At 39.9% G+C, this 67,700-nt stretch overlaps 1 protein-coding gene, 1 long non-coding RNA gene and 1 other non-coding gene across 4 annotated transcripts; 2 read left to right on the forward strand and 1 right to left on the reverse strand.

The window, feature by feature from the left end:
- Nucleotides 1-8,093: 8,093 nt before the first annotated feature.
- Nucleotides 8,094-8,230, reverse strand: LOC129645152 (small nucleolar RNA SNORA68). Its single transcript, XR_008711240.1, has one exon. It is a non-coding gene; the product is annotated as a small nucleolar RNA SNORA68 (small nucleolar RNA).
- Nucleotides 8,231-27,424: 19,194 nt separating this feature from the next.
- On the forward strand, nucleotides 27,425-31,983 carry LOC129643439 (soma ferritin-like). 2 transcript variants are annotated; one of them, XM_055567890.1, is made up of 4 exons: nucleotides 27,425-27,601; nucleotides 28,574-28,717; nucleotides 30,471-30,596; nucleotides 31,668-31,983. In XM_055567890.1, exons 1-4 carry the CDS (start codon nucleotides 27,500-27,502, stop codon nucleotides 31,884-31,886), a joined length of 591 nt encoding a protein of 196 aa, XP_055423865.1. In that variant the 5' UTR covers nucleotides 27,425-27,499; the 3' UTR covers nucleotides 31,887-31,983. The 2 variants fall into 2 exon arrangements, with proteins under 2 accessions (XP_055423865.1, XP_055423867.1); XM_055567892.1 differs by having other exon boundaries at nucleotides 27,433-27,577.
- A 5,796-nt stretch (nucleotides 31,984-37,779) lies between these two features.
- On the forward strand, nucleotides 37,780-57,686 carry LOC129644805 (uncharacterized). The gene is made up of 3 exons (XR_008710989.1): nucleotides 37,780-38,036; nucleotides 48,245-48,340; nucleotides 57,502-57,686. It is a non-coding gene; the product is annotated as an uncharacterized LOC129644805 (long non-coding RNA).
- Nucleotides 57,687-67,700: the final 10,014 nt, after the last annotated feature.

Genomic DNA, 67,700 nt, shown 5'->3' on the forward strand with positions numbered 1-67,700 from the left:
ATTCTGAAGGAGATCAGCCCTGGGATTTCTTTGGAAGGAATGATGCTAAAGCTGAAACTCCAGTACTTTGGCCACCTCATGCAGAGAGTTGACTCATTGGAAAAGACTCTGATGCTGGGAGGGATTGGGGGCAGGAGGAGAAGGGGACGACAGAGGATGAGATGGCTGGATGGCATCACTGACTCGATGGATGAGAGTCTGAGTGAACTCCAGGAGTTGGTGATGGACAGGGAGGCCTGGCGTGCTGTGATTCATGGGGTCGCAAAGAGTCGGACACGACTGAGCAACTGAATTGAACTGAATCTTAATGAGAAGACAGAAATAAGAATAATAACATTGCTCCTGGGTACCTGCCTCCATGATGACTTCATGACACTTGCAACTGGTGGTTTTTGCATAAGAGATGAAAGCTGCTTCTCCCGTTCATGTCATGGAGAATTCATCTCAGGTGGTGGATGGACTATAATGCTGTCTTGGAAACGGAGAAGGTAACAGGCAGGAAGGCTAGGGGCCCCCAAACAGAGGAACTAGGCTGCAAGTGTCGGATGATTTTTATCTCTCTCTTAAGTGGCAGGAGGGAAAAAGCTACAAGTGTCAGATTTTTTTCCCTTCTCTATACAAATTTAAAAGGTTTCTTTTAGAATTCTGTGTTGCCATGATGGTACCTAGTCCCACCTGAACTTAACTTTTCTCAAACCTTGAGCTAACCAATGTGTTTTTCTTATGGAAATATTCTTCTTAAGCTATGTTAATGAATTATGTATTTACCTTAGACTCTGCCTTGCTTCAAGTCGGTTCTGCCTAAGACTCAGAACCTTTAATGGCTCAACAACCCAGTGTGTTTTACCCATGGAAATGTTCTCTTAAGCTATGTTAATGAAGCTATGTATTTGCTTGGAAACCTGACTTTCTTCAGGATTCATGTCAATCGTTTTATGGCCCAGGATGACTCACCTTGTGCCAGTGTTATCTCAATATGAATGTTGTGGGTGAGGGGCCTGGTGCCACTCTCTGAGTTTTGAGACATTTCCTTTCTCTAATTAGCAGCCTGCTGATAGGTATATAACTTCTTGCTAAAAACTAGCAATGGGGCACTCTTTCTGCTAAAAACTAGCAATGGGGCACTCTTTCTGCCCCCTCTGATGTCTGTGTCACATGCTTTCTCTCTTTTACACTTTAATAAAACTTTATTACACAAAAACTCTGAGTGATCAAGCCTTGTCACTGGCCCTGGATCGAATTCCTGTCCTCTGGAGGCCAAGAATCCAGGCATCTTTCATGGCTCAGCAGCAATCTTTCAAAAAAAATATACATTTAAAGCCTTTTAACGTAAACCCATAAACTCAAACATTTTAGTAAGTTTAGGAGTCAAGAATTAGTTTCCTTTGTTCTCTGCATCTATCTAGAGTGATCTTTTGTCCTCTATCTGTTTAGCTAGGACCAGGAGTTGCTTCTAGAAGTGATGGGGTTGAATGAATGTAGAGGGAGAGAGAAGCACATTTGAAACAATTCCCTTGTTACAGACATATTGAACTTAATATCCTGGTGGTCTGTGTAAACTGAAATGTGGGTCTAGAGAGGCATAAGGACTGAAAGGGTAGATTTATGAGATACCCATAGCTGAAATGATTAAAAGTTCACAGAATAACTTTGAAACAAAGGGATGAAGGATTCAAAGTTAGAAGACAGGGCACCAGACACATTTAGGAACAAAAGAAACTAGAAGTCTTATGTCCCAGAAGCATGCGATGGGGAGCCAAGGAGGAAAGTGTGGCCAGTGGATAGAAAGTTGAACTTTCTGATTGGAGAGCTTAGTGCTGAGTACTGGATACTAGAAATTATGAAATCACTGGATGCCTTTGTGACAAGAGCTTCAGAAAACCAGAGGAGAGGGCAGGTAATTTAAAAGAATGCATAGAACAATAGGAGCTTAGGTAGGCACTTATAAGACTGATATTTTGTCTGAGTTGGAAGACTTGAGCATGTTTTTGTTTTTTGCTGAGAAGAGTGAGGCAACAGAGAGAACTAAAAATGCAAGAATAGGCACCATTAGGAGACCCCGAGGCCAGACCCAAGGTTTAATTCCTTTGATCCTTTTCCCAAATTGAACTATTCAACCTCCAGTAAGAGAGCACAAAGGTCAAGGGGAATAGGAATGAGGACTGAGGGCAAATATTAAATACTTTTGATCTTAATATATGTAGCTTCAAGGGATCAGGCTTTCTTGCTCTAAGTATTTGACCCCCCTCTCACCCTCATTCTAACTAGTTCTGAGGCAGCCTGTCCTAGTCTCCACTTTAATCAAGAGGTTATGAGAACTTTGTGGGATAACTATTCTCAATCATACTGAGTCCTGGTCATTCATTCTTCCTCTAGACATTTATTTAGCACCTTTTATGTGCTACATTGAAAACAACCCCATAAAAGAAAGAACCATTGTTGCTACCCTCACATGATGGATCAAGAAACTGAAGCTTAGGTTTAGACATAGAGCAAGCGTGGAGTTTGTTTCTAATGTTGTTTTAACATTACTTTACTATCTGATTCAGAGCCATTCTACGAAAACAATGAGACCAATATTTTCTAAATCCCTACATCTTGCTAGAAACTTCAGAGTACACAAAGGAGCTAACACCCTCTCCCACTCTCCTAGAAAGAAATTCCATTTGAGCCACCAGACAATCTCCTTAAATGAAATATCACACAATCAGTACCATTTTGCATGGTACTTTGGGATCATAAAAATGACCATGCAAACAGAAGCCAAACAAATCAATCTCAATAATCAATGTAAAAAAAGAACCAACTGTTCTGTAATCTTTAAAATATTTTGTCAAAACACTAAAGATTTGGTTACTGTAAGTTATAAATTAAAAAATATCAAACTGATATTTACTTAGTTCCCTTCCATTTAAAACATTAGAAACATTCAGAAGTAAAGTGTTTTATTTCTTTGTACTTATCAAGAATAGTTTTGGGAATTGCCTGGCTATCCAGTGGTTAGGACTCTGTGCTTTCACTGCAAGCAAATGGGTTCAGTCCCTGGTCGGGAAACTAAGATATTGCAAGCAGCGAGGTGTGGCAAAAAAACTGCCTTTTCTGTTGTATATCTTGCAATATGAAACAAGCATCTTTTCTATTCCTTGGTGAATTGTCAGTCTTCTTTCTAAGTTTGTATTAGCTTCTAATATTTTATCCTTGTACTTTTGGTGGTGTCAAATATTCCAAGAGTTCTGCAATCTGAAGATTTCCTGTTTGTTTCTTTGTTTACCACCAACACTTCCTCTGGGACATCTTTATCTGGCTTGTCATAACCACTTTTTTCATCTATGTCAATAAGTTAACCTTCACGAAGTTCCTTTGATGCTTAATGTTATGTGTCAACTTGGTTGGGCCATTGTGTCCAGATATTTAGTCACATCTTGAATTACACCATCAGCTTTCACCTAGGTCTCCAGTACACTGATTCACTCTGCACATTTTCACTTGTCGGCCTCCAAAGTCATGTGAGCCAACTCTTTAAAATACATCTCTCACTATGTGTATGTGTATATATATATATATATATATATATATATATATATATGTAATATATGTTCTATTGACTCTGTTTCTCTGGAGAACATGGACTAACAATTCCTCTAGCTAAGCATCTGTGTCTCAAACAGTGGCAATGATGACATTTCCTTGATCAGCTTTTTCTAATTCCATTTATATTCAATTAGAATTTCACTTTTTGTTTCTTTACTCCACTTTCATCTCTACTGTCCAGTTATCATTTTTGTAAAATGTCACATGGGTTTATCACTTGTAGACAAAGAAGCAACATAGCTACACACTTTGCTCTCTGTATGTAAACTGAGTAGCACATGTGCAGTGGCCAGTCACCACAGACCTTTCTTTTTTTAATTTTTATTTTATATTGGAGTACAGTTGATTGACAATGTTGTGTTAGTTTCAGGTGCACAGCAAAGTGATTCAATTACATTGATATGTATACATATATTATCCCCTTAATTTTCAAGTTCTCTTCCCATATAGGTTATTAAAGAATATTGAGTAGAATTCCCAGAGCTGCACATTAGGTCCTCATTGATTACCTGTTTTTAAAAATAATCCATCTTATTTATTTTTGGCTGCACTGGATCTTCATTGCCGCATGCAGGCTTTCTCTAGTTGCAGTGAGCAGGGGCTACTCTTCATTGCAATGCATGGGTTTCTTATCGTGGTGGCTTCTCTTGTTGCAGAGCACAAGCTCTAGGCACACAGACTTCAGTAGTTGCAACACTTGGGCTCAGTAGTTTTGGTGCATGGGCTCAGTTGCTCTGTGACATGTGGGATCTTCCTGGACCAGGGATCAAACCCATGTCTCCTGCATTGGCAGGCAGATCTCCACCCATTGTGCCACCAGGAAAGTCCTAATTATTTATTTTGTACATAGTAGTGTATATATGTTAATCCCAACCTCCTAATTTATCCCCCACCCCAGCCCCATTTCCTCTTTGGTAACCATAAGTTTGTTTTTGAAATCTGTGAGTCTGTTTCTATTTTGAAAATAAGTTCATTTGTATCATTTTTTAAATTCCATATATAAGTGGTATCATACAGCATTTGTCTTTGTCTGACATATTTCACTTAGTATGATAGTCTCTAGGTCCACGCATGTCACTGCAAATGGCATTATTTCATGTTTTATGGCTAAGTAATATTCCACTGTATATATGTACTACATCTTTTTTATCCATTCCTCTGTCAATGGACATTTAGGTTGCCACCAATAGACTTTCAAAAAAAAATAATGTGATTGGTCAGTGAATAGCCTTTGCATCTCTTATCTATGTAGTGATCTGTGGACTGAAGAGCTAGCACCAAGTTTGTACTTTATATATCCATCTCTATCTCTGTCTACCACGTGTGTGTGTGTGTGTGTGTGTGTGTGTGTAGTAACTGACATTTAAACTGTGTGGTTGGGCAACCAGTGATATTTAACTAAACTACAGTAACTAATTAAATGTATGCATATTGAAGCCATGCAATGCAAGGACTGCTTCTATTTACTTTTGAACTAATTGTCTAGGTCCAAAAATCTCTACTATGAAGGACAGTCCCTTGAACAGCAAAGAGATCAAACCAGTCAATCCTAAAGAAAATCAACCCTGAATATTCATTGGAAGGACCGATGCTGAAGCTGAAGCTCCAATACTGTGGCCACCTGATTCAAAAAGCTGACCCATTGGAAAAGACCCTGATAAAGCTTGAGGGCAGGAGAAGGGGGAAACAGAGGATTAGATGGTTGGATGGCATCACCAACTCAATGGACATGAGTTTGAGCAAACTCTAGGAGATAGTAAAGGACAGGGAAGCCTGGCATGCTTCAGTCCATGGGGTCTCAAAGAGTCATACACAACTTAGCAACTGAAGAACAACTGTGATGGATAAGAAAACCAGTTCTCAACTGAATCAGCAGCACCTATGTAAAAGTTGTATCATTTTATTAACTGTTATCCTTGAAATACCGGATACTTGCTTTCTTGCCTATTATCTGTGAATAGCTGGCTGCTTAGAAAATCACATTAAAAATGTTCAAATATAGAAGGTGGTTTGTGGTACAGACAACTATTTGTCTACTGAAAATCCGTTCTCCAATTCTTCCTTGAATTGTGAAAGTCAAAGTTTTATTGGGCCATATAGCTTTCTCACTAAAGACTACATTCCCACCCTCCCTTGAAGATTATGGCCAAATTCTGGCCTATGGGATGTGAACAAAATTGTTGCATGCCACTTCTGGGTTTGTCATTAAATGGAAAGGATGTGTTTTCCCTGGCCATTTTTCCATTGGTTAGGATACAGATGGAAGTGGATCAGCTATTCTGAACCCCAAATGGAATCTGTATGTTGAATGTAGATATCAGAGCTACTATCTCTAAATAGTTATATTAGAGGGAATAAACGTCAGTGTTGCTTTAGCCACTACATTTTGGGATCTTCTCGTTATAGACATTTAATTCTAACTAATGGATGGTTTCCTGTGTGGGAATACGCAATACTGTAACATAGTAATACAGGGGATTTACATATATTTATATCACACTAAAGAGTTAATTGATTCTCTTCCCTTCCAGCTCTAACTTAAAGAGGATAAGAAAAAACAAGGTTCTAAGTATAATCCCCTTCTGAGAAAATAAATTGAGCAGAACCTGTTGAAGACAATTAATGACATCATGAAGCCACCACAGACAGGATGAGTAAGATCTGCTGCTCTGAAATGTGCATTTGATGTTTCACATTTAGCAGTTACTGTGCACTAAGGCTATGAGCCTCTATTTCTAGTCACCAGACATGCTGGGATGGAGGCTTCCAGTAATTAAATTTCCAGGAGCTGCTAAAATCTGATGAGAGACAGTTACTGGAATAATTACATAATTTTTGTGGCAAAATAAATTTAATATAGTGTTAACCAGTTAAGTCATTGACATGGAAATACTTTATCCTAATGCAGTTCTTAAAATTTGTGCATCATGAAATGTGGGTCTTCAGTAAGCAACAGATTAAAAAGATCTGATTTTTAATCTGATTTGTGCCTCAGCTGGTAAAGAATCTGCCTGCAATGCAGGAGACCTGGGTTCGATTCCTAGGTTGCGAAAATCCCCTGGAGAAGGAAAAGACTACCCACTCCAGTATTCTGGCCTGGAGAGTTCCATGGACCGTATTCGTTAGTCCATGGAGTCACAATTTCAAGTCAATTCAATGTGTAACACTTGCGTATATGCACTAGAGGGCACTCACCTACTGTTTTCTAGTTGAGCAAAATGGTTTCAAACAAGCCTATTGAAGAATTACCTTAGAATCTTGTTTAAAATGTAGACTCTTAGACTGTAAAGGAAGCCTGTGAATCTGCATTTTTAGTAAGAGCTTATTATAAGCGAGCATGGTTAAGAGGATGACTTGTGAAGCTTGACTGCCAGGATTTGAAACCTGGCTTTGACACTTGTGAACTTGGGTAATTATTTAATCTCTCTTCTTTGGCCACCTCATGCAAAGAGTTGACTCATTGGAAAAGACTCTGATGCTGGGAGGGATTGGGGGCAAGAGGAGAAGGGGTCGACAGAGGATAAGATGGCTGGATGGCATCATTAACTCGATGGACATGAGTCTGAGTGAACTCCGGGAGTTGGTGCTGGACAGGGAGGCCTGACGTGCTGCGATTCATGGGGTTGCAAAGAGTCGGACACGACTGAGCGACTGATCTGATATGATCTGATCTTACCTAAGTTTCCTTATCTGCCAGATGGAGTCAGGAATAGCACCTATGTCTTAGGTTGTTGAAAAGATTAGAGAGTTAACCTAGAACATACAATATAATGCCTGGCAGTAAATATTCACTCTATTATTAAAAGTTTTTTGTTTGTTTGTTTATTGTTTTGGTTTTTTGTTTACCCAAAGAGTTTTATTTGGGCAACCCTGGGGACTGGGAGGGACTGCACATAAAATATGGTGTTGGGCCTCTTGCTGGTGAAGCGTGGCTTGTGCTAGCAACACAGGACCTGATGGGGCAGTGCGAAGTTGATCTTGGAGTAGTGAAACTGCTTGACTCCTGGTCAGCGGCACTTATACTGACTGTGGTCTCCTCCACCTTCATGATCTGTGTTCAGTATGCTCTGCTGCTGCTGCTGCTAAGTTGCTTCAGTCGTGTCCGACTCTGTGCAACCCCATAGACGGCGGCCCACCAGGCTCCCCTGTCCCTGGGATTCTCCAGGCAAGAACACTGGAGTGGGTTGCCATTTCCTTCTCCAATGCATGAAAGTGAAAAGTGAAAGTGAAGTCACTCAGTCATGTCCAACTCTTCCTGACCCCATGGTCTGCAGCCTACCAGGCTCCTCCGTCCATGGGATTTTCCAGGCAAGAGTACTGGAGTGGGGTGCCATTGCCTTCTCCATCACTGTGCTCAGGCACCCACATGTCTGTCTGTAGGGATTGAGTGAGGGCACGGTACATGTGTACATTCCCCCAAACCTCCCATCACGTGTAGGGGAAGAAGGCACTCAGGGATCCAATGGCCACAGCATGTGTCCGCAGCAGGCACTGGCTACCAGAGCTGTAGAACCTTCAAATTCATTTTGAGGGGCAAGGCCAGAGCCTCCCAAAGGCAATGAAATCCACTTGGTACTAGCACCTCTGTTTAAACTATAGCTATAAGGAACAGCAGGCTTCCTTGGTGGCTCAGTAATAAAGAATCCACCTGCCAATACCGGAGACTCTAATTGGATCCCTGGGTCAGGAAGATCCCCTGGAAAAGGAAATGGCAACCCGTGTCTAGTATCCTTGCCTGGGAAATCCCATGGACAGAGGAGTCTGGTGGGCTACAGTCCCTGGGATTGTGAAAAAGTCAGACACGACTTAGTGACTAAACAAGAAACAGCAGTTTTCAGGTTTAGGTGCTTAGAAGTTGTTTTTTTTTTTTTTTTTAATAAAGATGCACATTGATATTGTTGCAAGAAGACTTGAGAACTACTCTTGAGCAACACAAGACTATTTTTAAAAGAAAAAAGAAGATATTCTCAACATTCTACCCAGCTGGGCTAAAACTTCAGGTTCTGACCCCAGCTAGAGTGACCACAGAATGGGAAGAACCAAAGGTACAGGATAAAGCTGGTGTTTGTATGTTCTGCCAAACAGTTTTTACTTTATTCGGAAGTCAATGGAAAGTCATCTCAGGCATTGAGGCAGAAGATGGCATGATCAGGTCTATATTTGAGATGGATTACTCTGCAAGCAGAGTGGGGGTTGGAATGTGATGGGTTACACTGGAGGCAGATGGGTGAGGGAACTCGGGTAGATGCAAGGCTTCTCCTTTTCCAGCCCAGAGAACGGTCTCCAGAAAGCATTGCAATTATCCACATTAGTGATTCTAGTATTAACAATTTGAACCTTATAAATCTTTTCTTCTTAGGTGAAAATAGAGTGGAGTTTGTAATGAAGCACTCTGTGCCAACCCTACCCGATGTTTTATACACAGTATAGAGCACACAGAACCTGGCAGGCATTCCTCCCTAAGTTTTGAGGCAGCCAGTCCTGCAGTGAAAGCTCATTAGCTATGCAGTCATCAAGGAAAAACTGGACTGCTTTCCACCATACCAGAGGCTGTGAAAGGACCACATTCTGTGTCTCAAATGGTGAGCCTGTCGAGGTTGGGGTAGATTTCCAGGAACTGTGGCAGCTTTGAAGTGTCTGACCTAAGAGAGATTAAAATAAACTTCAGTTCTGCTCTATCACACCCCAGCCAAAATGGGAGGAGCCGCCAGAGGGGGCAGGAGAAAGCGGTGGAGGAGGAGGGGGAAATTGAAGTCACAGTCTCCTCATTGGCTTTGCCTTGAATTCACCAACACTGCTCTGCTGTTATCAAATTAGCGGAGGCAACAGTGCTTGGGGAAATAGCTACAATACATGAGTCTTTTCTCTAGTTGCTGAGGAGTGGCTATGAATGATTTTATGAGAAAAGAATCTATCCCTGGGGCCCCATCTAACAAGATCAATTCCTACTTGCTCCCTCAGCCAAGTCTCATGTATCACCCATGTACCTAGTCACTTAGTTCCTTAGAAACATATCTGTTTCTGAGTCTCTGAAAACACACGAAATATAAAAAGATAAAACAACTCTTCCCTCCGTTAAGACTGCAGAATCAATCTTAGACTGCTTAGAGCTAGAAAGAATCTAATCCAATGGTTTTCAAGTTCGTTTTAGTATCTGATCCCTTCAGATGAAATCCGGTGAAGAAGTTCAAATAATATGTGAACAGAAAGCAGAGCTGCTTTTATTGAAAGGGATTTCTGGCTGGGCAATGCCCCTATTTTTGTCACATCTCCAACACCCTATTTTGTGAATTAATTCTTTGAACACCCAGGACTTAAAGGAGCAAAGTCTGAAAGTCATGATTAAACAAGTTCTTCCATTTTACAGAGGACAAAAATGAGTCCCAGAGAGTTCATAGTTATTTGGTTTTATGAGGGCTCCCCAGAGTAGTCATTTGCTAAGAAACACTTGTGAAAAAAATAATGTTTTCTTGATAGATGATGATGTAGGTGCACAGATATATTAAATACAACTTGAGCATTTATCAGTGGATATTATTTTTTATTCAGCCCCTTAATTTTCACATCATATTTTAAAAGGTAAAGGAAGTGAATTTGCCATTAACCATATGAAAATATTTGGAACGAACTGATTCTCCCTAAAGCTTACTAAGAGAAAAATTTAACCCTAAAGTTATAACCAAATGTTTGAGACTGTGAGAAAATCAGAATACTCAAAAACTTATCCAGGAAATGAGTGTATCCCATGCATGCATGCATGCTCAGTCATGTCTGGCTCTTTGAGACCTCATGGACTGTAGCCCACCAGGCTCCTCTGTCCATGGGATTTCCCAGGCAAGAATACTGGAGTGGGTTGCCATTTCCTTCTCCAGAGGATCTTCCTGACCCAGGGACTGAACCCACATGTCTTGCATTGACAGGTGGATTGTTTACTGCTGAGCCACCAGGAAAGCCCATGACATACTTCATAACTTGTATTTTTTATATATAAATAGTAGCTTTATTGAGCTATAATTCACATATTATGCAATTCACCATTTAAAATATACAGTTAGGCAGCTGAGATTGTGGAGTAGGAAGAGCCTAAGCTCACCTCCCACAGGCATATCAAAATTACAACTATTTACAGAGCAACTATTAATGAGAAGGATGTGAAGACTAGCTGAGAAGATCTTCTACAGCTGAAGATATGAAGAAGAACACTACAATAAAGACGGGTAAGAGGGGCAGAGAAGTGAGATACGTGAGACCCACATTGCCAGGTAGATGACTCACAAACAGATAATTGCAGACATTCTCCCCAAGGAGCTAGGAGTCTGAGCCCAATACAGAGCTCTAGGCCTAAAGAATCCTACACTGGGAGGATAAGCCACCAAAACAGTTGGCTTGGAAGGCCAGTGGGGGTTTTATATACATATATGTGGTATGTTCGACCACAAAACCCATCTCAGTGAATTTAAGAAGACTGAAACTATATCAAGCATCATTTCCAACAACAATATAGGACTAGAAATCAACTACAAGGGAAAAAAAATGTGGAAAACCACAAACACACAGAGGCCAAATAATATGCTACTACATAACCATTGGGGCTTCCCATATGATGTAGAGGTAAAGAATCTGCCTGCCAATGCAGGAGACTCAGGAGACATGGGTTTAATCCCTGGATCAGAAAGATCCCCTGGAGAAGGCAATGGCAAGCTGCTCCAGTAATTTTGCCTGAAAAAATTCCATGGACAGAGAAAACTGGTGGGCATGAAAACTGATTCACAGGGTCACAGAGTCAGATGCTACTGAATGACTGAGAACACACAACCAACCAATGGATCAATGCAGAAATCAAAGAGGAAATTAAAAAAAAAAAAACACCTGGAGACATGAAAATGAAAACAATGATCCAAAAATCTGTGGGATGCAGCAAAGCAGTGCCAGGAGGGAAGGTGATAGCAATACAACCCTTCCCTAAGGAAATAAAAATCTCAAACAATCTAAACATATACCTGAAGGGACTAGAAAAAGGAGGACAAACAAAACTCAGTTGAGAATGTTTCCTTTAAATCAAAGGTTAACCGATGTAGTTCACCATTGTAACAGAATAAAGAGAAGAAAAAAAAAAAAAAAAACATAGAACTAAACAGGCGATGATAAAGGCATTTGATAAACTTCACCATTTATTCGTGGTTTAAAAACCTCTGTGGTATAGCCACACTGGGAAACAGTTCAGCACTTCCTTATAAAACTGAACATGAAACCACCATACAACACAGCAATTTGCAGTCATGGACATTTATCCTGGAGAAGTGAAAACTTACATTCACACAAAAATCTATACATAAATTTCCAGAGCTGCTTTATTTGTATAGCCCCAAACTGAAACAACCCAGATGTCTTTCAATGGGTGAATGTTTGCACAAAGTGTGATATATCCATACTAAGGAAAGCAGTAAAAAAGAATGAACTCCTTATCTGTGAAACAACTTGGATGAATCTCCACGGAATTATACTGAGTGAAAAAAAAAAAGCCAGTTCCTGAAGATTGCATACTACATGATTTATTTGATTTGTATAAAATGTTTAAAGATGAAATTTTAGAAATTAAGAACAGATTAGTGCTTCATAGGAGTTAGGGAAAGAGATGTGCATACAAAAGGGCCACATGAGCAATCTTTGTGGTGATGAAAATGTTCTGTATTTTGACTATGGTCAACTTACATGTGATGGAATCACATAGAACTAAATACACATGAGTGTATAAGTAAAATGGAGAAGGAAATGGCAACCCACTCCAGAGCTCTTGCCTGGAGAATCCCATGGATGGAGGAGCCTGGTGGGCTACAGTCCACGGGGTGGCAAAGAGTCGGACACGACTGAGTGACTGAGCGACTTCACTTTCACTATTAGTAAAATGGGAGAAGTCTGAATAAGATTGTGGGATTGTAATGTCAAGGTCCTGATTGTAACATTACACTATACGTCTGCAAGATGGTACCATGGGAAGAAACTGAGTAGATGGTACAGACTTTCTCAGTATTATTTCTTACAACTGTGTGTTAATCTACAAATTACCTCAAAAGAAAAGCTTAATTGAAGAAACTTCTCCTAAAAATCTAGTAATAGGTGAGAACTTCCAATTCTGATCAACAGTAGTTCTAAAAAGCATATAACAAACATAATTTTGGGGAAAATATTGAAAGCTTTTCTTGAATATTAAGAACAAGATAAATGCCTGCTTTCCCCCATTTTTATTCAGCACTGTATTAAAGGTTCCAGCTACAGAATAATGCAAAAAAATAAATAAATAAATCTAAGTTATAAGGGCAGGAAAAGAACTAAAATTACTATTAGTCACAGGTCATATGGCTGCATATGTAAAATTCCAAAAGGAAGTACAGTTAAATTTTAGAATCAATGAGTGTATTAGCAAAGCTACAGGAAAAGTCAATGTACAAGACTGTGTTATAGTATTCAAAAATCAATTGTAACGTTAGCCAAAAGAACCCCAAAATATTTAAAATATGACATTTAAAATAAAATTAAACACATGAATAAATCTACCAAAAGATATGCAAGGCATCTTTGCAGAAAACTATTAGGATTATTAGGAAAAATTGTTGTTCAGTCGTTCAGTTATGTCCAACTCTTTGTGATCCCATGGACTGAAGCATGCCAGGCTTCCCTATCCTTCACCATCTCCAGGAGTTTACTCAAACTCATGTCCATCGAGTCAGTGATGCCATCCAACCATCTCATCCTCTGTCGTATACCACAGATGTTTTAAATGCCCGTATTATAAACTGGTCAAGTTCCTAGGTTAATCTATGGAGCAGGTGCAATACTGATCAAAATCCCAATGAATTTTTGTTATTGCCTTTTCTGAAATTGACAAGTGGTTTTGTAATTTATAGTGAAATGTAGAGGTAAGGAAAGACAAACTGATGTTAAAGAACATCATGGGAAGGACTTCCCTGGTCATCCAGAGGCTAAGGCGTCACACTTCCAAAGCAGGCAGCTCAAGTTTGATCCTTTGTCCCAAACTAGACGCCACATCTGCAACTAAGTTCACACGCCACAACTGAAAAAAAGAACCTGCCACAAAGAAGATCTCGTGTGCCACAACTGAGACCCAGTGTAGCCAAATAAATTAATTTTTTTAAATCATGGGAAATTTTGCTCTGAGAATTAGTTAACAGAACTACTTAAAATATTAAAATCTTATAGAAGTTAAAGGAGTACAATTTGTTGTTGTTCAGTTGCTAAGTCATATCTGACTCTTAGTCGAAACCCCATGGACTACAGCATGCCAGGCTCCCTTGTCCTTCACTATCTCCTGGAGTTTGCTCAAACTCACACCCATTGAGTCGGTGATGCTATTCAACCATCTTGTCCTCTGTTGCCCACTTCTCCTGCTACCCTCAATCTTTCCTGGCATCAGGGTCTGTCCCAGTGAATACAAATTTTGTGCAATACTGGCACAAAAAATGGACCAAAAGCCCACTAAAACAGAAGAGAACATGTAGAAACAGGCAGTGAATAGATGGATACACAATCATGACAAAAGTGGAGCTACAGAGAAGTGGGTAAAAGACAGTCTTTTCAATAAATAGTGCTGGATTGATGTGTAAATTTTCTGTAGCTGCTATAACAAATAACCACAAACTTAATGGCTTAAAGCAACACATTTATTATCTTACCGTTATTTAAGTCAGCGTTCCAACATAAACCTCACTAAGATAAAATAAACGATTGGCAGAAACGTTCTTTTCTGGAGGCTCTAGGAGGGAATTAATTTCCTTGCCATTTCCAGATTTCTAAAACCACTGGAGAATCCCAGGGACGGGGGAGCCTGGTAGGCTGCAGTCCATGGGGTCGCTAAGAGTCGGACGCGACTGAAGTGACTTAGCAGCAGCAGCAGCAAAACTGCCCACATTCCCTATTCTACATTGGCTTGTGGCCTGTTTCCTCAATCTTCAAGATCGACAGTGTTGCATCTCTCTGGCTTGTTCTTCCCTAATTAAATTTCCCTTTGACCGCAGCCTGGAAAGATTCTATTTTAGAGCTCTATTTGGTTGGGTTGGGCTCAGTCAGATAATACAGGATAAACTGGTCATCCCAGAGTCACATCTGCAAGGTTCTCTTTGCAGCAGAAGGTAACATATTATGAGGCTCCAGGGATCAGGACCAGGACATCTTTGTGGGGTCCTCATTCTGCCTACCACAGTCAACTAGATACTCTTTGTAAAAAATAAGAAAACTTCCTTCACCACTCATCAAATACAAAATCAATTCCAGATGGGCCATAACTCTACATGTGAGAGTTTGAAAAATTAAACTTTTGGAAGAAAATATAGAAAAATGTTTTCATGGTATTGGGGTAGTGAAGGATTTCATGACCAGAACAACAACAAAAAAACACCTAAGATTGAGAAACTGATCTAGATTAAAGTTAAGAATTTTTCATCAAAATCTCCTAAAAATAATGAAAATGCAAGCCACAGAGTGGGAGAAGGTACGGGCAATACACATCATCAATGAACAGCTGTGTCAAAGTTTGGGTTCCCCTGAAAGCAGAACCTGAGAAAAAGGCTTGGTACAGGAGCTTCCAGGGATCCATCGTGTGTGTTAGGCTTCACAATAAAACAAGTTAACATCAATAAAAACAAAAGTCTTAAATGTAGTAGCTAACATTTATTCAATGCTTTCTATGTGCTAAACTCTGTTCTAAGCATTTTATGCAAATCAACTCAGTTAACACCTCAGACATGCCCAGAAGTAGGTGCCTTTATGGGCTTCCCTGGGAGCTTAGACGGTAAAGAATCTGCCTCCAATGCAGGAGACCCAAGTTCAATCCCTGGGTCGGGAAGATCCCCCGGAGAAGGGCATGGCAACCCACTCCAGTATTCTTGCCTGGAAAATCCCATGGACAGAGGAGCCTGGCAGGCTACAGTCCATGGGGTCGCAAAAGAGTCAGACGTGACTGAAGCGACTTAGCAAGCAAGCAAGATGCCTTTGTAATCCCTGGGGAAGGACACTGAGTCACATTGTAGTTAATGTCCTAAAGCTACTAGGCACGGTTTGTGATGGTAGGGATTGTTGTCTGTTTTGTTGACTGCTACATTCCCACTGCCTGGAAAAGTGCCTCTTCATTGAATAAAGTGGCAAAATAAGATTCACACCCTTGCTGCCTTTGGCAAATCTTGCATTCTTAACCATGACACAGAACAGCTCATAATGTTATTCACTTAAAATCTCCTATTCAGATCCAGGGTGTAAGAATGAAGATAATAAAAGCACAGAAAAATTAAAATTATTTTTTAATTTTAAAAATAAGTTTTTATTTAAAAAATAAAGATACATTTAAAAATAAAGATACAATTTAAAATCCATGCATCCAGATTTCTTAGAAGAAAGGGGGATGGGAGAAACCAAAGGCCAGAAGAATGTTTTCAAATATTTTTCTTCCCCACAGGTTTGTTTAAGATCATATTCCCGTCTTTGCCAGCCAGCATTTTAGCCCTTGCCAATGAACTTCCCAGATCATGGAAAGCCACCTCTTAACCCTTTTCCCAAGACCTGAGCCTAATCCCAACCCTCTCTCAACTGAAAGACACGTTCGCGTTGACTGTTGGTTCAGCAGTTGTGTTTCTAGCCACTGAATCAAATTAAACTGAAATCAAAACCAAACACATGTTCCTCTAAGAAACAGCCAGGACTTTCACGCTAAATACCAAACATTCTCCCCCCCAGCAGTTCAGGCGTCCTAGCACACAACTTTAAGATGTTAACCAAGAATTGTCCAGACTACAGATCATTGCTTGGAAAATTTTTGTTGCTGCTGGTGGCGATGATGTGTGTGTGTGTGTGTTTTTAAAACCAGTGTAGAAAAGTTCATGCAACGATGTGCTCCCATTTTAAGAAAAAATAATTTCAGTATAATTTTGTACAATAAAGTCTCTTCTGAGAGATCACAATTTTTCTTCTGTTGGATGATGTTTTTGGTGGTCAAGAGAAATATTGAAAAGTAGTATTCTTTTTTTTTTTTAATGAAATGGGCATTTAAATGAACCATAAATCAACATTGGTCAATTGAAGCTATGGAAGTGACTGATACAATGACTTTATTATTTTTTTTTTATATTGGTGTAGATCAACAATGTCTTGTTAGTTTCAAGTATATAGTAAGCTGATTAACTTATACATATATATATATATTATTTTTCAAATTCTTTTCCCATTCAGGTTGTTACAAAATATTGAGTAGAGTTCTTTGTGCTATACAGTAGGTCCTTGTTGGTTATCCATTTTAAATATAGCAGTGTGTACATGTCCATCCCACACTCCCAAGGTTTTGGTGCTTATGATAATGTCTCCAAAGAAACTATGCAGCCTAAAATAATAATATATCACTACTCTTGGTACATTTTACTTTCTATGAACTATATTTATGTGCATATCCATTTTCATATCAAATCATCAGATCAGATCAGTTGCTCAGTCGTGTCCGACTCTTTGTGACCCCATGAATCCCAGCATGCCAGGCCTCCCTGTCCATCACCGACTCCCGGAGTTCACTCAGACTCACGTCCATCGAGTCAGTGATGCCATCCAGCCATCTCATCCTCTGTCGTCCCCTTCTCCTCCTGCCCCCAATCCCTCCCAGCATCAGAGTCTTTTCCAATGAGTCAACTCTTTGCATGAGGTGGCCAAAGTACTGGAGTTTCAGCTTTAGCATCATTCCTTCCAAAGAAATCCCAGGGCTGATCTCCTTCAGAATGGACTGGTTGGATCTCCTTGCAGTCCAAGGGACTCTCAAGAGTCTTCTCCAACACCACAGTTCAAAAGCATCAATTCTTCGGGGCTCAGCTTTCTTCACAGTCCAACTCTCACATCCATACATGACCACAGGAAAAACCATAGCCTTGACTAGACAGACCTTTGTTGGCAAAGTAATGTCTCTGCTTTTGAATATGCTATCTAGGTTGGTCATAACTTCCCTTCCAAAGACTAAGCGTCTTTTAATTTCATGGCTGCAGTCACCATCTGTAGTGATTTTGGAGCCCCCCAAAATAAAATCTGACACTGTTTCCACTGTTTCCCCATCTATTTCCCATGAAGTGATGGGACCGGATGCCATGATCTTCATTTTCTGAATGTTGAGCTTTAAGCCAACTTTTTCACTCTCCACTTTCACCTTCATCAAGAGGCTTTTTAGTTCCTCTTCACTTTCTGCCATAAGGGTGGTGTCATCTGCATATCTGAGGTTATTGATATTTCTCCTGGCAATCTTGATTCCAACTTGTGTTTCTTCTAGTCCAGCGTTTCTCATGATGTACTCTATATATAAGTTAAATAAACAGGGTGACAATATACAGCCTTGATGTACTCCTTTTCCTATTTGATAGGAAATTTTCCTATTTCCTATCAAATCATAATGCCTGTTTATTATTATTTCCTTGAGCCTATTAAAATACATGATTTCTATTTTCCCTAAAGGTTCATATACAGCATTTTTTTTATTCAGTCATAAAAAACATTTTTAAAAACTAAGATCATGGTATCCAGTCCTATCACTTCATGGCAAATAAAAAGGGGAAAACTAGAAGCAGTGACAGATTTTACTTTCTTGAACTCAAAATTCACTGCAGACAGTGACTGTAGCCATGTAATTAAAAGACAGTTGTTCCTCGGAAGGAAAGCAACGACAACCCTAGGCAACATGTTAAAAAGCAGAGACATCACTTTGCTAACAAAGGTCTATCTAGTCAAAGCGATGGTTTTTCCACTGTCATGTACAGATGTGAGAGTTGGATCATAAGGGTGAGCACCAAAGAACTGATGCTTTGGAATTGCGGTGCTGGAGAAGACTCTTGAGAGTCCCTTGGATTGAAAGGAGCTCAAACCAATGAATCCTAAAGAAAATCAACCCTGAACATTCATTGAAAGGACTGATGCTGAAGCTGAAGCTCCAATACTTTGGCCACCTGATGGGAAGAGCCAACTCACTGGAATAGACTCTGATGCTAGGAAAGATCAAAGGCAACAGGAGAAAGACGTGGCTAGATAGCATAACTGACTCAATGGACGTGAATTTGAGCAAACTCTGGAATATAGCAAAGGACAGGGAAGCCTGATGTGCTACAGTCCATGGGGTTGCAAAGAGTCAGACAAGACTGAGTGACTGAACAGCGACAATGAACAATAAAACTCTATTCATTCAAATTATTGACTTAAGAAATATAAATAAAAAAAAGATAAAGTAGACAGTAATGCCTTGTAACATGTCACCAGAGCCTTGTGCTAAGGTGTTCCCAATCCAACAAATGGCTATCTTTGATTTTCAGATGCCTGCTAGTGTAACTACACGTATTATCATCTGGTACATATTTCTACATCTTTTCCACAAAGATATAAAAGTCTTTAGTTGTATTCTGGCATTTCTCTCCAATATTTTTTAAACATTACCAAAGTGCTTCCTATAGTCACTTACAGAAGTCATTATTCCAACCAAAGAATAAAGTTCATCTAGACCTGGATGTGTTCTACCTAGATTTAAATTATCTAGTTACCCTTATTCCCTACTACTCTATCTGGACTTCCTTCAGTCTTCTTGGGTGGCTCAGACAGTAAAAAAAAAAATCTGCCTGCAATGTGGGAGACTTGGGTTTGATCCCTGGGTCGGGAAGATCCCCCAGAGAAAGGAATGGATTGACTTCAGTATTCTTGCCTGGAGAATCCCATGGACAGAGGAGTCTGGTGGGCTATAGTATATGGGGTCGCAAAGAGTCAGACACAGCCAAGTGACTAACACACACACACACACACACTACTTCCTACTTCCCTACTACTCATATTTCTCTATTAATATTTGAGGTTTGGTTTATTTACATGTTTCTCTTTTATATACCACTTCAGTTATTCTGCTTTCTCTCTGTCTTTGTCTAACTTCAATTTTTGTCCCATTAGTGTGTCTCTTTCTCTCTGCTTTGTTCTTTTTTTTCATTTAATTGTATTTATTTTTGGCTGTTCTGGGTCTTCATCATCGTGCGCAGACTTTCTCTAGTTTCAGCAGGTGGGGGCTACTCTCTAGTTGCGGAGCTTGGACTTCTCATTGCGGTGGCTTCTCTCGTTTCAGAGCATGGGCTCCAGGTGCACAGGCTTCAGTAGTTGGGGTGCACCGGCTTAGTTGTCCTGAGGCTTGTGGAATCTTCTTGCAACAGGCATCAAAGCCATGTCCCCTGAACTGGCAGGCAGACTTTTAACCACTGGACCACCAGGGAATTTCTCTACTTTGTTCTTTTGGGCCAAAAACATCTCCATCTCCTAATCCTGCCATGTACTTCTTGCCTCAAACCTTTGTTGCTGTTAGCTTGAAACATATGAAAGTATATATTGCCTGATATTTCTTTTACATTTTCATTCCCCCCATATATTTGTCTTCCATGTTTCTGTTTTTGCCCTCCCAGTGTTTGACCATTTACTTATTCACTCTTAGTGGATGAATATCTATTGACGACCTGCAATGTCCAGGTCTACGTTAGACGATGGCAATACCAAGTCATGACCCAGAAAGCACCTTCAAAGAGCTCATGAACTAGTAGAGAAATCATACAGATAAGCAAGAAGTTACAAAGATGTGGAAAGAATGACTATAACCAAGGAGCACAAAGGTGGGGATACCAAACCCAGACTGTGAAAGTCAGAAAACATGTTCTGGAAGATAAGATAGCCATTCTAAGGCCAGAAGTAGAGGCTACAGGACATATGTGCAGGCACACAGATTTCTGGAGATGTCATCTCTTTTTTTTCATCAGAATCACTTGTGACATCTTAACTTTTAAGGTTTACTACTGAGCTATCTTGATAAATTACTTCTCACTCTTTCATTAATAAAAATTTTTAAGGACCCGCTCAGTACCAGTACCACAATAAGTGTGGTCTTTTCTTTTTGAGGCTCATTGCTTAATATTTATTTTTATTTATTTATCTCATCTTAGCTGCAGCACATGGGTTCTTCGATTTTTGTTGATTCACACAGAACCTTTTTTAGTTGTGGCTTGTGGAATCTATTTCCTTGACCAGGGATCGAACCTTCATTGGAAGCATGAAGTCTTAGCTACTAGACCACCAGGCAAGTCCCTAAGACTCATTTTAAAGACTCAAGGAATTCCCTGCTTTCACCCTCCCCCATAATTTGGGGGAACTTTTAACCTGCTTTTCCAAAATGCAAAGTACTCATTTGGCTCTTGCTACTGTTTCTTCCTCAACAACAAATGACTTTAAATTTTTAGTTTCCTTTTTACTTTGAAATTGCTCAGTGTAATTTATTGAGTGCTTTCTATGGACAAGGTGCCATACTAAGAGCTCTGGGAGATATACAATGATGACTAAGCTTCCTCATGAAGCTTATAAACTAATAAGGGAAAGGTGTACAAAGAACAGGATATAGACAATAATAGATACTCTACTAAAGATATTTTATGTTTAAAGATTAGAATTTCTTTGTTTTAATTAAATTCAGAAGAGCATTTCTTGTTTTTTCCTGAATCATTAGAGTTGATAAGATTAGGACAGAAAGTCTAGATCAAGTCAAAACATTTTTGAGAGGCATTGTGTAATATTTTTAAAACTATTTTTGTTTTCAATATATCCCAGAGGAAAGGGTACCTGTACCAGTCTGATTGTATCCAATAATTCAGAAGTCAGTTCATTAGATTAACAAAATTTAATAGTGGTATTATGGATCAAATTAGATTTTAAAATAGGTATTAGAATTTCAGTGTTACCCTTGGGCTTTCACATTCTACATTATGTATTTCTGTAATTTTGGAATACTTCTTAGTAATGATAATGCGTTACTTTTTTAATTAGAAAAAAATATATTCATAAATACATATATGGAGCTTCAATTAGGAAAATGAATGTGTGCGCTAAGTCGCTTCAGTCATGTCTGACTCTTTGCAACTCCTCTGTCCATGGAATTTTCCAGACAAGAAATCCTGGAATGGGTTACCATTTCCTACTCCAGGGGATCTTCCTGACCCAGATTGAACATTCACCTCTTATGTCTCTTGCATTGGCAGATGGGTTCTTCACCACTCACACCACCTAGGAAGCCCAATTAGGAAAATACATTGTGCTAATTCTCCAGAAAGGTATCTGTTAGCTTCCTTTTTCAAAATGAAACCTATATATATATATATGATTATAAAAGTTGAAAAAATATGGAAAAAAGAAAAAAATTACTATAAAGCTACTACACTAACTCAGTTGTTTTCTATGATGTGTTTTTCTCCTCTTGTTTTTTTTAATACATTGATGAGGTTGTTTTTAAGTGATTATATAGCAACAGTTCATTTTAAAATTTTAATTTGTCTTATTGAAGTATGGCTGACTTACAATGTTGTGTTAGTTTCTGATATAGAGCAAATAATTCAGTTATACATGTATATACTAGTTTGCATTTGTTTATCCCAAACTCCCAGTGCATTCCTCCCCAGCCCTCCTCCTTTTTGGCAATCACAAATCTGTTCTCTACGTCCTGTGAGTCTGCTTCTGTTTATAGATAGGTTCATTTGTGTCATATTTTATTTATTTATTTTTATTTTATATTGGAGTATAGTTGATTAACAATGTTGTGTTAGTTTCAAGTGTACAGCAAAGTGATTCAGTTATATATACATATATGAACGTGAAAATCACTCAGTCATATCTGACTCTTTGTGACCCCATGGACTATACAGTCCATGGAATTCTCCAGGCCAGAATACTGGAATGGGTAGCATTTCCCTTCTCCAGGGATCTTCCTAGTTCCAGGGATTCCAATCCTCCAGGGATTGAATCTAGTTCTCCCGCATTGTAGGCAAATTCTTTACCAGCTGAGGCACCAGAGAAGCCCAAGAATATTGGAGTGGGTAGCCTATCCCTTCTCTAGTGGATCTTCCTGATCCAGGAATCAAACCATGGTCTCCTGCATTGCAGGCTGATTATTTACCAGCTATACATGTATTTATTCTTTTTTCAAATTCTTTTCCCATTTAGTTTATTACAGAATATTTAGTGGAGTCACTGTGCTATACAGTGGGTCCTTGTTGGTTGTCTATTTTAAATATAGTAGAGTGTCACACCAGTATTTGTTGCAGTGCTGTTTACAACAGCCAATACATGTAAGCAACCTAAATGTTCATCAATAGAATAATGGATAAATAAGATGTGGTGTATATATATATGATGGAATATTACTCAGCCATTAAAAAGAATGAAATAATGCTATTTGCAGCAACATGGATAGACTTAGAGATTATCATACTAAGTGAAGTAAGTCAGAGAAAGACAAATATCATATGATACCACTTTTATGCAGAATCTAAACAAAATAATACAAATGAACTTGTATTTACAAAACAGAAATAGGTTCACAGATTTAGAAAACAAACCTATGGTTGCCAGAGGGGAAATGAGGTGTGGTGAGGGATAAATTGGGAATTTGGGATTGAGAGAGCAATATTTCTTAATAATATTTAACCCACAGGAATAGGAACATTTTCTTCACATATACACAGTTCTGTGTTTTTGGCCCAGATGGAAAGGTAGAATCATGGAATATTTACATGAAAATATCTTATAGATTATTCTGAAATATTCAAAGTCTCATTATCATCTCCCACTAGGTAAAACCATTATCTTCCAGATTTACTACTTTGTAGATGGAGTCATATTAACAGTAATAATCCAGATTTTATTGACATTTGTCATGAAGAGAGGTTAATGACATTGTACAGGAGGCAGGGATCAGGACCATCCTCAAGAAAAAAAAAAAGCAAAAAAGCAAAATGGCTGTCTGGGGAGGCCTTATAAATAGCTGTGAAAAGAAGGGAAGCAAAAAGCAAAAGAGAAAAGGAAAGATATACCCATTTGAATACAGAATTCCAAAGCATAGCAAGGAGAGATAAGAAAGCCTTCCTCAGTGATCAGTGCAAAGAAATAGAGGAAAAGGATAGAATGGGAAAGACTAGAGATCCCTTCAAGAAAATTAGAGATACCAAGGGAACATTTCATGCAAAGATGGGCACAATAAAGGACAGAAATGGTATGGACCTAACAGAAGCAGAAGATATTAAGAAGAGGTGGCAAGAATACACAGAAGAACTATATCAAAAAGATCTTTATGACCCAGATAACCAGGATGGAGTGATCACTCACCTAGAGCCAGACACCCTGGAATGTGAAGTCAAGTGGGCCTTAGGAAGCATCACTGTGAACAAAGCTAGTAGAGGTTATGAAATTCCAGTTGAGCTATTTCAAATCCTAAAAGACGATGCTGTGAAAGTGCTGCACTCAATATGCCAGCAAATTTGGAAAACTCAGCAGTGGCCACAGCACTGGAAAAGGTCAGTTTTCATTTCAGTCTCAAAGAATGGCAATGCCAAAGAAAGCTCGAACTACCACACAATTGCTTTCATCTCACATGTTAACAAAGTAATGCTCAAAATTCTCCAAGTCAGGTTTCAACAGTACATGAACTATGAACTTCCAGATGTTCAAGCAGGATTTAGAAAAGGCAGAGGAATCAGAGGTCAATTGCCAACATCCGTTGGATCATCAAAAAAGCAAGAGAGTTCCAGAAAAACATCTAGTTCTGCTTTATCGACTATGCCAAACCCTTGACTGTGTGGATCACAAGAAATTGTGGAAAATTCTGAAAGAGATGGGAATACCAGACTACCTTACCTGCCTCCTGAGAAATTTGTATGCAGGTCAGGAAGCAACAGTTAGAATTGGACATGGAACAACAGACTGGTTCCAAATAGGGAAAGGAGTATGTCAAGGCTGTATATTGTCACCTTGCTTATTTAACTTCTATGCAGAGTACATCATGAGAAACACTAGGCTGGAAGAAGCACAAGCTGGAATCAAGATTGCTGGGAGAAATATCAATAACCTCAGATATGCAGATGACACCACCCTTATGGCAGAAAGTGAAGAACTAAAGAGCCTCTTGATGGAAGTGAAACAGGAGGGTGAAAAAGGTGACTTAAAACTCAACATTCAGAAAACTAAGATCATGGCATCTGGTCCCATCACTTCACGGCAAATAGAAACAGTGGGAATAGTGAGAAACTTTATTTTGGGGGACTCCCAAATCACTTGCAGATGGTGACTACAGCCATGAAATTAAAAAACACTTGCTCCTTGGAAGAAAAGCTATGACCAACCTAGATAGCATATTAAAAAAGCAGAGACATCACTTTGCAAAAAATGTTCTGTCTAGTCAAAGCTATGGTTTTTCCAGTAGTCATGTATGGATGTGAGAGTTGGACTATAAAGAAAGCTGAGCGCAGAAGAATTGATGCTTTTGAACTGTGGTGTTGGAGAAGACTCTTGAGAGTCCCTTGGACAGCAAGGAGATCCAAGCAGTCCATCCTAAAGGAAATCAGTCCTGAATATTCATTGGAACGACTGATGCTGAAGCTTAAACTCCAATACTTGGCCACCTGATTTGAAGAACTGACTCATTTGAAAAGACCCTGATGCTGGGAAAGATTGAAGGGAGGAGAAGGGGACAACAGAGGATGAGATGGTTGCATGGCATCACTGACTCAATGGATATGAGTTTGAGTAAGCTCCAGGAATTGGTGACAGACAGGGAGGCCTGGCGTGCTGCAGTCCATGAGGTCGCAAAGAGTTGGACTGTGCGACTGAACTGAACCTAATGTCATGAAAAGGTCCCCCAAATTTTTCTGGGACTTCAGATAATGTTTCACTTGTGCTATAAGTAAAACCAGTTACCTGTCTAGTCACCTCTTTTTTTCTTTCCTCTTCTCAGCTCTAACCATCATGGGCTAGATGTTGCTGAGTTTCCTGGTGATGCTGCCTTCCCTAGGATGCTGCCACAGGTGTCCTGGAAATGCCAAAGCTGTCCTGTGGTGTGTGCAGAAGCATAGACTGCCTTCCCTGGTGGTTGATAATCTGCCTTCCAATGCAGGGAACATGGGTTCTGTGCCAGGTCAGGGAAGTAAGATCCCACATGCTGCAGGGTGACTAAGCCCTGAGCAGCACAATGAAGATCCCCAGTGCCTCAACTCAGATGTATTTATGTTGATGTATGACAGAAACCAAACCAATATTATAAAGCAATCATCAGTCAATTAAAAAGAAACTTTTAAAATAATATAAATAATTTTTTTTAAACAAAAGCAAGCACAGAATGTCCCCTTCTCCTCTCCTATTGGAGGTTCCCCAACACACCATTTGTGTCCCATGTCCTGGGACACTTTCTACCCAAAATGTGGCCCATGGACCAGCATCATTGGGCAGAATTGTTAGAAATGCAGGCTTTCAGGTCCTGGGTATCAGAATCTTCCTTTTAAGACGAGTCCCAGGTGATTCGTATACAAGTGACGGTCTGAGGAACACCTACTCAAGACACACTCTGAGGCTACGATAAGAATTCATTTGGGACAAGAGCAGTGTTGGGTCAGAAAACAAAAGTAGCAAATAATAGGCCCTTTTATAATGATTCCTTCTCTTTGAAGACCTTGTCTTTGTGACTGGGCCAAACGTAGGCTACGTGGCCCCTGCTCTTAGGATGCACTCTCCCTCAGGAGCCCCTTGCTCCTCACTGCCTCACCGAGAGAGGCTTTTGATGACTGTCACTTCTATTTCAGTGCAACCAGACGTGGCTTAGGCTCAAACTAAGAATCCACCACACTATGGGAGATCTTATACCACTACACATGTAAAATAATTTTTTTTTGTAACAAATATTGATTCAGCAGCTATCATTTCCTAATGGAGAAAGAACCAAAAGGTTCCCACGTGGAAGAGTCTTACTGTAGGTTGGAGAAACCAGCCTTATATCTTGACCCTACAGTGTGTCTGTGCCCTTTCTTCAGGTGAAACACCCTCTTCCAGTTCATTTCTCTACATTCTTACCCACGCTCCAAGGCCAATTTCAAATGTCAGTTTATCAATGTTCAGTTCAGTTCAGTCACTCAGTCATGTAATTCCCTCCTATAAATATGCTTTAACAATTCAGAAGCTTCTGTGTGTTCAGTCATGTCTGACTCTTTGCAACTCTGTGGACTGTAGCTCACCAGGTCCTCTATCCATGGAATTTTCCAGGCAAGAATGCTGGAATGGGTTGCCATTTTCTCCTCCAGGGGATCTTCCCAACCTAGGGATCGAACCGCGTCTCTTGCATCGCCTGAGTTGGCAAGCAGATTCTTTACCACTTGAGCCACCTGGGAAGCTCTGACAAGTCAGAACGCCCATCATATCCTGCTTTAAGATTGTGTATGTTGAGGCCTTGTGAGAAGGGAATATGTCCCTTATAGGCAAAAAGTGTGTTTTAGTCACTGTTCTTAGATTCTCCGTAGGACCTAACATGATATGCCATAACTACTTTTTGAAAAAAAGGAAACAATTAAAGGTAATGAGTCTATTCTGTTAATGCTTCCCCATTCAGGAAGTGTTTAAATCAGCCTTCTCAAATCATAATCAGAGAAATGGGGGCAAATACAAAACACTGGCTGGGATAGTTAGGAGGATTCCATTTTTTCCCAACTTTTTCTCTATCAGATTGGTTCTTTCATGCAAAACAGTGTCCTCATTGGTAGGTTGCTGCTGCTAAGTCACTTCAGTCATGTCCGACTCTGTGTGACCCCAAGACAGCAGCCCACCAGGCTCCCCCATCCCTGGGATTCTCCAGGCAATAACACTGGAGTGTGTTGCCATTTCCTTAGGTTAGTAGCTGTTAATCTCAGCTGAATAGCATTTCATCTTGTTTTCAGCTGAATAGAAGTGGGCTGGCTATATCTATATATATATATATATATTTAAGCCTGTTAGTATTTAAGAAGTCTCTTATCTTGGCAGGTAGCACTTTTTATGCCTGGGTTTTCCTAAAGCTGAGATGGCATCCCAGGCAAAGGGCCTTCTTTCTGAAGAATGCAGGGATGCTCTTAATCAAGTAGCATCTTACGAGCTGCATGTCAGTGATGCTTATTTATCTATGGTTAGTATGTGCCCTGGAATCACTGTTAGGGAGGTTTCAGATCTGGTCTGGATAATATATCTTACAAAGCCTTACTCATTTTTGTTGCAGCCATGTTTCTTGTTTGATACTAGAGGGAACAGTTTAGTGGCTGGGATTTTGCTGCTCTGAGGCCCAGTGATTTAGAGCTGTGATTGCAAACTGTGGGTGAATAGTTGGGAGAATAATTCTTTTCCAGAGTATTCCCAAAACTTGTGTGGGCATCAGACACTGCTATAAATAATTTTTCATCTATCTGCTAGTTTAGAGCTAGTGTTGATATGGTAGGGTTAATGAAATAGTTTGACTTTTGTAGAGTTCAATGGTCTTAAACATTTTCTTAAGTTTATTTACTTATTGGCTGCACTGGGTCTTCGTTGCTATTGTGTGTGCTTTCTCTTGTTACGGTGAGTGGGAACTACTCTAGTTGTGCATGGGCTTCTCATTACGGTGGCTTCTCTTATTGCACAGCTCAGGCTCTAGGGCACGTGGGCTTAGTTGCCCCGCGGTATGTGGGACCTTCCTGGACTAGGGATCAAACCAGTTTCCTTTGCATTGGTGGGCGGATTCTTAAACACAGGACCACCAGAGAAGTCCCAAGATTGACTTTTGAGTGTCACTGACTCTATGCTGGACTTCTGCCAGTTGTCAACATAAATACTGGTTATAGTGCTAGCATATAGGGTTCATAAGCCTGACCCTTAGAGGCCTAATGGCCAAATGCTAGGCACCAGCGTGTTAAAACCGGGGTCGCTTCTCTTTGAGGTATCCTGGGTTTGAGAAGGCAGTTGGGGCCTTCTGGAAGTCAAAGAGCAAACTGAGAACCCTGGACTGAACAAAGAAGGCCTCTTTTGGACAGCCACAGAGAAAACAAAGTGAGTTTGTGTGAGATTCCGGTCCTAAACATTGACTCCTCTCACCTGCAGTCTCTCCCCATTCTTATCCCTGCTCCAGGCCTGTTATTACATTGAAGATCCAGAAGCGCCTACTTTTCATACATTCTTCCAAGACCAAGCTGATGTGAAGAGGGAGCATGCAAAGCAGTTCATAAAATATCTAAGAAAATATAAGTGTAAAATCTGCCTTCCGGTGATTAAGGTGACGATGTCGCTTTGTTATGATGATCTCTATAGGGCCTTTGCTGGGTCTGGATAACTAAGTTATTAGTTGTTATCTGACTTGTTCCATTACTCATGTTCCTACATGGGATTATAGAAGCTGACTGAGGGTAAGCATGTATCTTGTTTGTAACCTCTTCATATCATTTTGAGTAAATTTCAGTCACTAAATCTTAGCTTTTCTTTTCTGAAAGTGATACAAAGTGTGACCTCTGGACCAGCAGCACCAGCATCACCTGGGATCTTATTAGAAATGCAAATTCATGGGCCCCACTCGAAGAAACTGAGCCCCCCTCTCTAAGAGTGGGGCCCAAGGAGCTAAAGAGCTTAATAAGCTCTCCAGATGATTCTAATCCTCTGTATAGTTTGAGAAGATCTACTGTTCTCTTCTAGAGTGGTTTGTATCTTATGTTAGCTCTTTAATTCAGATACACCCTCAGGTATTTAATACAGCTGCCTCTTCAATGTATTTAATAAAACAAACTTTTTTTCCACTGGAACAGACTCTACATTTGTAGAGTTGTACATTCTATTTGCCACATGCTGCTGCTGCCGCTTAGTTGCCTCAGTTGTGTTGACTCTGTGCGACCCTATGGACTGCAGCCTGCCAGGCTCCTCTGTCCATGGGATTCTCTGCTGCTGCTGCTAAGTCGCTTCAGTTGTGTCCGACTCTGTGCAACCCCATAGATGGCAGCCCACCAGGCTCCCCCATCCCTGGGATTCTCCAGGCAAGAATACTGGAGTGGGGTGCCATTGCCTTCTGGGATTCTCTAGGCAAGAGTAAAAGAGTGGGTTGCCATGCTCTCCTCCAGGGGATCTTCCCAATCCAGGGGTTGAACCTGGGTGTCCTGCATTGCAGGCAGATTCTTTAACGCTGAGCCACCAGGGAAGCCCTATTGCTACATACTTGTCTCTTATTTCCTCTTTCTTAGGAATAATTACTATTACCAACTTAAACATTATGAATAGGGACACACCCAAATGATAGAGAATAGGTATTTATGTTCTAAAAGGGCTTCCCCCGTGGCTCAGATGGTAAAGAATCTGCCTGCAATGTAGGAGACCTGGGTTTGATCCCTGGGTAGGGAAGATCCTCTGGAGGGACTGGCAACCCATTCCAGTATTCTTGCCTGGAGAATCCAATGGATACAGGAGCTTGGTGGGCTACAGTCCATGGGGTCTCAAAGAGTCGGACACAACTGAGCAACTAACACAAACATACATATTTATGTTCTAAAACCAAGAAACAGAAAAAAGCGACAATCTAAAATTGATTTACTCCTAATGTTTTTGATATACTCTAAAGAAACGATCTAAACCTTAGTTGATGCTATTACATGTGGAAATATGCCTCCTTATCTGAGGGGTTCTTTTAACTCCAGGTCTCTAAAGACAACTAAATGTCTGGTGATAATTGAACTGAACTACTCTCCAAAGCTAAAGAAATTCCAAAGCTAATGAAGATGCACATAACTGTGCTAGTGGTAGCCGTGCTTTGCAGAACATTAAAGTCACCTGGAGAACTTTCAAAAGCCCTGCTCCTCAGTACCAATTAAGTCAGAATGTCTGCAGCTGAAAGCCAGACACCAATATTTAAGGGGCTCCACTGATTCCATCAGGCCACAAAGCATGGAAACTACTGGCCTTTGCAAGCCTATAAATCTACCCAGGAAGCAGGGTGTGACTAAGCTGTGCCTTAGCTAGCAGAGTGACTCCCTGTTTCTCTCCAACAGAGGCCTGATATAGATAACTGGGGAACTGGTAAACAAGCTCTACTGTCTGCTCTGCAGTTGGAGAATGAGTTAAACAAGCTCCTGCAAGACCTGAAGGCCTCAGCTTCTAGGAATAGAGAAACCAATGTAAGTAGTAAACGGGTCATTTCACTTCTAGATGATGGCTTGCTTTTAGGAAATGAACCCAAGGCAATGGATCATCTAATGTGTTTATTTCCTCTGAAGGAAGTATATGAACTTATTTATTAGAATAGTTGGGAGGTGGGAGGAGCAGTGGCCCTGGTAAGGAGGAATGCAACTCAGTACAAGATGGAGAAGACTTTTCAGGAATAATCTGCACTCTTGATATTTAAATAAACCCATCTTGAGAACCGCTATCCTAGACTACCCCCACAAAAGTGAATGTCAATGGTGACCTATTCTATAGACGTCTCTGAAGTGTTCTTTGGTTAATGGTGAACACTCAATTGCAGTGATAACATTTCTCACCAAACTTCTTAGTTTCTCTGGAAATTGAAGAAAATAATCGAGTAGAAAAGCTATCAACCTTGCTGCTATTGGACTCACTGTAGAACCCTGAAAACTATCAAATACCTGAGCCTTACACCAGGACCCTAAAATTTCAGTGCTTGGGAATGAGGTCTGGGAACCTACTTGACACTTACCTATGATTCAAATAGGGTGAAAATCCATTACAGTATAGCTTATTAAATTTGTGCTTTTGATGAGATGCTTTAATACTCATACTCGTTGAAAGTGGATGTTTGGTGGGAGGGGGGTTCAGGATGAGGGGGGGAGACACATACCTATGACCAAGTCATGTTGATGTATGGCAAGAACCATCGCAATATTGCAAAGTAATTATCTTCCAATTAAAATAAACAATTTTAAGAAAAGATAACATTGTAAACCAACTATACTCTAATAACTTTTTAAAAAAGTGGATGTTTGTGTTCATCTGGAGGTCTTGAATGTCAGAGATCAATGCCTTTGAACTTCATTATGCATGTAAATCATCTAGTCCCTTCTTAAAACATAGATTTTGATTTAGTAGGAGTGGAAGAGATTCAAGATTCAGCATTTCTGACAAGCTCCTAGAACTGCTGATCCATGAGCTATAATTTGGGTAGCAGATTAGATTGCCTCCTGCTGCAGACAAGGTCCTTAATGAGTTTTTTCTTGTTTTTATTTCTGTAGCTCTTACGCTTCATGAAAAAGTTCCTGGATGAACAGACCAGGAACATAAGCTATCTGGAATACCAGCTTAACTATCAGAAGGAGTTGGAAATGTCAACCCAGAGTGAAGGACAGCCTGAAAATGCCGCCGGAACATCTGCAGCAGCAGGTCAAGAGACAGAATCTGCAGGCAACTCTCCAAGTCCTCCTGCCCAGAAGGTCCCAAAGTCAGCTCCTTAAGAATCCTGATCTCCATTTGACAGAAGTATGCTTCTCTTTTCATCTCAGATCCTAATCCTCCTGTTGTACATGCAAATAAATGTGTTTTGCATTATGATTATGTGTAGAGAGATTGCTATTGGAGCACAGGAAAGGTTAGGTTCATAAATGGGAGTTTGAAAGCTCCCTGAGGTACCATGGATGCATTAGACTTAAAAAAAAAAAAAAAATTCCCTCAACACCCAGATGTAGAGTCAGGTTCTAGTAAATTCAGTTAGTCCAAGTGGGTACAGATGAAATTAAGTAGCATAACCTAATGTCTTGCTAATTCTCCTCCCCACAACTTAATATATTGCTGCTATTGCTGCTGCTAAGTCGCTTCAGTTGTGTCTGACTCTGTGTGACCCTATGGACAGCAGCCCACCAGTCTCCTCTGTCCACAGGATTCTCTAGGCAAGAATACTGGAGTGGTTTGCCATTTCTTTCTCCACTTAATATATTAAGTTTACAAAATAGTAGGGTTTTCTAATAAATGCAAAGTTAAACTTAAACAAGAGCTCTTGGTCTAGAAAAGATGACTTCACTTGAAAGGTATACAGTGAATAGGCAGCTGCAACCCAGGTGCCCTCCCAGTGCTGGACGCAGGCATAGAGAATGGGTACACAGGTAACTAAGACACGACAGACAAGTGTTAGGATGGCCCTACCCTCTCTGCTGTGGGCTAGCCAGCAGCTACTGGGGAAATTGCTTTTAGGAGCAAAGAATGAGCATGCAATCTTGGATCACACCCAAGGGCCTCAGGTGGCTAGTAGCACCTAGGTAAAAGAGGGGTCTATAATGGGTGCCTAAACAGTGGAAACAGTGTCAGACTTTATTTTTTGGGGGCTCCAAAATCACTGCAGATGGTGACTGCAGACATGAAATTAAAAGACGCTTACTCCTTGGAAGGAAAGTTATGACCAACCTAGATAGCATATTCAAAAGCAGAGACATTACTGCCAACAAAGGTCCGTCTAGTCAAGGCTATGGTTTTTTCTGTGGTCATGTATGGATGTGAGAGTTGGACTGTGAAGAAGGCTGAGCACCGCAGAATTGATGCTTTTGAACTGTGGTGTTGGAGAAGACTCTTGAGAGTCCCTTGGACTGCAAGGAGATCCAACCAGTCCATTCTGAAGGAGATCAGCACTGGGATTTCTTTGGAGGGAATAATGCTGAAGCTGAAACTCCAGTACTTTGGCCACCTCATGTGAAGAGTTGACTCATTGGAAAAGACTCTGATGCTGGGAGGGATTGGGGGCAGGAGGAGAAGGGGACGACAGAGGATGAGATGGCTGGATGGCATCACTGACTCGATGGACGTGAGTCTCAGTGAACTTCGGGAGTTGGTGATGGACAGGGAGGCCTGGCGTGCTTCGATTCATGGGGTTGCAAAGAGTCGGACACGACTGAGTGACTGAACTGAACTGAATTGAAAACTCTGGGATCTAATGTCTGATGATCTGAGGTGGAGTTAGTGTAATAATAATAGAAATAAAGTGTGCAATAAATGTACTTGAGTCCTCCTGAAACCATCCCCAACCCCTGGTCGGTAGAAATATCTTACTTAAAACCGGTCACTGGTGCCAGAATATTGGAGACCACTGCACTATAGGATTGTGTCCTGGCTTGAAAACTAACTCAATGGCTTTGAATAAGTTTGTATTTGCCTTAGGCATTGATGCAGTTTAATCATCTGTAAAGTGGGATTACTATTACTTAGTTCATAAAGTTAATAAAAGGATTGTGCTGTGTTGTGCTTAGTTGGTTAGTCCAAATAAAAGGATTAAGGATTATATAAAGTATCTAAACACAGTGTCTGCTCAGATTATGTATTCTGTTATTTGTACAATAAATAGTGCCACTGCTTAAACATGTGGAAAGCCAGTACATAACAGAAGCACTGACAGCAAGAAAACAAATCACTGAAATTAAGCCAGAATCTTAATACATTTAATCTTAAAATAATCTTGTTTTAAACAAGGATAAGTGATCATGAGAAAGAACCAACTATATATCTTGGAAAAACTGAAGTTAACAAATGGGCTGAATATTCAAATAAGCATAGCTAATCAAACAAGTGATCTGGAAGTAAGCTAAGAAGTTCTCTGGCAAAAGAAATGGTCTTCAAAAGTTAAAACATGGAGTTGCAACAAAAGATCTAATTAGAGTTCCAAGAGGAAAGAAATCAAGAGATCTATCATAGTGAAATTTTAAAGCATCAAGGATGAAAAAGTTTGCCATTAAGTCACCATTTAAGGAAAACTGATGTATTAATAACAGCTTTTTCACCAATATTAAAAGCAGAAATAAGAAAAATCTTCCAAACGCTGGAGGGGGAAATTAACAGACCTAGGATAGAATAGCAGAGAAGGCGATGGCACCCCACTCCAGTACTCTTGCCTGGAAAATCCCATGGATGGAGGAGCCTGGTGGGCTGCAGTCCATGGGGTCGCGAAGAGTCAGACACTACTGAGCGACTTCACTTTCACTTTTCACTTTCATGCATTGGAGAAGGAAATGGCAACCCACTCCAGTGTTCTTGCCTGGAGAATCCCAGGGACGGGGGAGCCTGGTGGGCTGCCGTCTATGGGGTTGCACAGAGTCGGACACGACCGAAGCGCCTTAGCAGCAGCAGCAGTAGCAGCAGCAGGATAGAATAGACCAATTCAGGTATACACTAAATTTATCAGAAGCTTTTAAGCCAAAGACCTTTATTGTGAACAATATCACTGTTTCAATAGCAAAATGTAAGGGCATGGGCTTCTACGGGCAGATTTAAAATAACCTACTGATATTAATATAAGTGTGCTATGCTTGAGCAATTCTAATGGGAAAGGGTATGCCCTGAGGGAACAGTCAACGACATCATGGATTTTTCCTACCTTTTCTACAAGTCACACATCTTGAAAATCATTGCCATGGCAAGCTTGTCACCACTGGAGAAATACTAGTGTACAAAGCACTCTTGAATAAAGTTCTCACTTTTACAATTACTAATTTATATTAATTTTATACTTATTAGTGAATGATAGAAATTCACATTAAATTGAGAATAAGACCACATTATCCTCAGCACTAATTATTGTGTTCTGAACATTCTCAAACAGCAATTTCTGAACCTCAGTACTATTTTTTTTTTATATTCCCCATTCTATATATTACATCCCTGTGATTAATTTTTTTTATAATTTTATTTATTTTTGGGAGTGCTGGGTCCTCATTGCTGAGCAGGCTTTTCTCTAGTTGTGGCGAGTGGGGGGGCTACTCTCTGGTTGTGGTGCACAAGCTTCTCACTGTGGTGCTTTCTCTTGTGGAACACAGGCTCTAAGGCACACGGGCTTTGTAGTTTCGAGTGCCAGGCTCTAGAACAAGATCAATAGTTGTGGTACAAGGGCTTAGTTGCTCCATGGCATGTGGGATCCTCCTGGAAAAGGGATTGAACCCATGTCTCCTGCATTGGCAGGCAGATTCCTTACCACTGAGCCACCAAAGAAGCCCTCAACCTCAGTACTATTAATATTTTGAGGCTAATAACTCATTGTTATAGGGAGTAATCCTTCCCATTGTAAGGTGTTAAGGAGCATCCCTGGCCTCTAACTACTAGATAGAGCCTTCTCCAGTTGTAACAAAAATGTCATTCTCTTTTGTGGCTAAGCAATATTCTATTGTATATACATATTACATCTTCTTTATCCATTAATCTGTTGATGGATTCATAGGTTGCTTCCATACTTTGGCAATTGTAACTAATGCTGCTACGAATGTTGGGGTACATGTATCTTTCTGAATTAGTGTTTTTGTTCTTTTCAAAATTTACCTAGCAATGAAATTGCTGGGCCATGTGGTATGTCTATTTTTAGTTTTTTGGGAAGCCTCCATACTGCTTTCCACAGTGGATGCACCAATTTACATTCCCACCAACACTTTAGGAGGGTTCCCTTTTCTCCACATCCTCACCAACATTTATTTCTGCTCTTTTTTTAAAATGTGACTTTGGATTGTTCTTTTTATATTTATTTATGTTCCACTTCATGGCATGTAGGATCTTAGTTCCCCCACCAAAGATGAAGCCTGAGGCCCCTGAATTGGAAGTACGGAATCTTAACCAACAGACTGCCAAGGAAGTCTCCTATTTGTGTTCTTTTTGATGATAACCATTCTGACCACTATGAGGCGATAATCACATTGTGGTTTTGATTTGCATTTCTTTGAAGATTAGTAATGTTGAGCATCTTTTCATGTGCCTTTTGACCATCTGCATTTCCTCTTTGAAAAATACGTATTCAGTTCTTCTGTCCATCTTTTAAATGGATTGTTTTTTTGATGTTGAGTTGTATGAGTTATTTATATATGTTGAATATTAACCCCTTATTAGTCATATCATTTGCAAATATTTTCTCCCATTCAGTAGACTCTCTTTTTGTTTTGTTGATGGTTCCCTTTGCTGTGCAAAAGCTTTTAAGTTTAATTAGGTCCCACTTGTTTATTTGTTCTTTTGTTTCCTTTGCTTTGGGAAAGGGATCCAAAAAAATATTGCTACAATTTCTGTCAAAGAGTGTTCTGCCTATATATTCCTCAAGGAGTTTTATAGTATCTGCTCTTACAGTTAGGTCTTTAATCCATTTTGAGTTAATTTTTGCATATGGTGTTAGAGAATACTTTCATTTCACTCTTTTATATGTGTCTGTCTAGTTTTTCCAGCACCACTTATTGAAGAGATTATCTTTTCTCCATTGTATATTCTTGCCCCCTTTGTCATAGATTAATTAATCATCAGTACATGGGTTTATTTCTGGGCTTTCTTTCCTGTTCCATTGATTTATATATCTGTTTTTGTGCCAGTTCCACACTATTTTGATTACTGTGGCTTTGTGGTATAGTCTGAAGGCAGGGAGTATGATTCTTCCAGCTCTGTTCTTCTTTCTATAGACTGTTTTGACTATTTGGGGTCTTTTATGTTTCCATACAAAATTTAAAGTTATTATAGTCTTATGAAAAATTCCATTAGTTCTATTTTCTTGAATCTGCCACCTCTGTGTGACTCCTCATCCAAACGTATTCTACTTCTAACTCCAGCCCTCTTGTTGCACTAACCCTCTTTGATCATAGAAGTTCTCACTGATAATGGGACCTCATCCTTTTGGGAGTGAATATTTACTATTGATTTCTGACACCTGCCACTTTTGCAAATCCTATTCTCAGAAACACCTGCAGTACTGTTGTGGCTTTCTGAACTAAAGCCTATGACTTCAGATGCTCCAAACAGTTATCACCTGGGATACTTAAAGGAAGAGAATGAGGAGGAAAAAATCCATTAATAATAGAGTGTGTGTCATAAAGCACACACACTAAAATGTTTACTTCCTAAAAGTGAGGAATACTTCTTGAGTGCAAAAATTATATCATTTACCTGCTAATGAGGTTTCAGTAATAGGGCTATGCTAACAGAAGGTCCTTTTGGAAACTTTAGGTACATAAATGCAAAAAGGCAAGCCCTCATAAAGAATCATGAAGGCAACCTAGATTGGAGGAAGCCAGTTAATTTTGTGACTACAGAAAAGAGATACTGCTTTAGAAAAAAGTATCAAAATCACTTAGCCTAGATGGCTATCCTGGTCATTTCTCACCTACAGGAAATTCTTAAAAATGAATGATTTAGAAATCCCCATCTCAAGTAACAATGATCAATACAAAAGAAGAAAGGGCTTGGTGGGGTACTGATATGTAGATGCTATTAGAGAAAAAGGAAGGGAAATAAACCATAGTTTATTAACATATGAGGACTACTTTGATATGGAATAGTTGCAAACTGTGAACAAATATTTTATTTATTTATTTACTTGGATCTTGTTTGTTTATTCAGCAGCCACTCAATATGTTTTGACTGGGAGTTTAACCCATTTGCTGCTAAATCACTTCAGTCGTGTCTGACTCTGTGCAACCCCATAGATGGCAGTCCACCAGGCTCCCCCATCCCTGGGATTCTCCAGGCAAGAACACTGAGTGGGTTGCCATTTCCTTCTCCAATGCATGAAAGTGAAAAGTGAAAGTGAAGTCACTTAGTCGTGCCCGACCCTCAGTGACCTCATGGACCGCAGCCTTCCAGGCTCCTCCATCCATGGGATTTTCCAGGTAAGAGTACTGGAGTGGGGTGCCATTGCCTAATTAAATTACATGTAAATTACTGATGGGGAAGGGCTTTCTATTGCCATTATACATTGTTTTCTGTATGCCTTTAGTGACTTTCTTACTGCCTTTTATTGTGTTTTGTTTTTCTTTTTTTTAAATATAAATTTATTTTAATTGGAGGCTAATGACTTTACAATATTGTATGGGTTTTGCCATACACTGACATGAATACACCATGGGTGTACATGTGTTCCCCATCCTGAACCCCCCTCCCACCTCCCTCCCCATCCCATCTCTCTGGGTCATCCCAGTGCACCAGCCCCGAGCACCCTGTCTCATGCATTGAAGCGGGACTGGCAATTTGTTTCACATATGATAATATACATGTTTCAATGCCATTCTCCCAAGTCATCCCACCCTCACCCTCTCCCACAGAGTCCAAAAGACTGTTCTATACATCTGTGTCTCTTTTGCTGTCTCGCACACAGGGTTATCGTTACCATCTTTCTAAATTCCATATATATATGCATTAGTATACTGTATTGGTGTTTTTCTTTCTGGCTTACTTCACTCCGTATAATAGGCTCCAGTATCACCCACCTCATTAGAACTGGTTCAAATGTATTCTTTTTAATGGCTGAGTGATACTCCATTGTGTATGTGTACCACAGCTTGCTTATCCATTCATCTGCTGATGGACATCTAGGTTGCTATTATAAACAGTGCTGCGATGAAGACTGGGGTACAAGTATCTCTTTCAATTCTGGTTTCCTCTGTGTGTATGCCCAGCAGTGGGATTGCTGGGTCATTTGGCAGTTCTATTTCCAGTTTTTTAAGGAATCTCCACACTGTTCTCCATAGTGGCTGTACTAGTTTGCATTCCCATCAACAGTGTAAGAGGGTTCCCTTTTCTCCACACCCTCTCCAGCATTTATTGCTTGTAGACTTTTGGGTAGCAGCCATTCTGATTGGCATGAAATGGTACTTCATTGTGGTTTTGATTTGCATAATGAGTTATGAGATGTCAATGGATTTGGTGTGACTTTGGGCAACCTGTATATTGAAGCTCAGGGCTATGTTCCTATGTTGCTGGAGAATTTGAGTGGTATGTCTTGCCTGGAACTTGTTGGCCCTTGGGTGGTACTTGGTTTCAGTGTAGGTATGGAGGTGTTTGATGAGCTCCTATCAATTAGTGTTCCCTGGAGTCAGGAGTTCTGTGGTGTTCTCAGGATTTGGACTTAAGCCTCCTGCCTCTGGTTTTCAGTCTTATTCTTACAGTAGCCTCAAGACTTCTCCATCTATACAGCACCGTTGATAAAACATCTAGGTTAAAGATGAAAAGTTTCTCCACAGTGAGGGATACCCAGAGAGGTTCACAGAGTTACATGGAGAAGAGAAGAAGGAGGAGGGAGATAGAGGTGACCAGGAGGAGAAGAGGGGGAATCAAAAGAGGAGAGAGCAAGCTAGCCAGTAATCTCTTCCCTATGTGCTCTCCACAGTCTGGACCACTCAGAGAAGTTCATGGAGTTATACAGAGAAGAGGAGAGGGAGGAAGGAGACAGAGGTAGCCAGGAGGATAAAGGGGGAATCAAAAGGAGAGAGACAGATCTAGCCAGCAATCAGTTCCCTAAGTGTTCTCACAGTCCAGAACACACAAAGAGATTCACAGAGTTGGGTAGAGAAGAGAAGAGGGAGGGAGGAGATAGAGGCGACCTGGTGGAGGAAAAAAGAGAGTCCAAAGTGGGAGAGAGCAGTCAAGCTAGTAATCTCGCTCCCAAGTGAAAATGGGTACTGAAGATTGGGTTCTTAAAGGTACAGAATTGATAACAAATACCAAAAAGTAAAGATTAAAAATCTAGAGTAGAGGTTAGATTTTCAAAAATACAGTAGTAAAGAAAAAAAAAGTCACAAAAGTTATAAAATATATATATGAAGTTTGCTTTAAAAAATAGGGTCTTTATTTTTGCAAAGTAATAGTAGGTTATAAAAATGAAAATTAAAGGAGTAATAGAGGACTTAAAAATAAAAAAAAATTTTTAATTTAAAAAATGATAATAGTAAAAATATATCTAGGACTTTCTCTGGTGATGTTGTGGACAGTGTGGGGTCAGTTCATTTTCAGATAGTTCCTTGATCCAGCTTATACTTCTCAAGATCGATGCTATGCTATGCTAAGTCACTTCAGTCGTGTCCGACTCTGTGTGACCCCATAGACGGTAGCCTACCAGACTCCCCCGTCCCTGGGATTCTCCAGGCAAGAACACTGAAGTGGCTTGCCATTTCCTTCTCCAATGCATGAAAGTGAAAAGTGAAAGTGAAGTCGCTCAGTCGTGTTCAACTCTTAGCGACCCCATGGGCTGCAGCCTACCAGGCTCCTCCATCCATGGGATTTTCCAGACAAGAGTACTGGAGTGGGGTGCCATTGCCTTCTCCGCAAGATCTATAGGCCCCTTCCTATGTAGTTGGTGCTAACTACAGGGTTTTAATCTATTGCACCTGTCACTTCCAAGGCGGTTCCCTCTGTTTTAGCTTCTTCTGTTTGTTGGTCTCTTCGGTGTCTAATTTCCACCCTGACACAAGGGGGCGGTGGTGGACACTTTTTTAGGCTCATTTGTTCAGTCGTGCTGTGGAGAGGGAAGAACACTGCAAACAAGTAACACTGGCGTGTGCTAGCAGTGTCTCGGCCACACTGGGTTTGCCCCCATCACCGCGCGCGCGTGTGCTTTCCCTGTTTACACTGCTCAGGCTCTAGGTTGCTCTGCCGGGACTGTCTGAGGCCGGCCCTGGGTTGTATGCACTTCCCAGGTCCACGCCGCTCAGGTTCAGGTACTCAGGTACTCCACAAAGGCACAGACTCGGTTGGGCCTGCATTTTGTGCCCTTCCCAGGTCTGAGCAGCTCAGGTGACCAGGTGCTTGGCAAGCGCGGTCACTGTGACTTATCTCCCCCATCCCTGCGGATCGGTTCTGGGTGTACAACCCGTGCACCTTCTCAGCTGTGCTGTGTGTCTCTTCTGGGGACCTGATCTCTGGCTGCGACCCTCCTGGCGGATGTTGACTGTCCAGAATCCCAAGAAGTCTTGGTTAGCAATGAAGCCTGCTTGCAGTGTGGTAGTTGTTGCCTCTCTGGGGCCTCGATTGCCCCCTTCCAGCTCTGGCTGCCCTCGCCTGCCTGACTCCGGCAGGGGATGGGCCAGTCCACAGCCTGCTAGCTCTGCTCAGTCCTTTGTTCTGTGAGCGGGCCTGGCGATGTCTTAGGTTAGGTTAGCTATCCTGTTTTTGGCAGGATAGCTATCCCACAGTCTGGTTTGCTATCTCAAGTTAGTTCCCTCAGATTGCCCTGGGGGCATTCAGGCCTGATCCTTACCCTAAGCAATGCAGCCTGTCCCTCCCTGACCAGCCCCCGCTTGCTGGTGGCGGATGCGGGCATCTGTGCTGCTTCTTGGCTGGGAGTTACCATTGGGCACGTAATCTGTGGGTTTTAATTATTTATTTATTTTTCCTCCCAGTTCTGTTGCCCTCTGAGGTTCCAAGGCTCGCCACAGACTCGTCAGTGAGAGTGTTTCCTGGTGTTTGGAAACTTCTCTCTTTTTTAAAACTCCCTTCCCAGACAGATCTCCATCCCTACCTCTTTTGTCTCTTTTTTTGTCTTTTATATTTTTTCCTATCTCCTTTCGAAGACAATGGGCTGCTTTTCTGGGTGCCTGATGTCCTCACCAGCATTCAGAAGTGGTTTTGTGGAATTTACTCAGCATTTAGATGGTCTTTTGATGAATTTGTGGAGGAGAAAGTGGTCCTATTCTTCTGCCATCTTAGGACCACGCCCCAAACATTTTAATTTTAGCTATTCTAGTGGGTATACAGTGCATCCTATTGTAGTTTTCATTTGCGTTTCCCTGATGACTATGAAAAGCAAATGTTTAAAACTGTTACAAAATAATATTGGAGAGTAACTTAGCCTTCTGCCCTGGTTCTTTGAAGGAGCAGAACTGAGTCTGATTAAGAGGAATATTACAAATGCAGTCTGCTAGAATGGCAACATACAGACACTGAAGGCTCTCTAGGACCCTGCCTGTTAGCATTAGAGGTATGAATACTGGGTCACTGCATGGAGGTTTGCTGATGCCCACAGATACTATTATTACCAATATTGTTATGCCTATTTTTATTTTTTGTTTATTCATTTATTTTTGGCTGTGATGGGTCTTTGTTGCTGTGTGTGGGCCCTCTCTAGTTGTGGTGCACAGGCTTCTATTGCAGTGGCATCGCTTGTCATGGAGCTAGGGTTCTATGGCGTGCAGGCTTCAGCAGCAGCAGCAAGCGGGCTCAGTAGTTATGGCTCTCAGGCTCTAGAGCATGAGAACTCAGTATTTGTGGCACAGGGGCTTAGTTTCCCTGCGGTATGTGGGATCTTCCTGGAATTGGGGTTGAAACTGTGTCTCTTGCACTGACAGGCAGATTCTTAACCACTGGACCACCAGGGAAGTCCTGTTTTGTTTACTTGAATCCTGAAAGATGAAAGAGCAATTATGCCTGTGCAAATAATTTATCCATGCGTCTTTAATTCCTAGCAATGTGATGTTACCAGTAGAAAAAATTTTTTCTTCTTAAAAACACTGCAGAGAACTCTTCTTAAACATTAGAAAACAAAACTGCTAGATTTTGTATCTCTTCAGTCATAATAAATCAGCTCAATTAAACAAGTACCTGTAGAGTACCTTCTATTTATCATGGACTTTACTCAGATGCTAGGAATACAAAATTGAATGAGCTTTGCCATCAAGATGTGCACTATCTAGTAAAGGATGCATAGTTCTGTAAATAATTAGAATTCAGTGTGGTAAATGCACCAATAAAGGCCTATATGAGGCAGAGTAGAAAACAGAGAGTGACCATTTGTGTCAATGTAAGGGGAATACAGGGCTTCCCAGGTGGCTCAATGGTAAAGAATCTGCCTGCCAAGCAGGAGAATCAGGTTTGATCCCTGGATCAGGAAAATCCCCTGGAGAAGGAAATAGCAACCCACTCAGGTATTCGTGCTTAGGAAATCCCATGGACAGAGGCGACTGGCAGGCTATATATAGTTCATGAGGTCACAAGAGTTGGACATGACTTAGTGACTAAACAGCAGCAGCAACACCAAGGAGGATGAAGCCTAAAAAAAGCATCTGATGTGGACCTGGGTGGATGACTCAGAGTTCAGTGGGATGGGGAAGCAGAATAGAAACTTCAGGCTTAGCCAGTGGTATAAGTTCAGATCCTCAAGTGTTTTGCAGCATGTTAACATCCCTTAATTTTTTTCTTCAGAGGGTGGGAATGAAACAAGTAGTTTAGACTAAGTTTATGCCTTGATAAACTTGGTCAGTTTATGACTGATCAGTTTTGCAGTTTAGAACAATAACCATGGTAGCACAGTAGCTGATGGTGTGTTCTTTTTATTCTGACATCACTGTCTGTCTGTATTATGTGATAAAATAAATAACTATTTATGTTGGTGTTTTTGAGAACTGAGATTTTCTGTGTGAAATGAAAGTGTAGGATCAATGAGATTAAGTAAAAATCCTATAGATATTTAATTGTAAAGATCAGAATGAGCTCGTGATATAGTTATCTTTTAAGGAAAATTCTTAACTGTCCACTGAAAAGACTTAGAAACAAGTAGCAAGGGGCACCCCGACAACCTCATTTTGGTCTCTAAATACCTTTTGTCACTAAAAGGAACAAGGGCTCATTTGAGAAATGGCTGCTTGTAGTTCTGAGTCAGGAAATATATTAAATAATCCTGAAACATGTTATCATATAAGAAATCAAAGCTATCAAAAAGAAGTCAGAACAGAGCAAACTAGTGGTCACCAGTGAAGAGGGGCAATATAGACTAAGTGGGGGAGCAGGAGGTACAAAGTATCTAGTGTAAGATAGGCTACAAGGATGTGTTGTACAACACGGGGAATATAGCCAGTATTTGTAATAACTGTAAATGGAGTGTAATCTTTAAAAATTATATTTAAAAAATTTTAATTGTAAAACAAAGAAAGCAAACTTGAAGAGGCTTCCTTTGGGTAAGGTTAGCCACTTTGAGAAAAAATAACTGCAGTGGATTACATGCGTGCTAAGTCATTTCAGTTATGTCCAACTTTTTGCAACCCAACCCTATGGACTGTAGCCTGTCAGGCTCCTCTGTCCATGGGGATTCTCCAGGCGTACTGGAGTGGATTGCCATACCTTCCTCCAGGGGATCTTCTCAACCCAGAGATCAAACCCATGTGTCTTATATCTCCTATATGGCAGGCGGATTCTTTGCCACTAGCGCCACCTGGGAAGTAGTGGACTAAGACATACCAGATGCTTGAATTTATGAATAAAATATTAAATAATAATAAAGTATTAATAATTATTACTATTTAATAATTATAATAAATGATACTAAAAAATAGTCACCTTTGGAGGATAGTAGAGACCTAACTGAAAACTGTATATCGTCACCCCGCTTATTTAACTTCTATGCAGAGTACATCATGAGAAACACTGGGCTGGAGGAAGCACAAGCTAGAATCAAGATTGCCAGGAGAAATATCAATAACCTCAGATATGCAGATGACACCACCTTTCTGGCAGAAACTGAAGAAGAACTAAAGAGCCTCTTGATGAAAGTGAAAGAGGACAGTGAAAAAGTTGGCTTAAAGCTCAACATTCAGAAAACTAAGATCATGGCATCTGGTCCCATCACTTCATGGCAAATAGATGGGGAAACAGTGGAAACAATGGTTGACTTTATTTTTTGGGGCTCCAAAATCACTGCAGATGGTGATTGCAGCCATGAAATTAAAAGATGCTTACTCCTTGGAAGGAGTGTTATGACCAACCTAGACAGCATATTAAAAAGCAGAGACATTACTTTGTCAACAGAGGTCCGTCTAGTCACGGCTATGGTTTTTCCAGTGGTCATGTATGGATGTGAGTTGGACTATAAAGAAAGCTGAGTGCCAAAGAACTGATGCTTTTGAATCGTGGTGTTGGAGAAGACTCTTGAGAGTCCCTTGGACTGCAAGGAGATCCAACCAGTCCATCCTAAAGGAGATCAATCCTGGGTGATCACTGGAAGGACTGATGTTGAAGCTGAAACTCCAATACTCTGGCCACCTGATGTGAAGAGCTGTCTCATTTGACAAGACTCTGATGCTGGGAGGGATTGAGGGCAGGAGGAGAAGGGGACGACAGGGTGAGATGGCTGGATGGCATCACTGAGTCAATGGACATGAGTCTGGGTGAACTCTGGGAGTTGGTGATGGACAGGGAGGCCGTGTTGCGGTTCATGGGATCACAAAGAGTCAGACAAGACTGAGTGACTGAACTGAACTGAAAACTGGTAAAAGAAAGAATCAAAGATTTATTTTAACCTGTCTTTCCTACATGAACTAACTTAGAATAACCAAATTGTTATAAGGGAAAGTTTTTCATTCTAGAAAATAATACAGTGTGAAATTTACCCTTTTGCCAGTCTTTAAAAATAACTAGGCAATGATCATCAATGGCTATTAACAGAAGGAAAACCAATCAGGCATTTTGTGCACGCTAACAAAATCACAGACTACTACTTATGAAGTCATTTTGAAAAGAAAAGGTGAAACTACATCATATCAAGCCTCAAGGTTTCACTTGCCCCTTTAGGAAATATGGGAAAGAAGTGTCTAGTGAAGAACAACAGATATGCAATCAACAAAATCCATAATGTGAGAAACTATTGAACAAATGTCACAAGTTCTCCAACAAATTATATGGGGGAAAAAAGGAGAAAAGAGGCGTGTGGCCTTTGATCCTGATTAAATCAAATTTCTAAAACTTTAAAGAATTTTGTCTCATAAACTTTATGAGACAACCGGTAAAATGTGAACATTGATAATTTGATATTAAGGAACCATTATCAATTATTTTCAGTATGATCATTATATTATGGTTATGTATAAAATAAGAATCTTTACATTTACATTTTAGAAATATAAATTAAAATATTTATAAATGAAATGATGAAATTTTAAAGGGAGAAAGGAGAATGGGGTAAAGATGAAGCAAGATTGGTTATTGTTGAAACTGGGTAATGGGATACTTGGGGGTTTATTACACTATACTGTATACTTTTCAAAAATAACTTTTTAAAGTTGCTTTTGAAGGGCAATTTTATCTCTTTAATATCTGATTCAGAACAGGGGAAGGTCAATTCACCACAATCTCTAGGTGCTGATACTGGCACCCTGAATTTCTTGCCCAGGTGTCCATCTTTCCTTCACAGAGCTGTCTGTAATCATCTTTACATTAATGTTCACCTTGTTGTGCTTTACAGAGAGGTCTTTTAAATTTTTATTAATTTATTTATTTATAATTGTGCTGGGTCTTCGGTGCTGCGTGGCTTTCCCTAGTTGCCACGAATGCGGGCTTCTCTTCCTTGTGGTGCGGTAGCTTCTTTGTTGAGGAGACAGGCTCTAATGCTCAGGCTCAGTAGTTGTGGGGCACAAGCTTAGTTGCTCCCAGGCAAGTAGGCTCCTCCCTGGCCAGGGATGGAACCCATGTCCCTTGCACTGGCAGAGGGATTCCTAACTGCTAGACCATCAGGGAAGTCTCAAAGAGGTCAGAGTTTGGAGAACTAGTCATGTAGTCTTTTTCAAGTTGCTACAGTTATCACTGGGCCCAAGGATGTCTGGTTTCCTGTTTTCTTGAATAAAGCACAGTGCACATTGCCACCAGTAAATTACTGGACTATTCTAAGAGTGCTCTTTTCTGCCTAGTTTTTCTTTAGAACAGAAGGGTTTCCAAAAATGGCCTCCAAACCATTTTGTCCTTGATGTCCCTGACTTTCACACCAAATCAAAAGGGTCTCACTTAATATCTTCTCAGGTGGGCTCCTTGTGTGTAGTCCATGCACCTGCTATGATGATTGAGTTCTCACTAGCTTCATCTTATGCCTGCATATGAGTGCATTGCAGATTTTCCTGAGGAGTTAGAAGTAATAAGTGAAAATTACACAAAGCATAAAAAAGGCAACACGTAAATAGAATACTAGCTGTTTCACTGCCCCAAAGCCTCTCGGCCATCCTGCCATCTCTAGCCATCTTCTTTTCAGAATCAATCAGAATATTGTGGGTCCACACCTCTCTGTTCTAGGCTTTCTCCAACATCTCAGCATTTGGATCTCCATCATGGACCAGTGAAGAATCTAAAAATTATTCCTTCTTTAATATGAAAGCCCTAAACTCTTCTTTGTCTGAACTGACCCAGAGGGCCAAAATCTGCTCACGCATTTTACTGAACAAATGTGAAGCTGTCTCTCCAACAGGAATTCTGCTTTCCTCCAAGCTAACAAGCTCCAACTGGTGCTTACCTTCCAGGATAACAGGCTTTTACAATTAAGTTTTTCTCTTTTCCTTTCACAATATTTCTCCTTAAACTACAGTAGGCACTATGACTTTCCTTACACATTGAAAGAAAAAAAAAAAAAAAGATGATCAATTATGCACACAGAAAAAGAACATCTAGTTGGGAGCAAATATACCCACAATAAATATACCCAGAAACTATGTAGATTTTTACTCTTTACTTTGTGTTTTACGATGTGTATTATCTTAAAATATTGTCTGGAATGGGAAAAATGACCTTCCTGTACTGTGACTAAATTTTGCTTTTGTTTGTGGCAAGCTGACCCATTATGAAGCTGAAATTATAAACATACATGAAAAATCAGTTTAAATGTGCTACTTACTAATAAGCATAAAATGATGTAGAAGCATGACACATTTTAAAAACTACCTTCTGGAGTTGGGGTGATGACAGTAAAAGTCAGTATTTCCCGAGGGCATGTGATGTTATACTTCTAAATGCTTCACATTGGTGCACTTGATTACCTTAATCATCCTAAATGGTTCTTTAGAGTTAATGCAAGGAACACTCTTTGCAGGAAGTACTGATATTAGTTCCAACTATAGTGAGGAAACTGAGAGGCTAAGAAATCAGCAAGTCAGTCTGGTGAGTTACTCTTAAGCCAGTGGTCATTGCCTGCTCAGTTACGTCCAACTCTGTGACCCTTTGGACTGCAGCTCACCAAGCTCTTCTCTCCATGGATTTTTCAGGCAAGAATGCTGGAGTGGGTTGCCATTTTCCTCCTCTAGAAGATCTTCCTGACACCGAGATTGAACCCAAGTCTCCTGTGTTTTCTGCATTACAGGCAGATTCTTCACCCGTTGAACCATCAGGGAAGCCTTGCTCCATGGTAGTGACTGTTATGAGGATCCTAAGTGATCTGAATTAGAAACAAAGGCAGGTAATCTCTTGGTTCCTTGTTCTCTAGAGCTATATCATGTTTTGTCCTGTCTCTATATGTGCACCTGCATCTTTCTTTTCCTTTTTCCAGTTTCTCTATGTTGTTAGCTCATAGTCAGCTGAGTCCTCTCAACTTGGTATGTCCTTCATTTAAGCAACCAGCAAAAACTGACCACTAGCTTTGAATTTCAATTCCAAAGTACTGTGAGAAAGACTTCAATTAGCCTTAGGAGTCAGGGTTCCCTTGTCCCTGGGGACAAAGGCAGTGGCTATAGGAGTAAAACAAGGTCATATACTATACACCAGTATATGACAAGGTCATATACTGGTGTAATGTGTTCACTGAATTGGTATCTTTTGCATGTACAAGTCTATTTGGATTAAAGTCACAAGAATGTTTTTAGACAGACACACTCTTTCAGCCCGTTCCAGAGCAATGATTGTTTGTATTCTTCCATGGCCTGACAAATAGAGAATCTGTATAGACGTACAGCAGAAATCTGGGTTAGCTCTCTGGAGCCACCACAACAAACTAGGTGGCTTATAAGAAATTCATTTTCCCACAGTCCTGTAGGCCCAGGTCAAAAATCAAGGTGTTAGCATGGTTGGTTCCTCCTTGAGACTCTAAGGGAGAAAATGTTTCATGCCTCTCTCCTAACTTCTGGTGGTTGCTGGCAACTCCTGGCATTCCTTGGCTTGTGGAAGCATCACTGCAACCTCTCTCTTCACATTGCCTTCTCCCTGCATTTCCCCTCTCCTGTCTCCTATAAGGACTTTGCATTGGATTTAGGGCTCACCCTAACTCAGCATGATTTCATTTTGATCCTTATTCTAATTATATCTGAAAAAACTCTTATTGCAAATAAGATCACGTTTTGAGTTTCTGCATAGATATAAATTTAGGGGGCATCATCCAACCCACCAAAACATCTATAAAGCGTCTTTGCAACTGACACCATAACACCCCTACTTATTGCCTCTAAATTGATTTGTTCTACTTTTATCAAATACTTACTCTATGGCAGGTACTGTTCTCAGTATTTCACAGATAATAATTCATTTAATAGTTGTTATCAATTGGTGGGGGCTTCCCCAGTGGCTCAGTGGTAAAGAATCCACCTGCCAATGCAGGTAGACATAAGAGATGTGGGTTAGATCCCTGGATCAGGAAGATCCCCTGGAGGAGGGCATGGCAACCCACTCCAGTATTTTTGTCTGGAGAATCCCATGGACAGAGGAACCTGGTGGGCTACAGTCCACAGGGTTGCAGAGCCAGACATGACTGAACCAACTTAGCATGTACACACACACACACACACACACACACACATGAATTGGTGTTGTTTTTCTTCTGGGTTATTGCTCTCATGTATAAAAGACAGGCCACACTTTCCTTTGCAGCTGGCCCTGTGCTCTGTGCATGGGAATTTTGATAAAGACAGCTGAGACCCAGCTGCAGTGCCTGACTCTGACAGTTCATGTAGTCTCTCACTTAAGAGTACTGTGTCACCTCCTGGAGAGAGCTAAGTAAGACATTCAGGAAACTAATGCATAGGACTTAAGATCCTTTGTGTAAGTATCTCCCTGGAAAATGAGCAGCAGGAGAGCTCCATGAGGAAAGAAAGGGACAATAATGAAGATGCCACACAGCCACAGCAGGAAGCAGAACTGGCTGTGTCATTCCCCGCGGGGTTCAGGGATGTTCCCAGAGTTTCAGGGACAGGGAGGAGATGTCCAGGTCATGTGCCCCACCCACCAAGTTTTCTTAGATTGCTGCTTTTGTCTTCTTCTCCTCCACTTAGACCCAGAGGGACAACTCCTAAATAAGGTGCTAGGTTGAACTGAATATTTGGGTTTTGTTTTAAAATACTGTGAGGATCTATAATGTAGCAATCTGGGAGCCAAAATAAGAATCCAGCAAATGGGGACTTCCCTGGTGGTCCAGCGACTAGGACTGTGCCTCCAATGCAGGGGTCTTGGGTTCAATCCCTGGTTAGGGAAATAGATCCCACATGCCACAACTAAGAGTTCACACGCCACAACTAAGCTTCTTGCAGCCAAATAAATAAATAAAAGTAAATTTAAATATTAGAATCCAGCAAATGAATTTTATTTCCTTTTAGTGGAGTAATAAGTATTAAGAGTATATGTAACATTTGGAGCTATAGATTTACTTGGAATGTATATGTATCAGCCTGGGATTCAATGCTATTTATTCACTATACTTATGCCTTCACAAAGCATAGATGAGCTGAAGTTTTTATTCTGTAGGCACTCCATAAAATCTTATGATACTTGTGGTCAGCTGGAAGGATTAACTTCCACCAATGATAAAGGCAGATGTCACAGAACACTAAAAGAATAAAAATGATACATGTGATAGAATTTTTTTTTTTAAAGAATGAAATCTTACATTTGGGACAACATTCTAAGGGGTATTATGCTATGTGAAGTAAGTTACAGAAAGACAAATACTGCATGATTTTACTTATATGTGGGATCCAAAAAACAAAACAAATGAAAATGTACAGACATTAAAAAACCAGAAACAGTTACAGATACAGGGACCAAAAGGTGGTTGCCAGAGTAGAGGGAGGTAGGGGGAAGAAAGAAATAGATGAGAGAGATTATGAGGGACAGACTTCCAGTAAGTGTATAGTGTAGGGAAGATAGTCAATAATTATGTAATAGCTTTGTATGGTGATATATTATAAATAGACTTACCATGATGATCATTTTGAAATGTATGGGGAAAAAAATCACTATGTTTTGTAACAGGAATCAAGGTAGTGTAGGTAATTATACTTCAAAATTGAGTGCAATCACACTCAGAAAAAGAGATCAAATTTGTGGGTATCAGAGGTGGGGGGGCGGGGCATGCAGGGAGGAGGAATTGGGTGAAGGCAGTCAAAAGATACAAATTTCCAGTTACAAGATAAATAAATACTAGGGATATAGCATACAATATGGTAGCTATAATAAACATGGCTATATGGTGAGAGTAAATTCCAAAAGTTTTCATCACACAAATTATTTTTTACTATTTCTTCAATTTTGTGTCTGTGTGAAATGATGGATGGTCACTAAATTTTTGGATAATAATTTCATGATGTATTTTAAATCAAAACATTTTGCCCCAAACCCTAAAATTATATAGTTCTATTTTAATTATATTTCAATACAACTGGAAAAAAATATTGGCCACAATAAGAGGTATTGAAAATTGGAATAAATTATGATGTCTTCTATTCCAAAAACAAGGAAATGGACAACTACAACAACCCAGTCCAGGCAGGATTACTAAGAGCCTCTACCCTTCAGGAATGAAGATTTGGGTCACCCACCAAACAAGGAACTATGACTAACTATAACTAACTGAGGTGCTTGCTGAAGACAAAAAGAATACATCAGTTCAGTTCAGTCACTCAGTCGTGTCCGACTCTTTGCCACCCCATGAATCGCAGCACGCCAGGCCTCCCTGTCCATCACCAACTCCCGGAGTTCACTCAGACTCACGTCCATTGAGTCAGTGATGCCATCCAGCCATCTCATCCTCTGTCGTCCCCTTCTCCTCCTGCCCCCAATCCCTCCCAGCATCAGAGTCTTTTCCAATGAATACATAGTGGGTAGAAAATAAGGTAGTTATAAATACCAGCTACAATCACATGACCAGTCAGAAGTGAGGACTATACTGGCTATGAGCATTTACTCCTTATTATTAAGGAATATTAATAAGGAGCATTTCTTCCTATTTTATTATGAATAGATTTGAGTTTTTGAATGTTGAGTTTCAAGCTAACTTTTCTTTTATAGCTAATTCTTATTAAAATACAGAGAATAAAAGCAATAGCTAAATAACAAACACCGTTGGACATTTCTAAAAAAAGTTTTTTTGGCTGTACTGGGTCTACACTGCTTTGCACAGGCTTTCTTTAGTTGCAGCAAGCGGGGGCTAAACTTTGTTGCAGTGCGTGGGCTGCTCATTGCTGTGGCCTCTCCTGTTGTGGAACATAGGCTTTAGGCACACAGACTTGAGTAGCTCAGGCCCACAGGCTCAGTGAGAGTGAAAATCACTTAGTTGTAGTTGGGGTTACTCAGTTGTGTCTGACTCTTTGCAACCCCATGGACTATACAGTCCATGGAATTTTCCATGCCAGAACACTGGAGTGGGTAGCCTTTCCCTTCTCCAGGGGATTTTCCCAACCCAGAGATGGAACCCAGGTCTCCTGCATTGCAGACGGATTCTTTACCAGCTGAGCCACAAAGGAAGCCCACAGGCTCAGTAGTTCGGTTAATGGGCCCTAGGCCTTGGGCTCAGTGTTTTCAGTGCACAGGCTTAGTTTCTCTGCAGCATGTGGACTCTTTGGACCAGGGATCAAACCTGTGTCCCCTGCATTGGCAGGTAGATTCTTATCCACTGCACATTACTAGGGAAGTCCCACATTTGCACCAACATTCTACAAAATTTGTGACCTCATTTAGGAAATGGATGTGCATAATTTGAAAGTCTTCAATATTGTCACAATTGCTTGGAGAATCAACAAGTAGCTTTAAATAAGGGAAGAGAGAATTGTACTACACAAAGAGAAGAAAGGATGAAAGAAAAGCTAGGGAAGCAATTTATTATTTTTTCAATTTTAGGAAAAAATATTAAAAATATGTTTCATTTGGTTTAACTGACAGTTAGTATTGCTTCATCTTTAAAATATTTACTTGCAGGGAATTCACTTGCAGTCCAGTAGTTAGGACTCAGTACTTCCACTGCCCAGGGACTGGGTTTGATCCCTGGTCAGGGAACTAAAATCCTGGAAGCCATGCAGCACAACCATCCCCACCCTCCCAATTTTTTTTTTTTTTTTCTTACTTGCAGAATCCTCTTTGAATGCAGTTGAGAAAGAATACTATTTGAGTTTTTCCAAAATTATAGAATACATTATGATGTTAACTAATCAAATACTTAAATAAAGAAAGAGGCTAGAAAGAATAATAAGATGTGTGTGAAAACCAAGTTGTTACATAAAAGAGTCAGGGCTTTTGACCTGTAATCCCACTATTGGGAATATATATTAAAGAATAAAAGTTATGTGTACATACCTTTGTAAAACAGTATTTGCAAAAACAGAGTGCTAAAAACAATTTACTTGTGCAGCAGCTACACAATGGCTAATTGAACAATGAGGGAATCTGTGCAACCACTAACAATACAAATAGACAGCTGCAGAAACGTGAATGCAAAGCTTTTAAGTGCAAACAAAGTAACTATAATTAGGTGAAATTAAAGTATGCATACATGTAACAGAAGAAGTGGTGCAAAGACATAAATAGCTCTCCCGTATGAAAGCATACTTTTTTTTATATTAAAGGGTTTAGAGAGATACTGGGTTGGCCAAAAAGTGTATTCAGGGGTTTTTCCATAACGTCTTGTGGAAAAACTCGAACAAGCTGTTTGGCCAACCCAATATAGTAAATATACCATAAGAGTCATCTGTTTAAAGTTTACCATTCAAGGGTTTTAAATATATTTATAGAGTGCTTATTTTTTAGAATTATTAAACTTTTCCTTTCTTTTTTTTTTAAAGATGAGATCAGTAGATCTAATTGCCTGGGACAAAGAAAGAGGAGTCACATTTTAATTTAAGATCTATTTGTTTAAGATCTTTTGAAAACTTGTTGCTGCTATACCCAGGCAATGAATATAATTTCCACTTACTATCTAAATAGATGTCCAGGCAATCCAATAAGACTTTCTTAAAAATCCAAATATACTGCTGACAGTAAATTACCTCTTTATTTTTCAGCTTACATAAGGTTTGTGTAGTCTGGTCCTTGCAAGTTTAAATCTACCTCGTCTACTGTCAAATACAGGGACACCAGTCTCTAGTGCATTCTGCACTGATATGAGGCTTTATTCTCAGGAATAAATGTGGTAAACATGTTAGGCTTTGAATTTAGACTTTCTGTTTATAAACAGTCCTGCTGGTTATCATCTAATCTTGGCCTCACTTGCCCGGTTACTTCATCTGCAGAATGGGGATAATGGTATTTTCTTTCAGGGTGGTAAATGACATGATGGATACAAAACAACAGAGTAGCTGGAATGCTGGTGAGGTTCACTCACTGGTATAATTACTACCATTATTCCTCCTATTATGTTAGTATAGACCGAAATAACCACAAACAAGTCTTGTTTCTCAGATTGACCAACCATGAGTAAACCAATTAAGGACGTGAGTTGCTCCTAAGGAATTCTTCAGCACCTCTCCCATTTCCTGGGGTGCTCCTTTGCACCAACACTCAGGCTATGTGGGGGGAGACCAGCCACCCTGTTCTTCTGCATGTGTGTGCATGAATATCCACGGAACTGTTCGGTAGCTACAATACCTCCAGCACTAATCTTCCTCCTGCACTCATAACCTGCCCCCAAAGGGCCATCCACTCATTCAGATATGTGGCTCTGCTTTACTCCCAACTGTAGGTTTGGGGAAATTCCAAAGGATGGTCTTATCAGAGGAATAACCCAGTCATATTAGCCTTTGACTGTAAAATTAACTGAAAGTTCTGCTATGTTGGCAGCAGCCTCACAAACCTATTTGCAAGAATATTCTGTACCTATACAGATACAAACCTGCTTAAACTGTGATCCAAATATTTTTGAGATGTGCCCAAAGTGCTGCCCAAAATATTTTGGTTATAGATCCCTCGGGTTCTTTCAACAGCATTCTTGTAATTCTGTATATATGTGTGTGTTCTTACATATGGGCTCAGAAAGATTGCTTCCTAAAGAGGGTAAGAAGGTTTTGTATTATGAGAGCCTGAGCTTCACTTTTGCCAGGAAAGAAGTTTAAAAGGCTTTGTTTTCAAAAACCTGGAGCAGAGTTTCTGAGGTCAGTTGTCTGAAAAGATCAGGGTTCCAAGATGGAAATAGAGTGGAGAGGCCTAGACTTGAGGGACTGGGGTGGTGGGAAAGACTGACACGGGGCGGGGGGCTGCCCACTTCTCATACCTGCCTGACTGCATGACAGTGAGGTTCCTGGCAGTGTAGTTGGGGGTGGAATACACTATTTAACTTAAACAGTAAACAGTTTTGATGGTGACAATCAGAGTCAAAGTCAAGGTTCCATCTCAAATTTCCAATAAGCCCCAGAATTCCTTATAGAATTGTGAGATAGGAAAAGGGTTTCACCCATCCACTCCATGAATAAAATTAAGTTTTCTGCCAGATAAAAACTAGATTGTCTTCCAAGCTGGTTGGAAGTGTATGGGGAGACAGATTGATTTGATTTAGGGGAAAAAAGTTACATTTCTTTCATTTTGAATGAGTGGGATATATCGTGTTGGTTACTCTCCCACTTCGGCTGCATTTAACTGGAAGGGCTTTGGCAAGTATTCTTAGGCTTATTGTTGAGAAATTCTCTGTTACCTTGAGAAGTTGTATTCACAAGAGATTATCTGCAAAGCAAAAACAGATTTATATATTTATATGTGATAGATTATTATTCTTTGGAATTTAACTTACATGATTAGATTCAACCACCTAGATTATTTAAATGAGGTATTGTCGGACAAGGCAATTTGTGAATTTGGAAGGAAACTACAAGAGAAGATAAATACTGTGCAAAAACCAAAAGTTTTAGAGACAGAAAAACATGCTGTAAGAACTTGGGCAATTTGCCTACTTCCTCTTAGGCTTGGTATTTTCATCTGTAAGATAAAGATACAATAAGTATATTTTCCAACAAGTTATAGTGAGGAAGAAAATGAATACATATTCAACAGCACAAATCCTTCAATAAATGCTCATTTTATTTTCCATTATAACCACAGTTGACTTCTTTTGATCTCCTTTATTTTATTTTTTAAAAGATTTATCTATTTTTGGCTGTGCAGGGTCTTCCTTGCTGCTTTTGGGCTTTCTCTTGTTGGTGCACGGCCTTCTTATCGCAGTGGCTTCTCTCGTTGCAGAGCACAGGCTCTAGGTGCACGGGCTTCAGCAGCTGCAACTCACAGGCTCTAGAGCATGTTTCCCCTGCACTGGCAGGTAGATTCATAACCACTAGACCACCAGGAAACCCTGATCTCCTTTATTTTTAAATAAACTTTATTAGTATGTAACATACAGAACAGTACACCAAAAGCATAGAGTTTCATGAATTATCACAGCAAGAATACACCTTTATGGTTACCATGAGGTCAAGAAATAGAACATAACCAAGTCAAGGAAGCCCCTCCTTCTCTCCCATTTGTTACCCCCTTTATATCCCCCACTGATGTAACCACTATCCTGACTTCTAACACCATCATTTAGTTTGGGGAGTTGTATTTTTCTTTTAACATTTTTTTTTGTGATAAGGATACCACATGAGATATATTCTCTTAAACTTTAAGTGTACATTGTTGTTGATGACAGGTCCAATGTTGTACAGCAGATCTCTAGAGCTTTTTCATCTTATTTAACTGACGCTTTATGCCTGTTGATTAATATCATTATTAAGCTTGGATGATTTTTAAACTTAACACATATTGAATCATGCAGTACATATCAGTTGGTATCTGGCTTCTTTAACTTACCATATTGATGAAATTCATTCATACTTTGCATTAAACAGGAATTTATTCATGATCATTGCTGAAGAATTCTTCCATTGTTTGAATACACCACACTATGTATATCCATTCTTATGTGAGTGAGCATTTGTGTTGTTTCCAGATTAGGACTTTTATGAGTAGTGCTGTGACAATTTTCACTCGTGTGACAATTTTCACTCGTGTGTATGCATTTCTGTTAGGAATATGTATAAGGGCCAAATTGCTATGTCATATGGTATGTATACAAACAGCTTTCATGTATACTGCCAAACAATTTTCTCAAGTGGCTGTGCCAATTTTCTCTCTCACAAGGAGTATGAGAGTTCCTGTTTTTTAATCTCTGTACCTGGTACTGACAGTCTTTTCTTTTTTGATGTAGACTTTCTTCTCAGGATAGGTTATCTCACTGTGGTTTGATTTAGATGCCCCTGATAACTAATGAGGTTGAAAAGCTTTTTCATGAATTTGCTACTTACTTGGTTATCCTCTTTTGTGAAGGCCTTGTTTAAAAGTTTTATTGAGCATTTTTAAAATTGGGTTGTCTGTTTTACTGTTAATCTTCTTATTTTGTTTTAGTAATTCTACTGTATGGATACCACATCTTTAATCCATTCACCTGTTGCTGGCATTTGGATTTCCCAGGCTTGGGGCAATTTTGAGTAAAGTGTATACAAATATTTGTAAATACATATGCATATATGTCTTTCTATGCACATATGTTTCCATTCCTCTTGGTCAGAGTGAAATTGCTAAGTGAAATGGTATTTAATAAATAACTACCAAACTGTTTTCCAAATTGATTATACCATTTTATATTCCTTCTGTATGAGTTCTAGTTGCTTCATATGCTCACCAACCCTTCTCCCTACCTCCTTCTCTTTCTCTCTCCCTCTCTCCTAAATTGCTCCTAATCTACTCCTATTGCCTTTTAATTTTATTTTTTTCATTTCTATAATTTCCATTTGAAGAATTTTATACTTTTTAGTTTTATACTAAGCTTTTCCATTTTGTCATCATATTTCTGGAACATATTAATATGTTATCTTAAAGATCACATATAATAATTCCCATATTTGGATCTCCAATGAGTATATTTCTATAATCTCCTCTTGTTTTTCAGTCAGGTGCTCTCACCTCCTGGTATAACTGGTAGTTTCTGGCTGGCAGCTAGACAATATATATGATAACTGTTTATGTGCAATATATATGATAATTTTATATATGATAAATTGTAGAGATATTTTAAAATTCTAGGTAATACCTTACAGAGAGCATTCATTTTTTGCTTGGCAGTTTAGCAGTTAGCTAAAGGAAGATTACGTTTCGTTAAATCAAGGATTTAGTTGATTTACTGTCTAGCCCTTGTGGAGTTGTAAGTTAAAACTGGAGTGTTGGCCTGAGTCTCTCCTTGGTCAGCCTGAAGTCTTCATTTTTGACCACAAGCACTGTAAGAATGTTGGAAACTCTGCTCAGCTTCTCAGCCTCCTGGCTTCTACTCATAAACAAACAAATGGCTAAAGTGAGACATTAGGGTCAAACTGGGCTCACTTCTCTAAATTTTCATTCTATCTTAGCCTAAGTTCCTTAGAAAACAGATGCTGGGGTAAAGGTTAAGTGTTAATTTTTCACTAGGAAGTATACACAACACTACAACACAAGAGAAGGCTCTACACATGGACATCACCAGATGGTCAAAACCAGAATCAGATTGATTATATTCTTTGCAGCCAAAGATGGAGAAGGTCTGTACAATCAGCAAAAACAAGACTGGGAGCTGACTGTGGCTCGGGTCATGAACTCCTTATTGCCAAATTCAGATATAAATTGAAGAAGATGGGGAAAACCATTAGACCATTCAGGTATGACCTAAATCAAATCCCTTATGATTATACAGTAGAAGTGAGAAATAGATTCAAGGGATTAGATCTGATAATCAGAGTACCTGAAGAACTATGGATGGAGGTTCATGACATTGTACAGGAGGCAGTGATCAAGATCATCCCCAAGAAAAAGAAATGCAAAAAGGCAAAATGGTTGTCTGAGGAGGCCTTACAAATAGCTGTTGAAAAGAAGAGAAGTGAAAGGCAAAGGAAAAAAGGAAAGATATATCCAGTTGAATGCAGAGTTCCAGAGAGTAGCAAGGAAAGATAAGAAAGCCTTCCTCAGTGCTCAATGCAAAGAAATAGAGGACAACAGAATGGGGGAGACTAGAAATCTTTTCAAGAAAATTAGAGATACCAAGGGAACATTTCATGCAAAGATGGGCACAATAAAGGACAGAAATGGTATGGACCTAACAGAGCAAAAGATATTAAGAAGAGGTGGAAAGAATATGCAGAAGAAGTATACAAAAAAGATCTTCATGACCCAGATAATCACAATGGTGTGATCACTCACCTAGAGCCAAGCATCCTGAAACTCGAAGTCAAGTGGGCCTTAGGAAATAGCACTATGACCCAAGCTAGTGGAGGTGATGGAATTCCAGTTGAGCTATTTCCAATCCTGAAAGATGATGCTGTGAAAGTGCTACACTCAATATGCCAGAAAATTTGGAAAACTCAGCAGTGGCCACAGGACTGGAAAAGGTCAGTTTTTATTCCAATCACAAAGAAAGACAATGCCAAAGAATGCTCAAACTATAGCACAATTGCACTCATCTCACATGCTAGCAAAGTAATGTTCAAAATTCTCGAAGACAGTCTTCAACAATATATGAACCATGAACTTCCAGGTGTTCAAGCTGGACTTAGAAAAGGCAGAGGAACCAGAGATCAAATTGCCAACATCTGCTGGATCATCAAAAAAGCAAGAGAGTTCCAGAAAAACATCTATTTCTCCTTTATTGACTATGCCAAAGCCTTCAATTGTGTGGATCATAATAAACTGTGGAAAATACTTAAAGAGATGGGAATACCAGATCACTTAACCTGCCTCCTGAGAAATCTGTATGCAGGTCAGGAAGCAACAGTTAGAACTGGACATGGAACAACAGACTGGTTCCAAATAGGGAAAGGAGTACGTCAAGGCTGTATATTGTCACCCTGCTTATTTAACTTATATGCAGAGCACATCATGAGAAATGCCAGGCTGGATGAAGCACAAGCTGGAATCAAGATTGCCAGGAGAAATATCAATAACCTCAGAAATGCAGATAACACCACACTTACAGCAGAAAGCAAAGAAGAACTAAAGAGCCTCTTGATGAAAGTGAAAGAAGAGAGTGAAAAAGGCGGCTTAAAACTCAACATTCAGAAAACTAAGATCGTGGCATCTGGTCCCATCACTTCATGGCAAGTAGATGGGGAAACAATGGAAGCAGTGACAGACTTTATCTTTTTAGGCTCCCAAATCACTGCAGATGGTGATTGCAGCCATGAAATTAAAAGCTGCTTACTCCTTGGAAGAAAAGTTATGACCAACCTAGTCAGCATATTCAAAAGCAGAGACATTGCTTTACCAACAAAGATCCATCTAGTCAAGGCTATGGTTTATCCAGTAGTCATGTATGGATGTGAGAGTTGGACTATGAAGAAAGCTGAGTGCCAAAGAATTGATGCTTTTGAACTATAGTGTTGGAGAAGACTCTTGAGAGCCCTTTGGACTGCAAGAAGATCCAGCCTGTCCATCCTAAAGGAAATGAGTCCTGAATATTCACTGAAAGGACTGATGTTGAAGCTGAAACTCCAATACTTTGGCCACCTGATGTGAAGAACTGACTCATTTGAAAAGACCCTGATGCTGGGAAAGATTGAAGGCAGGAGGAGAAGGGGACGACAGAGAATGAGATGGTTGGATGGCCTCACTGACTCAATGGACATGAATTTGAGTAAGCTCTGGGAGCTGGTGATGGCCAGGAAAGCCTGGCGTGCTGCAGTCCATGGGGTCACAAAGAGTTGGACACAACTGAGCAACTAAACTGAATTGAACTAAATAACTCTGAGATAGTAAAAGGAAAAGGAAAATAAAGCTGGTAGAAGAGGAGGAAAAGGAGATACAGATTAGTCTGCAGATGACCACAGCTTCATGCAGAGAAGCTCACTGTGTAGAAGCACTTTGTCTTGGAACAGTGTGTTAGAGGAAGAAAAAGACAGGAATTTATTCAATGGCTCCCTCTGTTGATTGACTTAACTTTTATTGGTCGACCTTTACCCTATAAGACATTAACATCTATGCATTCCTGATGTTTCAACTGACCACTTCAGACCCAACAAGGAAACAGAATCCCATACCCTACAACATGTTACTCCTCTAACTCCAGAACTAATGAAAGAAATCAGATCCTTATGATTATGGTGGGACCTGGTGCCATAGCTGCAGCAGCTCTTCCCTTTTCAGGAGCAATGCAATCTGCGCTGGAGACTAGCACTCACCTTGGAGGAAACAGAAGCACCCTGCAAAGCCTGTGGATGAAATAGTTGTGACTTCATGTCCATGGTAAGTTTGAGGACCTGGGGAACAGATAGGACCTTGAAGATTTAAGGAGGTTTCCTCAACTTATCCAATGCACCTTCTCCTAGAAATCTTGTTATCTCAAAGCCCTTGGTGGTATCATAGTTTTCAAATGTCTTTTAGCAATGTTTTTATGTATTGTCCGGAATTTCTGATTGTCAGGGGAAGGTTTAGTCTGTAACCAACTACTCTACATTATTAGGGGAGAAAAAAAAAACACCTCACTGCTATCTTTTAAAAGTGGCTCTCCGGATAGCTCAATGGGTAAAGAATCCACCTGCAATGCAGGAGACACAGGAAACATGGGTTTGATCCCTGAGTTGGGAAGATTCCCTGGAGGAGGAAATGGCATCCCACTCCAGTATTCTTGCCTGGAAAATTAAGTGGACAGAAGAGCCTGGTGGGCTGCAGTCCAAAGAGTTAGACATGACTGAGCACTATCATGGGTCCTTTAAAGATCTTAATAATGTTAACTACAGGCACAACTGACACCCAAATATGGCTAAAAAGTGAGTTGACTTTAGCCTCAGAGTAAAACCTGTGGGACACCAAGAAGCCAGGTTCTCATCTGTTAGATGTAAATCACCCCTTATCTCTGTATTGATTTCTCAGGTAAATTCAGCTGATGTTTTCAAAGTCATCTTACCCGGATGTCCTCAGATTAGTCACAGACTATATTACTCACTTAATGGAAATTCCCATCCTCACTAAAGCACTAACCTTGGGCGAGGCCATAAGAGAAGGGTACACAATATGCCAAATCGCATCATTTCCAAAGCTGAGGGTTCACAAGTGGTTTGCTATATATTTACCCTGTGTTTGTTACATATTTACTCTGTGTTACATATTTACTCTGTGTTAATTTTACTGCTGCAATAACTCAGCTCACACTAACATTTATCTTTCCTTCCTTTTTCAGACTTATCTCTGATCTTACCTACAGTGTATGATTCAACTCCTTGTGACATACTCTAAAAATTTCAGGGACTTCCCTGGCAGTCTAATGGTTAAGACTGTCCTTCAATGCCGGGGGAGAGATTTGATCCCTGTTGGGGGAGCTAAGATCCTATATGATTCCTGGACAAAAAAACCAAAACATAAAACAGAAGCAATATTGTAACAAATTAAATAAAGACTTAAAAAAAAAAAAGAATTTTAGAATTTCCTCACCAGTTGTTCTGAAACACTGCTGACATATATGAACCCTGAAATTTTTAGCCTTGTCAAAGTTAGACCAAAGATTTTGGTTCCTAATGAAACCTTCTTACAGAAATTTACTGTTGTATCTTTCTATACTTTTATGTAATATGGAAAACAGGAAGTGTAGTGTAAGGAGCTCTATCAGGAATGTTAAATAAAGGTCTTCTCTTCTACTTGTTTTCTTCTCAGAGTGTCTTAGATGCCTCTCTTTAGAAAATACCACCCTTTGGAGAATGGTAATAGATGCATGCTTAATGATACAAGTCATGGATATCCAAAAATGTTTCATTAGCTTTCTGCAAAAAAAAAAAAAAGCAAGTTTTCTATGAACATTTTAGGATAATAACCTTTCTCTACTTCCTCCCAATCTGTCATTTGTCTCCACCATGGGTCATCCTTGCCCCAGCAATTTGAACGTTTGTGACCAATGGGAAACAGTGATTTTTCCAAAGATAAGAGGACTTTTCTTCAATGAAGGGAACATGCATAGCTGTAATTCCCTGCTGTATAGGCCCCATCACAACATCAAGAAATATTTTATCACAAAACTGTGTATGCAATTAAAAAACTGTGTGCAATATGATCTCAATTACATGATATGTGTGTCTATAAAATATATATGCATGTATGATGATATACACTAAAGTGTTAACCAATTATGAATCATAGAATTATGGGCATGAGCTAATTTTTTGTGCTTATCTGTGCTGTCATCATTTTATTTACTGGGCATATAATTTTTTTCAAAAAGCTTAAAAAAAACTGCTTTTGCCAGATGTTGTGTTCTCCCAGGTAAAATACACATCCTATGCTATTCTAGGCAATAAGTCAAAAATAGACATGAAATGCATAGAACAGGAGACTTAGCACATAGTCTGTTCTCAATAAAGATTAGTTATTATGTATACTACACAGGAAATTAAATTCAGCTTTTTTGTTAACTGTAATTTTAAAATATCTATGTGCTGCGTGCTAAGTTGCTTCAGTCATGTTCGATTCTTTGCGACCCTATCCCACCAGGCTCCTCTGTCCAAGGGATTCTCCAGGCAAGGATACTGGAGTGGGTTGCCATTTCCTTCTTCAGGGGATCTTCCTACCCAGGGATCAAACCCACCTCTCTGTGTCTCCTGCATTGGCAGGTGGATCCTTTACCACTAACGCCACCTGGGAAGCCCTCCAAAATTTACAGTTAAGGTTTCAAAAATACCTTTTCAGTCATGATATCATTCAATTTAAAAAATTTTTATTCATTAATTTATTATTTTTTGGCTATGCTGGGTGTTCATTGCTGTGTGGGGGCTACTCTCTAGTACAATGCACATACTTCTTATTGCAGTGACTTCTCTTGCTGCGAAGCATGGGTTCTAGCGTGCAGGCATCTATAGTTGTGGCTCATGGGCTCCAGAGCTTGGGCTCAGTGGTTGTGGCACAAAGGCTTAGTTGCTCCACACCATGTGGAAACTTACTGGACCAGGGATTGAACCTGTGTTCTCTGCATTGGCAGCTGGATTCTAAACCCCTAGACCACCAGGGAAGTCCCTGTCATTTAAATTTTAACATAAACCAGTGAGAGAAGCAGGAGAACATTCAGGAATCTGTGATCAAGTAAGCACTAGAGTATCAAAACTGACTAATCAACTTAGTTCAGAATTTTAAAAAGTAAATGCTAAATAAAAGTAATTTTGTTTACAAAAAGTACAAATAAAAAATCTATATTCAAAGGCAAGGGTCTTAAAAGAGTATATGATCTATTAAAGGAACCACATAATTTACTAAAAGTGCTTGCCTCCTTTTTTAATATGATATATAACTGAAACAGAGCAAAAAGACTTATAATGACTACTAAGCAGAGGATTGTAAGGGATTCGAAGTCAATAACTCTTTAGCTATGGGTGCTGCCCCTCATTAGCTAAGGTTATAATCTGGGTAGAAAAGAATGAAAAATTATTTGGAAAGAAAAATGATGAGCAAGAGAAGCATAAAAGAGGAAAAAGAGGGAAGGAATGGAAAGGAGAGGAAAGAGAGAATATTATAGAGCTTAACTGGAGGAAAGAGAAAAGGAATGATGAAGCAAATAATTGGAAGCATGACATCTACGAAGACCAACTATTTCTACACATGCCAGGCCTCCTGCTAAGTGTTTTACCAGAACTATCTCATTTAGTTTTTACATCAGCCCTCTGAAATTGGTATTCTATTGTCCATATTTAACAGATGGGGCTTCTTGGGTGGCTCAGTATAAAGAACCCACATGCCAGTGCAGAAGATGTGGGTTTGACCCCTGGGTAGGGAAGATCCCATGGAAGAGGAAATGGTAACCCACTCCAATATTCTTATCTGGGAAATTCCATGGGCAGAGGAGCCGGTGGGCTGCAGGCCAGGGGGTCACAAAGAGTGAGGCATGACTTAGAGACTAAACAACAAAAACAACAACAACAACAATTTAACAGATGAGAAAACTGAGATTTTCAGGGTTTAAGTGATTTCCCCCCCAGATAAAATATTACATCTTTTTCATGAGATATATCCTATCTCTTTGAGCCTCACTTTAGCCTGATTTATCTTCTTAGGGTGTGATGTCCCATCTTCCCATATTATAAAATAAATGAGCAGAATACCTGCTGTTTGTTTTACATCTTCTATATTGACATTATTTTCTATAATCCTCTAAATCAAGTAGGCTTAATAAGGCTTTCAATAATTTAATATGAGGAGACATGGCAAGATCTAACAATAATATCATATTCCTATTTTCCCAACTATAATTTGTCATTAATTCTAAGACATTGTATAATATTTTCAAATTTATTATACATAAAATTTTACTAAAGCATAAAGAGAAAATCATAGAATACTTTTTTGAAAAGCATCAAATAAAGCAAAATTATGTTTTGGCCCCAGAATTCTAATGTTGTCGCCATAAAGGCCAGACCTCTATATTGCTGCTCACTTAATAAGGAGATTTCCTATTAACAGCTGAATGGGAAAACTGTCTGATGTTAAGTTTTATACTTCCCTCAATATTTGGATAAAAGGGTTCTGGATTGACAGAGAGTCCAGATGTAGGTTATAGCTTGTGCCCTGTCAGTCGTGCAATCTTTGACCTAGTCCCTAACTTCTCAGGGTCTTAGTTTTCTTTTTCTGTATAACTGTATGTATGTACTTATTTTTGGCTGTCCTGGGTCTTCACTGATACAAGGGTTTTTCCTATACTTGCAGCAAGGGGAGGCTCCTCTCTTGTGGTGCGTGGGCTTCTCAGTGTGATGGCTTCGCTTGTAAAGCACGGGCTCTAGAGCACACTGGCGTCAGACTCGACCGCACAGGCGCAGTAATCACGGTGCACAGGCTCAGTTGCTCTGCAGCACGTGGGAGCCTCCTGGTCGTTGTTCACATGATGTACTCTGCACAGAAATTAAATAAGCAAGGTGACAGTCTACAGCCTTGACATACTCCTTTCCCAATTTGGAACCAGTCTATTGTTCCATGTCCAATTCCAACTGTTGTTTCTTGACCCAAATATAGGTTTCTCAGGAGACAGGTAAGGTGGTCTCATATTCCACCTCTGAGAATTTTCCAGTTTGTTGTGATCAACACAGTCAAAGGCTTTAGCATAGTCAATGAAGCAGAAGTAGATGTTTCCTGGAATTCTTTTGCTTTCTCCATGATCCAGTGAATGTTGGCAATTTGATCTCTGGTTCTTCTGCTTTTTGTAAGCCCAGCTTGTACATCTAGAAGTTCTCAATTCACATTCTGCTGAAGCCTAGTTTGAAGGATTTTTGAGCATTACCTTGCTAGCTTGTGAAATGAGCACAATTATACACTAGTTTGAACATTCTTTGGCATTGCCCTTTTTGGGGGATTAGAATGAAAACGGGCCTTTCCCAGTCCTGTGGCCACTGCTGAGTTTTCCAAATTTGCTGGCATATTGAGTGCAGCACTTTCACAGCATTATCTTTTAGAATTGTAAATAGCTCAGCTCAAATTCCATCACTACCTTTGTTTGGAATAATGCTTCCTAAGGCCCACTTGACTTTGCACTCCAGGATGTCTGGCTCTAGGTGAGTGACCACACCATTGTGGTCATCCAAGACTGGGATCTTCCCAGATCAGGGATCAAACCCGTGTCTCCTGCATTGGCAGATGGATTCTTTACCACCTAGCCACCAGGGAAGCCCAAAGGTCTTAGTTTTCTGTTCTGTAAAATAAAGGTTAAGCAATATGTTTGGGAAAATCCTATGAATGTTTAGCTTGTTAAAAAAAAAAAAAAAAGGCAGGGAGCTCTCTTGTGATTAGAATTAGAATAAGAAGAACTCAGAAACTAATATTTTAATGTCTCTAATACTTTGTTAACATTTTTTTCATGTATTTAATCATGACTGTTGACTTCTGTTTGGTGCCATAAATGAAGAAGGACTTCCCTGGTGGCTCAGTGGTAAAGAATCTGCCTATAATGCAGGAGATGTGGGTTTGGCCCCTGGGTCAGGAAGATCCCCTGAAGGAGGAAATGGCAACCTACTCCAATATTATTGCCTGGAAGATTCCATGGACAGACAAGCCTGGCAGGCTACAGTCCATGGGGTTGAAAAGAGTCGGACATGACTGAGTGACTGAATGCACATAAATGAAGAAAACAGAGGCACTACACTCTTGGACACTGGTCTTAATGATATTTTTTTTGGAAATGTCTCTTCAGGGATGGGAAACAAAAGCAGAAATAGACAAATGATACCACATCACACTAAAAAGCTCTTGCACAGTGAAGGAAGCTATCAATAAAACAAAAAAGCCACCTGCTGAATAAGAGAGGATATTTGCAAACAGTCTATCTGAGAAGGGTTTAATATATCCAAAATATACAAAGAAGTGATACAACTCAACATAAAAAAAAGAAACATGATTCAAAAATAGGAGGATCTGAATAGACATATTTACAAAGAAGACATACAGGTGGCCAATGGACACAGGAAAAGATGCTCACACTGACTAATGATTAGGGAAATGTAAATCAAAAGCGCTGTGAGAGATCACCTCAGACCTGTTAGAATGGCCATTATCAAAGATTCACCAAATAACAAGTGTTGGCAAGGATATGGAGAAAAGAGAATCCCCATACACTGTTGCTGAGA

This window comes from Bubalus kerabau, chromosome 2 (genome assembly GCF_029407905.1).
Source record: "Bubalus kerabau isolate K-KA32 ecotype Philippines breed swamp buffalo chromosome 2, PCC_UOA_SB_1v2, whole genome shotgun sequence".
In the NCBI taxonomy this organism is placed as follows: domain Eukaryota; kingdom Metazoa; phylum Chordata; class Mammalia; order Artiodactyla; family Bovidae; genus Bubalus; species Bubalus kerabau.

Coding starts and splice junctions, on each gene's coding strand:
- LOC129643439 (XM_055567890.1), top strand. CDS start 27,500: ATGGCATCCCAGGCAAAGGGCCTTCTTTCTGAAGAATGCAGGGATGCT. Junction 27,602..28,573: donor GTGATGCTTATTTATCTATG/GTTAGTATGTGC, acceptor TCCCTGCTCCAG/GCCTGTTATTACATTGAAGA. Junction 30,597..31,667: donor CTAGGAATAGAGAAACCAAT/GTAAGTAGTAAA, acceptor TTATTTCTGTAG/CTCTTACGCTTCATGAAAAA.